Genomic DNA, 72,089 nt, shown 5'->3' on the forward strand with positions numbered 1-72,089 from the left:
CTATCTCTCCCTGAAAAAGATAAAGAACCAATTTCAGGTCTATTCTCTTGATCTCATGTGTTGAGTACATCAAGTAGAATCAGAAATTAACTATATTTTATTCTCTAAGTGCCCACACACTTCTTGCGATGTAGAGAACGTTGTGGAAGATCTTGGTGTGAGTACTTGGGAGCAGCTTGGATAGGAAGTTCGTTCAAATTATGAAAAGATAACAAGGACACTTGATAGGCATCAAGAGATATGTTTTATATTCTTTTCTTGCTTATGATTAATGTATGTATATTAATGGATCCGCATATTTAAAGGTAGTTTAAATATGTTACAAAAAAATTTGTTGTACACTGGGCGAACCCACCACCATTCCGTTGTGTATTAGGAAACTCGTTCCTAACAGAGGAGTCCACCACTGGAGCCAGCGGCCATAGACTTCACACTGGATACCATATGTGGGGGGCCCCACATAGCAGGCAACAGTAACAATGCTCGTGAGCGATATACAAGGACCCTAAGACATGAGGTAGGGGAGTCTTCCCAGTGCCTGGCAGTCAAGGAGCAGTCTCCAAAGAATCCAAAGTATGAAAGTGAAACTCTCACTTTTATAGAGGATGACGCCAAGCACGTAAGGTACCCCCACAATGACCCTCTGGTCCTTACCATTCAAATCGTCAATGCTCGAGTAAAGAGATGCTTGGTGGATACGGGAAGCTCAGTAGATATCATCTACAAAACATCCCTCGAGAAGATGAAACTCATGGTCAAGGACCTGACACCATGTTCCCAAGTGATATATAGGTTCACGGGAGAATGCCTAGCACCAGTAGGAACTATCAGACTACTAGTCACGGTGGGGGATGCTCCCAGGCACGAGACTGTGATGATAGAGTTCCTAGTGGTAGGTTTCATTACACGAAGGAGTATCAATCTGGCATCTATCTTTAAAGTTCCCCACAAGCACAAGGCAAGGATGCGTACAGGGTAACCAAAGGGAGGCACGAGAATGCTATAATGCGTTAGTGGTCAAGGCAAAGAAAGGACCATGCGTAAACAACATGGTAGTAGCCTGCTGCAAAGAGAAGGAAGGAACCGATGAGGTTGTCAACATGGAAGTTAACGTTGAAAGAAACACTCTACTAGAGCCGAGGGCTCCTTTTAACGAAGATTTGTTATTAGAGAAAGTTTCCCAAAGCGAGGGAAATGACATCAATCCTCACTTTGGGGATGACATCATGGGGGTAGGACCAGTCAAAGATCTTGACGAAGTCCTACTAGATGAGGAGGACCCGACTAGAGTAATTAAAGTCAGGAAGGACCTAAAGGTGGAAATTAAGGCACAGTTGGTTGAATTTTTGAAGAAGAACCAGGACGTTTTTTCCTGGTCGCATAAGGACATGGTTAGAATTTATCCATCAGTGATAAGACATGTCCTCAATGTGGACAAGAACTACCCACCAGTGCAACAAAAGAGGAGACTTCTTGACAAAGACTGATCTCAGGCCCTGAAGGAGGAGGTCGAGCAGCTCAAGAAAAATGGTTTTATAAGGGAGACCTACTACCCAAATTGGGTATCAAACCCCATGCTGGTCCCAAAGCCAAACGGGAAGTGGAGAACATGCGTGGACTTCACAGATCTGAACAAGGCCTGCCCCAAAGACTGCTTCCCACTACCCAAAATAGACCAACTGGTCGATGCAACAGCAGGACATGAAATACTCTCACTCATGGATGCGTATTCTGGATATAATCAAATAAGTATGCACCCTCCCGACGAGGAACATACCAACTTCCAGACAGACAAGGGATTTTACTGTTATAAGGTGATGCCATTCAGCTTGAAGAATGCAGGAGCCACCTACCAACGTTTAGTGAATGGCATATTCCGAGACTTGATCGGCAAAAATATGGAGGTATATGTCGATGACATGTTGCTCAAGTCCAAAGAAGTTGGAGGGCATGTTCGAGACTTGGAGGAATGCTTTGCAATACTTAGAAAGTATTGCATGAGGATGGTTCTGGTAAGTTTTTCGGATACATAGTCAATTCACATGGAATCGAGGTTAACCCCGAGAAGATCAAAGCATTGATCGACATGAAGTCACCTACCACAATCAAAGAAGTGCAAAGCTTAACAGGGAGAGTAGCTGCCCTCAGTAGGTTCATATCAAAGTCTACGGACAAGTGTGTCCCTTTCTTTAACTTAGTGAAGGGCAGTAAGAAGATCCAATGGAATGAGGAATGTGAGGAAGCTTTCCAAGCCTTGAAGGAGCATCTCGCTCAACCTCCCGTCCTAGTGAAGCCAATATATGGTGAAGTACTATTCATCTATTTGGCAATCACCGAGCATGCAATCAGCGCTTCTTTGGTAAAAGAAGAGAACAGGGTACAACACCCTGTGTACTATATCAGTAAAAGGCTAGTAGGTGCGAAGTCTAGGTATCCCCCTCTTGAAAAGCTAGCCTACTATTTTGTAATCGCCTCTCGAAAGCTACGTCCATACTTCCAAGCTCACTCTATCCGAGTCTTGACCGATCAACCGCTGAGACAAGTTCTTCAAAAACCAAAGGCCTCGGGACGATTACTCAAGTGGGTAGTGGAACTAGGACAATTTTATAACACTTCTCATTCGAGGATGGCGATAAAAGGACAAGCATTGGCAGACTTCATAGTCGAAGGCACCAACCTTGAAGACCATTCCTACCAATCCGAGTCCGTCCTCAGGGCGAGGATCTCTCCAGGTCAGGCCATGTCCGGAGGAGCTCTCTTCACTCACTCGTCCCCCAAGTCTATGATTCCAGTCCTCGGACTTGGGGAGTCGCCAGGTGTCAGTCACTACAATTGTGGGCCACTAGAAGATCGTATGACGACTTTTGGTGGGCCTCGATTGGTGGTGTCAAGTTTTTATACTCGACAATCGATATTTCCCACAACACCGCCTGACATGGGAAAACGTGCGCCGTACCCTGAAAAGTCAGAGATACGCTTCCCATAAAGTTGGTATGCGACTCTCTGCAATGGACCCCGTGCAATCTGCTTGGGTCGTAGTCTCTATTTAGTGCATGCCTTTACGTATTAATTTGGCAATAACACCCAAGGAGGGGGAATTTTGTATTAATGAGAGATGATTAACATTGATCACCTCAACCTCTATAAATAGGGATGGAGTATCTCATTGTAAAGGGTTCGCTTTTTTAGAGAGAGAAACTCTCTAGCTCAGTGCAATATACATGCTGCCTAAGAACCACCATTGAAGCTTGGTACAACAAGCTCACGAAATAATAGAGACTCGTAGATTAGGGCTCTTTTATAGCACGATCCACATAAAACCCTTGTGTTCTTTTCTCGTATTTCCTTTAATCTTTCATATTAATTTGATAGCGAAAAAGGCAGTTAACAGTTCTCATTTATATATTCTTGTTTATAATTAAAATTACTTTTAATTTTTTTAATAAATTAGTGAGAGTTAAACTTGTATATTTTTTTTAAAAAGTATTCCAAAAAAAAAACTTTATTTAAAAAAAATATAAAAAACCCTCACTCTTTAACATTTAGTATGCATATGCCCCCAATCAAAAATATTGGTGTCAAAATCTCCTTTTGTTAGTATTTAGTTGCACCCGTTACAATTTAAACGTTAATTGTCAATCAGGATATCGAACCGACACCCATTAGTCCACATGTATGCACAAATGGCTTAATATAATGATGTGAAATTATTTTTAAACCTATTTTTAATAAAAAAATATATTCAATCGAACTATTAATTCATAAGCCATATATTCATACCTCTCAAATTTGATAATTACCGAAATATGATTTCCCACGTTTGATAAATAATAATAGATTGTCGTATATATAAACTTTATTTTTGGCTTACCTACGTTTTGTATAGACTATTAATACCCATACAAATATAAAATAACCATTCTCATTTTTTTATTATTTATTTAAGTTTATGTATTTTTAAAAATAAATTTTAAGTATTATTAATTTAAAAAATAATTATAAACAAAATAAATAAATGTTTTTTAAAATATAACTTGTGACCAAAAATAAATTTAGGATTCCATTTTGTTAATTAACAATAAAACAATATTAATTTAAGTAGGGTTTATACTTTTTTAAACCCTGTGTTTTGTAAAATGGTTCAAATTTGACAAATTATTTTTTGGACCCTATATTTTATAAAATGGTTCAAATAGAATCCTAAATCTGATTTTGATTAAAGTTTTCTCAACTAAAATCACAAATAATTCATCAAACTAACAATTCAGAACAAAAATAAAATTATTCTACTTAAAAACTGGGTTGTTATATTCAATTTTTTTTTTATTAAAATTGAGTTTCAGAACAATTCAGAATTTTGATAATATGGAGGAGGATTCTTGTCAAGGTTACAGTTCTTGAGGAGACAAGTCAATATGTTCACTGTAATGTTAAAATGGCTGGTCAGAAATTTCCATTTAGTGCAACGTTTGTTTATGGGCGTAACACTATGGAGGAAAGGAAGATTTTATGGCAAAGATTACCTAAGCTTTCAGCTGCTGCTTGGGTAATTTTGGGAGATTTTAATGCAATATTTACAGCCAAAGATAGGAATGGAGGGAAGCCTGTGTCTAAAGCTGAATTATTAGATTCTTCTCAATGGCTTGCTAGGACTCAAATGGATGCGCTTAAACAAACTGGCTCTTTCTTTACTTGGACTAATAACCAAGATGGGCGTGCTCGCATATACTCTAAGATAGATCATGTGTTTGCTAATGAGGACTGGGTGGATCTGTTTCCTAATACAACAACAGTTTTCAACTGGGAAACGGTTTCTGATCACTGCTCTTGTACACTTTCTATTCAGGGCATGGAGAACTTGGGAGTTAAGTTGTTTCGTTTTTATAATTTCTGGGCAGATCATAAAGACTTTAAAGAGGTGGCTCTTGATAGCTGGAGGAAGCCGATTCAGGGGACTGGATTAAAGGCCATTTATCTAAAGACAATGCGGCTGAAACACAAACTGAAAAGATTTAATAGGGATCATATAGGAGACATAGGAGTTCAATTTCATAAGGCTAAAGATGATTTTCAGGCTGCCCTTTTCCATGCTCAGCAACATCCTAGTGATTTTACTCTCCAAGATAATGTCAAGGTTGCTGCAGATGCTTTTATAATTCAGGAGCAAATGTATCATAGCTTCTTGGCTCAAAGAAGTAAGATTAATTGGTTAGGGAAGGGAGATTCGAACACTGCTTATTTCCATGCTTGTCTGAAGAAATGCAAAGAAGAGAATAGGATAGCCTCTTATGTTACTGAGCAAGGTAGGGTGGTGGATAACTTTTCGGAAGTGGTCTCTCATTTTCTGAACCACTTCAGGAGTATTATGGGCGGGCCTAGTTCAGTTACTAAGAAGTTAAATATCCATTGTGTAGAGATGGGTTCCAAGCTCTCAGTTGACCAGCAGCTGTCTCTGTTGAAGCCTTTTTCTCACAGGGAAATTCGAAATTCCTTATTTAGTATCCGTATAATCAAATCCCCGGGTCCAGATGGGTTTGGTTCTGGTTTTTTCAAGGTATTGTGGCTGGATATAGGCGATGAAATATGTAGAGCTGTAGGGCAGTTTTTTGAATCAGGCAGTATCCCTGAGGATCTACTTAATACCACATTGTCTCTGGTCCCCAAAATTGATAATCCTTCTCGGGCTGTGGAATATAGGCCTATTGCTTGTTGTTCTACCATATACAAATGTATCTCTAAGCTTCTTTACTCTTGATTAGCTAAGGTCCTTCCTGTCTTAGTTCAATCAAATCAGGGAGCTTTTGTTCAAGGGAGATCAATAGCTCATAACATCTTAATTTTCCAAGATCTTATCAAGAGTTATGGGAGATCATCTATCTCGCCTAGGTGTGCTATTAAAATTGACATCAGTAAAGCTTATGACACAGTCGATTGGTGGTTTATCGAGGATCTCTTAAAAGCCTTGTGTTTCCCTGTGAGATTTATCAGCTGGATATGACCTGCTTGAAAAACACATCATATTTCTTGCTCATGAATGGAAGGGTTCAAGGAAGATTTAAGGGTGAGAAGGGGCTTCGTCAAGGGGATCCTATGTCGCCTCTTTTATTTGTCGTAATCATGGAATATCTCACTCAGAGTCTTCAATTGGCAGCTCTAGATACTACTTTCAGGTTGTTATCCCAAAAATCAGAAGTGAATGACATGGCAGGATTAATTGCACGTGGCTGACACCTGGCAAAACCTGTGTTCGACTATCGACCAGGAAGATGTTCGAAGTTATGCGATTGGTCTCTTCATACAACCAGTCTGGTCGTAGGCACGTAACACACGAAGGAAATCTTAGGCAGTTATGATGGAATCCGAAATTCTCTCCCATGATTTCCTGAGTATCCGATTATTTAGGAAATAATATCTGTAACAAATCAATGAAAACCTTCCTTGAGCTTATAAATAGTAGAAGAGGGCTTAGGGAAGGGGATCAGATCTTTTTCTCTTTTTCCGACTTCTAAATCGCTGGAGTTTAGAGTGATCATATCAATCATATTGTATTGTTCTTGAGAGGCGAGTGAAACTCATTGAACCCTAGTTCTTTGATCACTACTTTGAATCCCATATCAATAACAATCTAAGTGGACGTAGGTTATTACCAGATCCTGGGGCCGAACCACTATAAAATATTGTGTTCTTATTATTTTCGCTATCACGTTCTTTTCAACGCATTCAACCACGTCAAGCGTATTTTGACTCCGTGTCAGTTGCCCAAAATCAGGGTCAACACAGGTATCACCCAATGTGTAAAAGTCTGAATCTGCTAAGCTTATGTTTTGCAGATGATTTGCTTTTATTTTGTAAAGGATCTTTGGCTGCTGTTCAAGTGCTCAAGGGTACTCTAGAGGAATTCAGTTATGTTACTGGGCTGCAAATTAATGCTAGTAAATCGCATGTTTACTTTGGGGGGGTTTCTGTTGCTGACAGACAAATATTAGCTGCTGAGTTACAACTTTCTGAAGGGTCATTTCCCCTTAAATATCTTGGTGTTCCCATGAGACCAACTAAGTGGAAGCATGAAGATTGTGACATCATCATCCAAAAATTCAGAATGCGATTACATACTTGGGCCAGCAGGCACCTATCCTTTGCTGGTAGAATCCAACTCATTCATTCTGTTCTATTTGGACTGCGGAACTACTGGATGAGTATTTTTATACTTCCTCAAAGTATTATTAAGGAGATTGAAAAGTTATGTCGTGGTTTTCTTTGGGGAGTAAATGGTAATAGGAGCAAAATACATATGGCTTCTTGGTCGAAGGTCTGTATGCCAAAAGTTTATGGTGGCCTTGGGTTCAGAAATGGCTCAGTTTGGAACCGAGCCATCTTCGCTAAGTATGTCTGGGCTATTACTGAGAAGCATGACGTACTTTGGGTCAAATGGATCAATTCAATATACTTGAAAGGTTCAGATTTCTGGTCTTATAGACTTCCTCCTGATACTAGCTGGTATTGGAGGAAATTATGTAATCTAAGGGGACACTTCAGCTGTGATGAGGTGAAAGTTGCTGGTTCTTCAGGAAAAATTCACCCTTCAAAACTGTATAACAGTTCTCTCTGTCAACAACAGGTTGACTACCATAGAGCTGTTTGGTGCCGGATGTCTATACCTAAGCACAGATTTCTGCTTTGGCAAACTGTAAACTCTCAGCTGCTAACCTGTGATAATTTGCTCAGGTTATGTTTGGCTCTTGACTCTCTTCTATGTCCTGTTTGTGGTATCTCTGCTGAGAATCATGCCCATTTATTTTTCGATTGCTATCTTTCCAAGCAGATTTTGGTCATCATTTTTGGCTGGTTGGGTTTTCAAGCTTGGCCTTCTGAGTTTACTAGTTGGCTGGTTTGGCTCTCTAGCAGGAATCCTGGAATTATCTTTGCTATCATCAACTCGGTTCTGGCAGCTGTTGTGTATAGTATTTGGAGGAATTGAAATAGATGTGTTTTTGATAGATATTATTGGTCAGCTGATAGTATTGCTTCTGAGATTAAGACTAAGATTCAATACAAAATTCTCATTGTAAAAAATAAGAAATTGTCTATACAAGAATAGAGATTTATAGATAGGATTACAATGTAATCTGGTTAGGGGCCTTCTCTATTACCTTTATGTGTACGGGTTGGAGGGGTTTTTCCCCTGTTTTTGGTTTTGTGAGAGGTAATTGTATTGTATACTGTATGGTTTGGCTGGTTGATTAATGAAGTATATTTTCTTCTTGATAAAAAAAAAATTGAGTTTAGGGGTCTATTTGAACTATTTTACAAAATATAGGATCTAAAAATGAATATTTTAAAACATACGATCCAAACAGGTAATCAGAAAAAATACAAACTCATTTAAGTAAGTAAGAGACATATACTATTTTTTTTTTTAACTTAGCAAAGCAAAAAAATAACCGTCTAATACTAATAGTCGTTTTGGTCTTGAAAAAAAAATCCATTAATCAATGGAAAAAAAAGTTACTTTATCGAAGAAAAAAAAAAGAGTTACCGTCATATGCAAAAAAAAAAAAAAAAATTCCAAAGTAATCCAACGCCTATAAATCTCTTCAGGTTTCTAGGGACTTCATAATTGACCTTAATATAATTAAAAAAAACATATAAAATTAAAGCAATTATAAGTTGTACACATGCACACCATATGGTATATGGTGTCCCCTAGGGGTGAGCATCTAAACCGACAAACTGCGACGACCGACCGCACCGCACTACACTACACCACAAATCGCAGTGTCAAAAGTGTAATGGTTCGATATGGTTTGTATCTTAGCTAAACCGCGCGGTGCGGTGCGTGGTTTGGCGGTGTGAAATTTTGGTTTGCACCGCACCGCACCGTATACTTACAAATATGAAGTTGTATCCTTTGATTAGGTGAAGTGAAGCAAGATGGTTTCTTCCATGATAGTAGTTTAGTGGAGTGAAAAGAAGTTTATTATAACTTGTGATGTTTTGAACTTAAGTTCCATGAGGGTTTTGAAAAGATGTTCTTGGGAGACTTGTATTTTTTTTGTATTATTTTGAACTTAATTGATAACTTGTGATGTTGTTTAGAACTTATTAAGGATTTGTTTTAAACTAAGGATATAGTATTTTTTTAATTTTTAATTTTGTTATAACATCATTTTTAACACACTTACACTGTGGAAAACCACTCAAACCACACTGCAAAAAATGGTTTGGTTTGGTCGGTTTGGTGCAACCAAATCACACCGCATGGTGTGTTCTAGCTACTACACTGCACTTGTGGCGTGGTGTATTAAAAAGTGTTCAAACTGCCCAAACCACAGCGTGCACACCCCTATTGTCCCCTTATATTAACAGCATCAACAGTAAAATGTAAAACTCTAATGGGAGAAGCATCAATGGAAGAGAGAATTTGGGTGAGAAAATAGGCAAATATTAATGTAAAACTTTTTTTCAACAAAAAAAAATGTAAAACTTGAATGGGAGAAGTATACAAAAGATCAAATCAACCACTGGTGCTGAAAAATTTAGAATAACATTAATTCCTTTGTTTTGGCCTATGTTTACAACTTGTGCATTTGACTCAACAGAGCTGAAAGAATTAGCCTATTTCAATGAAAATGTTCTGGTAATAAATTATTCTAAAAACTTCTATAACCAACAGTACTCAGATTATGTACACCAAATTATCTACTGTTTGTTTTAAAAATGTCATCAAGTACACACCCTGTTCTTGTTATGAACCTCTACTTTTGAGGTTGGGTGGTACTACTGAGATTATAACAAAATCATCATTATGAACTTTCCAATTTCCCCTCAGAGTCACCCTGCAACATTCCCATAAGCCAAAAAAATTAGTTATCTTGTCAGTCAGCATGTTATATTATGTATTAATACATTAGACATGAAATAGTTACCTGCTGCAACTCAGCTGACTTCATTGACGATTGAACTTGTGAGCTGGAGGCCTTTCACTGATGTTTCGTTCTGATGAACACTGGAATCTGTCTAAAACTATTCCCTCATTATGATGATCAGAATCTTCCTTGAGTTCACCCTGCTTATCGCAGGAATTTTGGGAGGGTAGACCAAAAGCTTCACCTTTTAACACAATCGACGGTAGCCGATTAATGTCCCAACCGAGTACCTGACAAACAACTTGGCCATAAGCCCTATGAGCCAGCTTTTTCTTTGTCTTTGATATTGCGGTCGAGTGTTGCACAAGTGCAACACAGCCCTTATACCTCTTCCATACCTTCTTCCCTATTCCACCACAAACTAGACAACAAAACTCCCCAGCCTCCCAATTGTTGACATAAAAATCTCTCAACTTGCCATTCTCCTCCTTAAAAAGATTAAAAAAGAAATTGAACAATTTAGAATCCTTGGATGCATCTTCTTCCTCATTGCTATTGCCTTCTTCCTCGTCTTCACTGTTCTCATACACATCTTCTTCCTCATTGTTACTATCCTTGTTTGTATCTTCATCCCCACTTTCATCGCCATGCTCACTGCAGTCTAAACCTTTTTTTCTTTGAAAATAATTTTGGCAGGCTTTTACAGCAACATGTTGTGACCGCATTACAGTTAATCTTGCCTGGTCTTCAGCTGAAACCGAGTTTGCTGCAGAAGCCAACTGTGCGGAAGCTAAAGAAGGCTCAAAAGCACGCCATTCCAGCGCTGTTGAAGAGGAATTATCAACAGGCTTTTCACATGGCCATTCGGAAGTAGACACCACTGTTTGGTTAGATACCTGTGTTATAAGCCTTGTTAATACACAAAAAGAATCACAGCATAATGCATTATTTTTAATAATGGCAAATAATTTCAATCACAAGACACACTAAGTTGAAAAGGCAAACACTTAGATCAGTTTGGAAAGTAATGCCACCATTTGGTTGACTAACTACAGGTAATTGTATGAAGAGCATTTCACCAGCAAAGTTCCTAAATTTTCAAGCTCTTTTCAATTTCGTAGACAAGCTATACTTAAGCAGTGTCTAAAGTAATATCACTCCCTGAAGGTGATGGCCATAATCAAGAACTCTAGCTTTGAAATAAGAAGCTAATTTACATTTTTCTCCTGACAAGAACTATTCAACCTGCTACTTGCCATCGATTTAGCCTAAGTTAGGCAGTCTGCAAAACTAAAACAACATCATGGAATGTGGTACCTCATGTTGTTATTTGCTTCCTAGATCAATGAGAATTAGGAAGCAATAACACTCAGCTCTAGTAGTCTAGTTCTTTAGCCAGTGCCGTATGTTTTTTTATATGTGTGAATATCTGTGAATATTCAAAATCCAAATAAAAGTAAACATCTTACCAATTCACCAAGTACTCCTTTATCAGTATTTCCAAGGTCTTTATGTGTACCCTCATTTCCAACATTACCCTGCAATCCCAAACAAGTCAAATATATAGTTCCTGAAACATGTTTATATTATAGCAAATGAGCTAACACAAACCTCACAGTTCACCATATTTCTACCATCATTTTCCCCTAAATCACCTCCACTACTACTAATCATGGCTACTGCATTTCCTTTAACATCATCACAAGAACCAGCATATGCCTTAATTTCACCCTTAAATAATCAAAACCCAGAATTTAAAATCACCCCAATTAACTGAGAAATAATTAAAAAAAACCAAAAAAGATGAAAAAGATTACCTGTGTTTCCCCTTTCTTGATCAGAACTGGGCCAAGTGGTTGACCTTTCAACACGACGACCGGAAGCTTATCGAAATCCCACCCCAAAACCCTGCAAATAGCCTGAGCCAAAGCTCTATGCGAGTCATTACTCTTAGACTTAGTTTTCGAAATCGCAATCGAATGCTGAGCAACCCCTAAGCAGCTCTTAAACCTCCTCCCAGAATTCTTTCTCCCTAACCCATAACAAACCAAGCAACAAAACTCACCGCCCTCAGAATTTTCTTGATAATATTTTCTCAGTCCATAATCCTCCAAGAAAATTCTCAAAAAGAGTAAGTATTTATCGTCTCCATTGCCAACCCAATAGTCGTCTTCTTCCTCAGAATCATCGTCACTATCACAGCCGGACTTGGCCAAGAATTCCTTGAATGCATTGGACGCATTGTGCTGCAGTTTCAGCACCAAGTTCCTAGCTTTCTCCTCCGCCGTCTCCAATCGGGTCGAGGATCCGGAAACGATGTTGGGTTGGGGCCATTGGATATCCGAATTGGAAGGTGGGTTGGGCTTTAAGAGCTTGTTCGTGGGATTCGGCGGTTGTTGTGGAAGCTTTCTTTCGGGTCGAGAAGTGGGTGTAGTAGAAGGAGGGCCTTGGTGCCAAAGAGAGTGGAGGTAGATGACCTCGTCTCGCAGTCTCTGTTCATGATAAGGATCCATGGGAGGCGCTGCCGGCGGCGGCGGCGGTTACTGTTACACTCTTCGCCGGGGTTTATTGCTTTGTTGTAGAAGTACTTGTACGACTGAGATGGGCATGATGGGGGGTAATTTGAATTTTTTTTGTTTTTATAAAATTATCCTTAAACCAAAAATAAATTATAAAGAGCACCTTAAACTTATAAATTATTATTGATGAGTAGGAACTAGAGAAAACACTTTTAAGACTAAAAGTTCTGTTCATTCATGTAGTATATTCTAAAATCATTTCGTATGAATAATTAAAAATAATGATCAATTATATTAGTTTTACCATTATTACTTACTAAAAGTTTATTATTAATAATATCTTACAAAATAGAAGTCTCTAAATGGTTTGGTTGATCAATTGTAAAGGTGGTTTTGTTTTCAGTTAAATTTTTTTCATTGTATTTTATATAGCTAAAGATCAAAGCAATAATTAATTAAGTTATATTGGTTAGTTACTTCTCTTACCTAGAGTTAGTTTAGTTGATTGTTGTCCACTATATCTATTGCTTATTTTCATTCAATTAAATCATTTTTTGATAACTCAATTTTCTGAATTTAATCCCTAAAAAATACTTAAACACTTATCTTCCATATCCTATGCTAATTTCAGTCACAAATACTGCAAATTCACTAAACAATAACCAGTAAGATAGGAATAGGATCGTAAAATATAAAATGCTTCCACCAGTGCTAGTTCTTTCATCTAATTTGGATTTAGATGAACAAATTATAAAAAATAAAATAAAAAATAAAAAAAAGAAGCTGACACTCAATATATGAGTCATAATTAAACTTCCTAGACCTTTTAACTATACAATAGTTTGATTAAGATCTCTAGAGGAATCATGTAAACATAATTTCAAGAGAACCTCGTGCTTGTCAGGACTATTCACCGTCAATTCTGCCAGCAGCAACCCATGGCCACCAAGTTCCTCACATGTCAAAGTATTCCTCAGGGACATGAAATTTAAGACCAACAGCCTGAAACCAAAGACAAAATATCTGATAAGACAAGGGACCTTCATTTTAACCTGTTCTTCCTTCAATCTATCTATTAATTCAGATACAAAAAGATAGGTTGATCATAAAGTTCTCATATTATTCAACTAGGCTCTCCGCCCAATCCTATAATATTTGGGAATCAGATAACTATGGCAATTGCTATGGAGGTACCCCAGGAGGAACTTGTTGTCCCGGTATTTGAACAACCGAACAGCTCAGAGTCTATTTATTATGCCATTAGTTGTATTGGAAACATGTAAAGCATAAACATTTTGATAAAAACCCAGACCTGCAAACAGTTCAAACACAGTGCAGCACACAAATAGTAGTAGAAAGATATTTGGATTAAAGGGAGCCTTTATTGAACATATCTGACACCTTGAATTTAATGTAGAATTACAAATTTGACACAAGTATACTACAGTAATACTAAATGCTTACTTGAAAACTAGTAGGTCAAAGGACAGAAACTCAGTTTGTTATAATATACCAAAATGAGGAACATTGTCTTTTTACCTTCATCGAAAAAGAGTAAGAATAAGTCAGTACCTCTGCAAATTTTATATCAGCATCACTATGATCATTTTCTCTTCCAGCAGCATCACCAACATAAAAGGATCTAAAAAGCAAACACATAAATCCTTTGTTAGCTAGTATTCTTGAACATATAGGTTCTCAAACGATAAGCCTTACAGCGACAAAAAAGGACAAGTGAAAGGATGAAAAGTTAAATAACTGGTCCATATCAATAGAAATGCCAGAGTTGAAGTGTTTTTCCAAAAGATGCCACATCCCTGGTTTTGGTTTGCGGTAGGGATCGTCTGCTTGACCATTAGATTTACTTACTCCACAAGCAATGAAAACCTACATATTTGTAATTGCAGTGCAAATCATTCAGCAAATTTTCTGAAATTTTCTCCTTACTTTTGAAACCAACAGAACCTAAAAATGTAGAATAATTTTTTTCAGTTAATGGGAAACCTTTTGATTAAGAAAACTAGCAAATAACAAAACTTAGTAAAGGTGGCCATTGGCAAACATACTATTCTAATTGGCAAGCTGAAAGAAGAAAGGATGAACACAAATGGGAAAGCTGCTCCCAAAATATGCAGTTGAATACAAGAATTCATATACCACCAAGGAACTCGCTACAACTATGTAAAGACTTGTACATATCAAAGTGCCCGAAAATTATATAAGCATGACATATATATTATATCCAATAAACACAATTTTGACTTCATAAACAGCTACGTGAATGAAATTATAAAGCAACACGTATGCAGAGAAAAAAAAACTCAACACACGTTTACAATGATTGAGAAATGTTTTTTTTTCAATAATTGAGGGTGTCCAGGACAGCTAAAGGAAGAACGTGTTGGACCATTATTCAAATGAAATTATCCTATTCCAGACGCATATAGAATACATTTAGGTATAACTACCTGAATTGGGACTATAGAATACATTTAGGTATAACTACCTGAATTGGGACTTTCACTGTCACGATAAATTTGTTTAGGCGACCAATTTTCGAGTCCACAGCAACTTGTCTCTTATTTTTCCAGCGCTCAATGTTTGATTCATTGGTAAAGATAACCTGACAATGATTACAAATTGAATCAGGAGAATGATGTAAATAATTAGAAGCTTACGAAGCATTGACCAGGTGTACAATGTCAAACTAGGAGAAATCATAAGACAAATACATTACATTTGAGATAGATTATATGGAAAGAAAATAACCAGTTTATAGCCATCATTGTACAGGCTCTGTAGCTTAGCAGGTATTGAAGGATACATCAGAGACCAAGCATCCGGACCTACTCTGCAATAAGTGCATCAACTCTAGTTGTTAATGAGCCAAATTTGTGTAAAGCTTCCAACAAATGAAGCATTCTGTAAGTGCACACATTGAAAATGTCTCGGGCATCTTAATTCACAAGAACCTTTAGTGAGCTTGAACATTAGAATCAATATAATAAGATTTAAAAACTATTTATTGGAATGAAATGTATTTTAGTTATATTTTGTTTAATTTCTTCTGGTAATTATAGTTCAATATACTATACTAATATTGCACTTCAATGAAATGTAATTATTCAGTGCTTAATGAATATTATACAACCTTCTAACAGAAGTGTTTGCAAGACATCCATCAAAATCAAAAGCAGCAATTTTACTTGAATCGTGAAGGCCTTCATCCTGTTAGAAGTAAAACACATAAAAAAAACCATGTTAATAATGTTGAGGTACGAAATTCCCTTCACTATAACTATAGCAGTGCAAGATAACTTGAGCCATATTTAACTCATGCAAATACAATGAAAGAATCTCTAAGAAACACACCAATAAGACAAACTATCTCACCCGCTCAAGAAATATAACTGTTTGGAATGCCTTCCATTTTGGTGACAGTGTTGCATCCTGAATCAGAAAACAATATTGGTCAAGGAGATCATGCTAAGCTTGAATACTTGCAAGCCAAGGGAAGGTAACCATCATGCCAAATTTACAAAAGTTGTAGTCTCTTGCAGTACCGAGAGAAAGAAAATCCTAGAATGGTGTAATAAGAAATGAGTTACCTTGTACTTATTCTTGACGTCAGAAACTAAAAATGTTACATCCAGGTTTTCCCCCTTTGAAATAGATAGCTGCAAGCAATCATGACAAGATTACAAACAGTATTCAATAACCGAGTTGATTAAAAAGGGGTACATCAAGCTGAGCAAAACCAATGGTATCTGTATTGGACTCTTATGTTACATAGCTAATACAATAAATAAATAACAATAGTATGGCCTCACACATCAGATGGCACCAACAATAGTATGGCCTCTCAAGAAATACGACATAACAAATTGGGAGAGAAGAAAAAGCCACACCCACGAATAATGAGGAAAATAAAGATGTGTAATATAAACAAGATGTAAGGCATGAAGATGACGTGGTTAAATGGCCTAACCAATGCCTTGACAAATTGTGTGGAAGTATTGAGATGGGAAATAAAATAAACTTATTTACTATGGATTTTACAAGCAACCCATTATCGTTTAAAATGATTTCTGGATAAGCACGTATGCCCACTAGAAAATAAAGCATAATGATAGTGACATAATTATTCTATTGTAATAGATGTCAACAGAAAGTAATGTAGAGCCCCACACACATCTTAGGATCATATGGAAGTAACCCAACAACAACATGATCATACATAATTATCATCCACGAATCTTAAAAAATAAAAATAAAAAAACCTCTAAAATCATTGTCTTACCTTTGCTTTCTTTATATTCCTCCCCTCTGATTCCTTTTCTTCATCTTCATCTTCATCTCCATCTCCATCTCCATCTCTATCTGGTTTATCAACCTAATAAAGGAAAACATAAAACATGGTACAAGAGATTTCCCCCAAGTAACTTAAATCTGAATGAGAAAGTATGCTAGACAGTCCAAGAGAGTTCCTTATGTATATTATAGCCTCACCCTCGTTGTCATTTCCTGCCAGTCCTTCTACTGCTCTATATTGATTTCTAACTATATTGAGTAAAAAAACAATCAGGCAGTTTTCCTTTCGAAGTTTATTGCCTAAATGGAAAAGAAACTCTCATTAAAAACCTATTAAATTGCCAAGAAAATTTTATCAATAACCATATCATATCTTTCTTTGCTTTCATGAATCATATTTCATTGGATTGACATGTTTTCAATCTTATGCTTTCTTGTCAAATTCCATTGCTGTTAACAAACTACACCAAGTTTAAGCTGAGAATCAGATCATACCTCGTCCTGAGTTTTATCCCTTGTCTCCACCAATTTCTGTAAAGCTTCCTGATCAGAACTCTGAAATCATAAACAAAAAGAACAATTTACCACAAGATACTTCTAAACAAAATATTATATCGTTTTCTCAACCCAGAACTTCGTTTTCTATACCTAACCTCATTACCCATAAAAAGATTCAACAAATCTCAAATTTACCCAAATACCCATATCGATTTCACCTTCAAAGAGTCAAACCCTTTAATCTCCTCAGCCGAAGGAAGCGATTCCGAGCCAAAAGAGAAGCAACCCAAATGGTGCCATTTGGTCATGTCGAAGCCCCGGGAGTCGCGGCTCACCAAACCCAACCTTAGAGACTTCGAATCGATCGTCTTGGAGCACTTCTTGCAAAAGGAGCGATTGGATTTCGCGTACTCAGCCACGATTTTGATGGAAGGGGGCATTGGGTAGCTTGGCAAGTGGGAAAAGCTGAAATTGTTTGAGCAGAATGCAGTAGATGAGTTTGGAATTCTGGGAAAGTGAGAGAGAACAAGTAGTTAGAGAAGATTGGAGTATAGGAATGGAAACTAAGAGAAAAGATGGTTCGCATGAAGAAGAATTTCGTTGGATTTATATGGTTCCCGCCATTTTTTAGCAAAGCAACTAACTTAGTGGTAGACTACTACTATAGTGCCTCATTTTCTCTTACTAGTTTTTTCTTTTCACTTTACAAATTATTTGGAAAATTAAATTCATAATTTCATATGATAAATTTTTTGAAGGTTTTGTATATTTTTCGATTTTGTGTTTGTTCCATTACTTATTTAGAGAGTTCCATTACCTATTTAGAGAGTTTGTGTTTTGATAAAAAAAATTTTGGATATTGTATTATGTAAAATGATTCAAATAGACCACTACAAAATTAGTTGTATTTTTTTTCTAAGTGATAATTTGGTACATTATATTTTATTTTAGTTCAAAAAACTTTTTGATAAAAAATGAGTTTAAGGTTCTATTTAAATCATTTTATAAAATATATAATCCAAATAATAATTTATCGGACAAAATATAATATCCAAAAAATATAAAAACTTTAAATAATAAAAAGTTATTATATTAATAAAATTTTGTTTTCTTCACTGCCAATTTATATCTTTAATTTATACTAAAATACTATATTGTATTAATATAAACAAACAAAGGAGTTGTTCGGGTTTACGACTAAAAGCATGTAAAAGATATTTATTAATTTAAATAAAAGTATAATTTTATTATATTTGGATGCTATAATTATTATTTGAATAATTTTTATAAATATCAATAAAATTTTATATTTATTTATGAGGATGTGATCTTGTATTAGTACGAGAGAATTAAGATCATATACAATAAATAAAATAGTCAGTAACATATTAAATGAATATTTAATGGATGATTACTAATTTGGTTTACTAAGCATATAAGATGCAAGTAGTCTAGATTCGTATTACTAATATGAATAATAGTAATTATATATGACAAGATTGATTTGAATTAATGATAATTCTACAAAATAGAGTTATTTTACCACTTTTTATGTGTTAATTGTTGCTTAATTCTTGAGTTTTTAATTGATTTATTAAGTTTTAAAATAATTTTGAATTTATTGGGTTTATTTTGATTTTTTTATATTTTTGTGTGTTTTTATAGATATTTTATTATAATATGTTATAGTTTAATTATTTAAAATTAATATTGTTAAGTTAGGAGTAAAAAGATGCAATTTTGAGCTTAAATGTTTAAGTAAATTAAGTTTTAATTAATATTTTCATGGAACTTCTGTTGTATATTTTATTATTGAAAATATTTAGTTTTAATTTAATTTATATTTATTTTTGTAGAGAATTTGTTGCATTTTTTGCTCTTGAAAAAGCAAGAAAAATGAAGGAAAATTGGCATTTTTAAGGAAAAGAAAGAAGGGAAAAATGACATTTTTAAAAATGCCATGAATCAAGCTCCAGCTGCCTGGCACCACACCAGCTCGCCTGGGCCCATTTTTCTCAGCTTCGGTCCAACACTGCCTTCAACCAACCCGCCTGCCCTCCACTTCGGCCCAAGTGGACCCAGCTGCATCTACTCTTCCTTCAGCCCAAGTCAGGCTCGTGCCAGCCATCTCCTTCAGCAGCCAACACCAATCTGCACCACCTGCCGAAGCACCAACTTTTTCCCAGCATCTCCAACAGCCCTTCGACCCAATGCCCAACACTACACCTGCTAGGCCAAAGCTTCAGCAGCTCAGATAGCCCACCACGCCAGCCTTCCTTCCACAGCTGCCAACACCCACCGAAGACCAAGCCTGCCACCAGCCCCTTTGTGCATTTTGAGCCCAACAAAAGCACCAATTGTCCCCTTGTCCCCTTTGTCTAAAAATACAATTTTTTTATCCAAACTTTTCTAAAAAATTTATCCCAAAATAATCATTACACCTTACAATTTACCCCTATTTGCCATATTATTATTAATTTAATCAATTTAAATTGATTAATTTAATATTATCATTTTTGCTATAAATAGGGAATTTTCAAGACTATTTGGGGGGGGGGGGGGAGATTATTTTGGGAGAGGTTACACTAGACACTTACCACATTTCAAGACCTCTATACTCTCTTCATCTTCTTCTTCTTTTTTGTCATTTTTTTTATGAGTTTTTAGAGGAAAAATGTGGGGGTTTCTCCTCCAAATTTTCTTATTTATATTTGTAATTTTTTGGTTTGTAATTTCTATTCTAGTTATGAGTTTCTAATCTTTTTAAGATTATTAAGGTGATGATAAAACAATATGTAACTAGATAGTATTTATTTTGTATGTTAATTTCCCATTTTGTGCAATAAAATTTATGGATTTTCCTCTTCAAATATTTTTTTCCATCTTAAATATCTTGTATTCTAGATTGTTAGAACATATTTACACTTTGTTCTTCATTAGTGAAAAAACATAATCTTTTTGTGTAAGATGTGTCATTAAATTGTATACATCCAATGCTTAGAACAAAAATATTATGTTTTGTCTTATAAATAATGTTATTTGATTTTTTGTTGTTTCATTAGGTTGATTCACATTAAATACTTTGAAATTATACTTTTTGAAAAGTGAAGAAAAATCTTATCTTTTTAGAAGTAATTTGTGCTTAAAATTATAAATCCATTTGGAAAATGATAATTTGATTAATTTCTACAATTACTAAAACTTGGGAATCAATGTACTTTTAAATATTATTGAACTTATATTTTGTGGATTCTAATATCTTAATAATCTTTCTTTTACCATCTTGATTTCTATTATTAATTTATGTTATATATATTGTCTTTTAATATCTTTATTATTATCTTTTATTTTATTTTTATTATTACAAATTCTCATCAATCTTTGGAGCTAGGTTAGAATTTATTAAGTTTGATTTAAAGTAGTTTTCTTTTTGAATTTAGACAACTCCTTTGGGTTTGATCTCGTGCTTACACGAACACTATATTTCATATACGATTCGTGCGCTTGCGAGTTATAAATATTTAAAACATACCCGTTTTGGGTCCATCAATTAACTATCTTTATAAACTTATTGTTTGCCATAAAGATTTAATTCTTATCATAATAGATGATCATTTGTAGATCAGTATAAATCCAGAGTAGTCATGAACACTTGTTTGTGTTTATTGGATCTTTTGATTCATTCGTTAATGTTTCTTAATATAATGAGGCTAGTGACTTTTGTTTTGGAGATTCAATATCATGAATGGGTGGGAACATGATTTTATGATAATAGAATCTATGTTTTCCTAACAAGATTGAATATTGGTTCCCTTAAGGGTGAATTCTGGAATTGAATAGTTATTGAGCTCAAATCTATAATTTGATTATAGATTAATTATTCGTTAGTGAATTAATGGTACTTAAGGAACAAGAGGTAATTAGAATGGTAAAACAGTAATTTTGATCAGCTCTAATTAACGAACCAATAAATGGATGACATAACTACATTTATTGATAATATCAATGGACTACAAGAGAAAACTCTATAAATATAAATTCCATATATACTTAGAGTGCAATTCCATATTTATAGTGGAGTAATCATAAAATTAATAAATAAGATTATTGAGCTAAATAGTTTAATTAATAATCTGGTTTATTGGAGCTTTGTATTATAGGCCCATGGTCCCCAAGTCCCTTCTATCCTACATGTCAAAGATAAGGATGTCACAAGGAAGATTTATAGAGAGAATGACTAAATTGCAAATTAATTAATTTTTCAAGGTAAGAAAATAATTATGTGATAATTATGAGCAATTGTTTAATTATGAATTAATTAATTGATTAACTATATAGTTTTTATTTTGAAAAACTTTATGTTAAAATAAATATTAATCATGTTTGGATTAATATTTGAGAGAGTTTAATTATTATCATATATAAGATATTTATTTAAAACTGACATCTTTAAGATAAAATTAATTTTTAATTAACTGATATTTATTTTAAGATAAATATATTATCTTAAATATTAAGTAAACAAACAAATGAGAAAATCAAGGATAGTCACAATCACTCATTGCCACATGTGAGAATATCCTATCCCTAGGATTTGAATTTTGAATTTCAAACTAATTTGTTTATTTAATTATTCTTTTTAAAAATGATTTAAAATAATTAAAATATGTTATAACTGATCAGTTTTATTTAAATAAAATAAAGATTAATTAAATGAGTTAATTATCTTTATAAACCTAAAAAGAAGTCATTCTTTTCAAGAAGAAGAAGAAGTTTTAATTAAGCAGTTGTTATCAGACTCTCTCTAAGAATATAAATGATAGAATTTCCTAAACATTAAATTCTAGAAATTTCTATAGGCTCTCTCTTCTCAAACCTTTCTAGATCTCATGTGCTGAGTACATCTAGTGTAGCGTCTCAAATTTGCTAATAGGGCTTAGGGCCTTGATTAGCGTGTCGGGAGGGAAATAATTGATTTAATTATGCTAATATGTGAATTAAATGATTATGTGATTAGAAATGCACATTTAGGTGAATTAAATATGCATGTGGGCCCAATTTGATTATTAGGGGCATATTTGTAATTTTAGCCCGTTACGGACATAAATGTGTTATATTTGTGTGTTGTTTTTGATACCACAAGGGTGTGGTGATATATTCGCAATGTGCGATCCGAGACGGTCCTAGAGAGTGAATTAGTTGAATCGTCACAACGAGGTCGAATACTTGGCTCGGGAGGAGCCTAAGGGTATAGTATGTGTTCGGGAATTACCAGGTAACGGGTGGTGATTTAACGTTTGTTTAGCTGTATTGGGGATAAAATGGGGATTTATACGAATACTTGACGATTTAGCGAGATGTGGCAATTGACGGGATTTCCATTGGTGACACTAAAGGATTAAGATGGACTTGGGGGTATTTTGGATTTTTAGCTAGGAGATAAACTTAGACTTATCTCAGATTCTAGAACTAAGATAGAAAGATACATAAGAAAGAAAACATAAATCTCAGCTCTTGCTCTCTCTTACTCGGCTCTCTCTCCCTCTCTTTGAAACTTAGAAGCTGATGGAGTTTTTGAGGACTTGGGACTAAGAAATTGAAGGATTGAGAGCTTGATGTGTCTGGGATTAACTCAAGGATTAAGGGTATCACAGAGGTAAGGGGATTTCAGTTATTATTCCTGTTGAATTCTGCTAGAACTATAGGCTTGCATGTGAGTGGACTCTAAGTTTAGTTTTGAGTGTTTGATGAGTATATAGAATTGGTTATGGGATTGTTATGATTCCTAAGCTATGTGGATGAGGATTCTAGGCTCAATTCTTGGTTTAAGTAATGTTTGAGGTGTGAATTATTGAGTTAGGCTCGGGGAAAGACACAGAAAAATGGTGAGAATTTTGGGTTTTAAGGCTTGAGCCGCAACCTTGTTCATCAGGCGCCGCGACCCGTTTGAACATTAAGGCCTAGGGGCCTCGAAAATTTGCCCAGGCGCCACGAGCGTAGGGTATAGCGCGCCGCGGCCCGCGTCCTTCAGCAGAGAGGGCTTGCCCTCTGACTTGTAGCGAGTTGCGACCTTAAGGGGCGGGTCGCAACTCAAAATGGAAAAAAGGGGAAAATGAAGGTTTTAAGCTCGAGAACCCAAATGTTAAAGCTCGGGAAGGATTCTACTACCCAGTTTAGTAGGATTCAAGGTTCGAGAGGCTAGAGTAATATTATGAAGTTATTAATTGATTTAAGGCTTGATGGATGGTTATTATGAGTGTGTTATTACTAGGTTTTCAACAAGGCTCGGGTTAGAGGACTGTGCTCGGGATCGCGGTAATCAATCAGCTCGGGACACAGGTAAGAAAACTGTTGTACCCGTAGAGCAGGGCATGGTCCTACTGTTTGTGTAATAGGGCGTGGCCCTATTGTTTATGTTTAGTATATGTGTGAATATCTGTGAATATTATGATGTGTTATGCCTGTTTATGAATGAACGGCGAAGGCCAGGAACGACGAAGGCCGGGAATGGCGAAGGCTCAGAATGGCAAGAAGTCGGGTACGTCAAGGGGCCGGGATCGGCATTGAGCATGCTAAGTGCAGGCCGTAGGGCGAGACCCTCCAAGGGTGTCGTATCCACCCGCTCGATGAAGAGTGCGAACCCAGAGCCTGGTAAAGCGCTTGGGTCGGTGTAGGGCGTTATGTGTTTGGTCTGGGACTATTTGTGTTATTATTATTGGATTTGATTATGCTTTGTTTGCATTGAGTTTTCTTGATGGGCTTCGGTTCACATGTGCTTTTTGGTGCAGGTAAGGGCGAAGGAAAGGTCAACCAACCATGAGTACGGAGAGCGTGGAGCGACAGGTACAAGTTCGGCCTACCTAGCTGCCACGACCAGGGTTATTTTGGGAAATGTACTGTAGTGGTTTATTTTGTCGCCTAGGTCGGCTATATTTATATTTTTGAATTATAATACATTTTCTAAACAGTATTTTGGGATCCCAGATGTATAACTTTTTATGATTTCAATGAATTTCCAAATCTTTATAATTTATGTCGTGAAATGAGTTTTATTTCAATTTAGTCACACATTTAACCTAAAACCTCGATTAGCGAGCTAATGGCACATTTATAACTCACATGGTAACGACTCTAAGGTAGTAGGATGTTACATCTTGGTATCAGAGCGTGCCAAGGTTTATGGTCCCTAGAGATCGACTGAACATGTACGCTCGCTGCCAGTGACAAGCTCGACTCAGGGTTGGTTGATATTTATTGAACTATATGCTTAACTGCTTGTTTAAGTTGCCTTGTTTGTCTGAATTTACATAGATAGAGCATGATGAATGTGTTTATGTATGCATGATGTTAGGGCATGTCCCCATTGACTGTTATATTTTATATGCGATGTGTTGATTGTGGCTTATTGGTGAGATTGGGAGGTGGCTTTGGATGTTGTTATCATGTCTGATGTGCAGCGTCATTGATTGCAGGAATATTGCAGTAATACCTCGATAATCAATCAGACTTTGCAACAATAGGGAAAAAGATGACAACGAGGGTTAGGAACCTCCACCTGCCCCACCGAACTAGCAACATATGTACGCCAAAATGGAAGCCAGATTGCAAAGAATGGAAGCTGAGCTCCGGGAGTTGAGGCAGCAGGCGCCTCCTCGGGGCATTGGGTTATAGGTTCCATAGGCTGTGGCACCAGTGCCAGCCAAGCCTGCTTTGGAAATTAGGTGGGAACTTTGTATGAGAGGTTCAGGAAGCAGCACCCTCCCATCTTTGAGGGTGGCCCAGACCCACTGCGGGCAGAGTAGTGGATGAACATGATTTCTTCCATCCTGGATTTTATGAGGGTGGAAAGGAATGAGAGAGTGGCCTGTGCCAGCTATATGTTAAGAGAAGACGCTCGAATCTGGTGGGAAGTTGTGTCCCAGAGGAAGAATGTGTCAGTCATGACATGGGAAGAATTCTGAAACATCTTCAATGAGAAGTATTATAGTATTGCAGTCCAAGCTGCAAAAGTGGACGAGTTTGTTAATTTGACTCAGAACCAGATGATGGTTACAGAGTATGCTTTTGAAGTTTGACTGGTTAGCAAAGTTCGTGTCGGACTTGGTGCCTACTGATATGGCACAGAGGGATCGGTTTGTATGGAGATTGAACGTTATGATTGCCCGTGACGTTAAGATAACTTTGGATCCAGGAACTACCACCTATGTGCAGGGAGTGGAGAAGGCCTTTACTGCCGAGGGGGTCGAGGATCAGATATGGAGAGAGGGTGGCGTCGCTAGGCACGATGCTCGGAGGATGATTCCTCCTTTTAATGGATCTAGTCGGAGTAGTGGCCCTAGTGAACAGAAGAGAAAGGCCCCAGATTATTTTGTTCCTCCTAGCTTAGATAGGAGGGCATGGGGTGCTTTCAGTGGCCATCAGGGCGTGGGAGACAATTGGAGGAGTTTCCAAGTGTGTCCTCAGTGTAGGCGACGACATCAGAGAGAGTGCAGTATATGGGCTTGCTTTACTTGTGGGAGCATTAGTCATTTGAGGAAGGATTTCCCACATGCCAGGAAAGAAGAACTGAAGCAGAGCGACAACCTCACTCCTACCAGAGTATTTACCTTGACCCAGACTGAGGTTGAGGCTAGCCCCTTGGTTGTGACAGGTCAGATTTCTAGTGCCAGTTCTTCATTTACTGCATTGATTGATTCAGGGGCTACTCATTAATTTGTATCTACTAGAGTGATAGATTAGTTGTGTAGACCTAGTGATTTGTATGCTAGGGGATTCAGGACTTTGTTGCCGACTGGGGAACTGGTAGTCTCTAGGAGATGGGTTAGAGCATTTTCAGTAGAGATTGACAATAGAGAGTTTTCTACGGATTTGATTGAGTTAGTGATGGATGACTTTGATATGATCTTGGGGATGGATTTGTTATCAAAGTACGGGGCGACGATTGATTGCAAGCGTAAGATGGTGACTTTTGAACTTGAAGGGGAGGTACCCTTTGTATTTGTGGGGACAGTGAGTGGACCGTGAGTACCTATGATTTCGACACTGAAGGCTAGAGACCTAATGCAAGAGGGTTGCATAGGATTCCTAGCGAACATTGTGGATACTTCTAGAGTTGTTTCGGTTGGACCGGATGAGACTAGATTAGTATGAATTTCCTGATGTGTTCGCAGAAGACTTGCCAGGGTTGCCACCACACCGAGAGATTGAGTTCTTCATAGAGTTGGCGCCAGGGGCAGAGCCAGTATCTAGGACACCTTATAGAATGGCTCCAGCAGAGTTGAAGGAACTAAAGATTCAGATGCAGGAGTTACTGGATTTAGGATTCATCAGACCGATTTTTTCACCATGGGGTTCTCCAATGTTGTTCATCAAGAAGAATGATGGATCCTTAAGGATGTGCATTGATTAAAGAGAGTTGAACAAGTTGACCATAAAGAACAAGTACCCACTACCCAGGATTGACAAATTGTTTAACCAGTTACAGGGGAAGACATTGTTCTCCAAGATTGACCTTCGGTAAGGCTACCACCAGTTAAGGATTAAGGAGGAGAACATACTAAAGACTGCATTCCGCACGAGGTATGGGCACTATGAATTCCTGGTCATGTCCTTTGGATTAACCAATGCCCCAGTAATGTTTTTGGACTTGATGAATAGGGTCTTCAGGGATTATCTGGACAAATTTGTAATCGTATTCATTGATGACATATTGGTGTACTCTCAGTCAGAGGCAGAGCACGAACAACATTTTCGCCTGGTACTACAGTGGTTGAGAGAGCACAAGCTATATGCTAAGTTCAGCAAGTATGAGTTTTGGTTACCCCAAGTAACATTTCTGGGCCATATTGTCGGTATGGAGGGAATTCTGGTGGACCCAAGCAAGATTGAGGCAGTGAGAGATTGGCCTAGGCCAAGCAGTGTACTAGAGGTTAGGAGTTTCTTGGGATTGGCAAGGTACTATCGGGAGTTTGTTGAAGGATTCTCCAGAATAGCCACACCGTTGACCGAACTAACACGTAAGAAGACTAAGTATGTGTGGATAGACAGGTGTGAGAACAGTTTCAAGGAGTTGAAGCGGCGACTGATCACCGCTCCAGTATTGAGTCTGCCGTCAGGCAATGGGAAGTTTGTAGTCTACTACAATGCTTCCAGATAGGGTTTGGGGTGTGCATTGATGCAAGCTGGAAAGGTAATAGCCTACACATCGAGACAACTGAAGGAGTATGAGCAGAGATATCCCACACATAATATGGAATTGATAGCGGTGGTATTTGCACTAAAGGTTTGAAGGCATTATTTGTATGGCGAGAAGTGTGAAATATACACCGACCATAAGAGTTTGAAGTACTTCTTTACTCAGAAGGATTTGAATATGCACCAGAGGTGTTGGATGGAATTGGTAAAGGATTATGATTGCGACATTTTGTACCATCCTGGGAAGACCAATGTGGTGGCTGACGCGTTGAGTCGGAATGGCCCAAGACAGTTATTCAGTTCAAGGCAGATATCAAATAGGTTAGCTGAAGAGATGACTAGAGCAGGTATTGAGTTGGTAGTTGGTCAGCTAGCCAACATCACTCTTTAGTCCACGCTCCTTGAGAGGATCAAGGAGGCACATGGGGAGGATCCCCAGTCAAGGGAGCACACAAAAGGTGACTTAGCCGGAGTAGCTAAGAACTTTTCTATTTCAAAGATGGGTTTACTGAGGTACCAAGGTCAGATTTGCGTTTCGATGGATTCCAGTATCCAGTGAGAGATTTTAGATGAGTCTCATACCACTCCCTATTCCTTACATCCTGCCATGGTGAAGATGTACCAATATTTGAGAACCTTGTATTGGTGGCCGAGAATGAAGAGGGATGTGGTGGATTATGTGACCAAGTGTTTGACGTGTCAGTAGGTAAAGGCTGAACATCAGAGGCCAGCAAGGTTGCTGCAGTTTTTAGGGATCCCGGAGTGGAAATAGGGGGATATCACCATGGACTTTGTGGTTGGATTACTGAAGACTGTGGGGCAACATGATTTAGTGTGGTTGATTATGGATAGGTACAACAAATCAACCCACTTTTTTCCTGTTAAGACAACTTATACAGTGGAGCAATATGTTGAAGTGTATGTGAAGGAAATTGTGTGACTACATGGGGCTTCGAGGTCGATAGTATCTGATAGGGACCCCACCTTCACCTTTAAGTTTTTGGAGAGCCTGCAGAGGGCTATGGGTATAGAGTGTTATATTATTTTATAATATAATGTAATATTATATTATATTATGATATAATGTTTTAGATTAAATAAATGTGACAAAGAGTGTCACATATTGTAACATATAATAGAGAGTTACAATTTTAGATATATGAGATATATCCAAATAATGTAACATATTTGGTGTTACAAATTTATAACTTCCAAATATTACCCTTTATTGTGTAAATTTGTTGTTACACAATATTGAGATGAATTTCATAAAGCCATATGTGATATGGCTGTTAGAGATATGATTTTAACCCCAATAATGTGTTTTGGGAGTTACAAAATCATTTGGGAGGGTTTGGAACCGTTTGGAAAAACAGCACATTTTTTAGTGCTGAAAATGGTCGGTGACCGCGACCACTAATGTCTCTGGCCACGGCCACAGGCTAAAAACTGACTATTTTTCAATCTTTGTTGAACGGCTCAAAAAACCCAAATAACTCACAAATCTCATTTTTAATTCCATATTAATCCAATTAAACATTGGTAACAGCCATGGGGGTTGATGGAATTTGAAATTCAAAGGGTGTCTCTAAACTCTATAAATAGGAGCCTATAGCTCACTTGTAAGACACAACATTTCTATCCATTAGAGCACTTGGCTAGAAACACCTTGAGGCTTGATAATTCCAGGAAGCTTTTCCAATATCTGAGAGAGATCCCTTAGTGCTTGAGTTAGGGGGAAATAAGCTTTTGGACAAAGGTTTTAAACCTTGTTCAAGTTGGTAATCCCCAACCCTCTTCACTTAGGTTGTGTAAGTGAGAGTTTTCTTATATTTTTGTTCTCCATTCTATTGTATTGTTTTCTTCTTATTCTCTTGTTCTTTTTACTTGTATTTCTTGTTCAAGAGTTGTAATCTTTTCTTTTCTTTTGTTTCAAACACTTTACTTTATTTGTAACCTTTTGCTTAGAGTTGTATTTTACTATTCTCTTCTTCTTCATCATCTTCTTTATTTTCTTTGTTTATTTGTAATTTTCAGTTATAGAGTTGTAACTCTTTTTAATCAATCATTATTTATTTGTAATATATTGCATAGATTTGTAATTTTTATTATTTCCATTGAGGAAAAATACATATTTTCCTAACACAGAGTTGCGATTTAGTACCGCTTATCATCCTTAGACGAATGGACATTTTGAGCGGACATTTCAGATACTGGAGGATATGTTGCGAGCCTCCATGTTGGATTTTGGGGGATCTTGGAGTAAATATCTTCCTTTGGTAGAGTTTTCATACAATAATAGCTATCAGGCAACTATCGGAGTGGCTCCGTATGAGATGCTTTATGGGAGGAAGTGCAGATCACCCATGCATTGGGATGAGATGGGTGAGAGGAGGTATTTAGGTCCTAAGGTTGTTTAGAGGACCAATGAGGTGATTGAGAAGATTAGATCTCGAATGCTCGTCTCCTAGAGTTGACAGAAGAGTTATTCAGACTTGAGATGCAGAAGCGTAGAGTTTCAAGTCGGCGGTCAAGTGTTTCTCAGAGTTTCTCCCTTTTGAGGGGTGAAACGATTTGGGGTGAGGGGCAAGTCGAGCCCTAGGTTTCTAGACCCTTTGAGATTCTGGAATGGGTTGGAGAGGTAGCCTACAGATTGGCGATGCCTCTAGCTCTATCAGGGGTTCACAATGTATTTCATGTGTCCATGCTCTGAAAGTATGTATCAGATTCTACGCACGTGCTGAGTTATGAGAACCTGGAGTTGGATCAAGATTTATCTTATGAAGAGAAGTTGATTAAGATTCTAGACCGAAAAGATAAAGTCTTGCGGAGCAAGACCACCGCCTTAGTGAAAGTGTTGTGGAGTAACAACAGAGTGGAAGAGGCGACTTGGGAGTTTGAGACTGATATGCGGGATCGGTATCCCGAGTTATTCAGGTAAATTTTGAGTACAAAATTTCCGTAAGGAGGGGATAGTTGTAGCGTCCCAAATTTGATAATAGGGCTTAAGACCTTGATTAGTGTGCCAAGAGGGTAATAATTGATTTAATTATGCTAATATGTGAATTAAATGATTATGTGATTAGAAATGCATATTTAGGTGAATTAAATATGCATGTGGGCCCAATTTGGTTATTAGGGTAATATTTGTAATTTTAGCCCGTTGAGGGCATAAATGTTTTATATTTGTGTGTTGTGGTTGATACCACAAGGGTATGGTGATATATTTGTAATGTTCGATCTGAGACGGTCCTAGGGAGCGAATTAGCTGAATAGTCACAATGGGGTCGAATACTCGGCTCGGGAGGAGCCTAGGGGTATTCTGGGGGTATAGTATGTGTTTGGGAATTACCGGGTAATGGGTGGTGATATAACGTTGCTTAGGTGTATCGGGGATAAAATGGGAATTTATAGGAACACTCGAGGATTTAGCGGGATGTGGCAATTGACGGGATTGCCCTTGGTGACACTAAAGGATTAAGATGGACTTGGGGGTATTTTGGACTTTTAGCTAGGAGATAAACTTAGACTTATCTCAAATTCTAGAACCAAGTTAGAAAGAAACAGAAGAAAGAAAACATAAATCTCAGCTCTTGCTCTCTCTTACTCGGCTCTCTCTCCCTCTCATTGAAACTTAGAAGCTAATGGAATTTTGAGGACTTGGGACTAAGAAATTGAAGGATCGAGAGCTTGTTGTGTTTGGGATTAGCTCAAGGAATGAGGATATCACAAAAATAAGGGGATTTCAGTTATTATTCCTATTGAATTTTGCTAGAACTATAGGCCTGTATGTTAGTGGACTCTAAGTTTAGTTTTGAGTGTTTGATGAGTATATGGAATTGTTTATGGGATTGTTATGATGCCTAAGCTGTGTGGATGAGGGTTCTAGGCTCAATTTTGGGTTTAAATAAATTTGGGGGTGTGAATTATTGAGTTAGGCTCAGGGAAAAACACAGAAAAGTGGTGAGAATTCTGGGTTTTAAGGCTTGGGCCGCAGCCCGGTTTAACAAGCGCTGTGGCTCGTTTGAACATTGAGGCCTGGGGGCCTCGGAAATTTTCCCAAGCGCCGCGGTGCAGAGTATAGCGCGTTGTGGCCCATGTCCTTCAGCAGAGATGGCTTGCCCTTTGACTTGTAGCGGGCCACGACTCAAAATGGAAAAAAGGGGAAAATGAAGGTTTTAAGCTCGGGAACCCAAATGTTAAGGCTAGGGAAGGATTCTACTGCCCAGTTTAGTAGGATTCAAGGTCCGAGAGGCTAGGGTAATATTCTGAAGTTATTAATTGATTTAAGGCTTGATGGATGGTTATTATGAATGCGTTGTGACTAGATTTTCAACAAGGTTGTGGTTAGAGGACTGTGCTCGGGATCGCGGTAATCAATCAGCTCGGGACAAAGGTAAGAAAACTGTTGTACCCGTAGACCAGGGCATGACCCTACTGTTTGTGTTACAGGGCGTGGCCCTATTGTTTATGTTTAATATATGTGTGAATATATGTGAATATTATGCTTGTTTATGAATGAACGACGAAGGCCGGGAATGGCGAAGGCCGAGAACGATAAGAAGCTGGGTACGGCAAGGGGCCAAGATCAGCGTTGAGCATGCTGAGTGCAGGTCACTAGGGCGAGACCCTCCAAGGGTGTTGTATCCACCCACTAGGTGAAGATTGCAAACCCAGGGCCTGGTAAAGCACCTGGGTCGGCGTAGGGCGTTATGTGTTTGGTCTGTTGACTGTTTGTGTTATTTTTATAGGATTGGATTATGCTTTGTTTGCGTTGAGTTTTCTTGATGGGCTTCGACTCACGGGTGCTCTATGGTGTAGGTAAGGGCAAAGGAAAGGTCGACCAACCATGAGTACGGAGAGCGTGGAGCGACGAGTACATGTTTGGCCTACCTAGCTGCCACGACCAGGGTTATTTTGGGAAATATACTATAGTGGTTTGTTTTGTTTCCTAGGTCGACCGTATTTATATTTTTGAGTTGTAATACATTTTCTAAACAATATTTTGGGATCCCAAATGTACAACTTTTTATGATTTCAATGAAGGTCCAAATCTTTATAATTTATGTCGTTAAATGAGTTTTATTTCAATTTAGGCACACTTTTAACCTAAAACCTCGATTAGCAAGCTAATGACACATTTATAACTCACATGGTAACGACTCTAAGGTAGTAGGACGTTACATTTAGAGAGCCTAAAATCAACCTGTGAATCCTACTTGCCCACACATGTCCTTGTGTGTTAGAGGATCGACTTGGAAGGCTTAGGTGTGAGCTTTTATAAGGATAGGAAGATCATTGGTTTTACGAAAAGATTCAAGGACACTTGGTATAGGCTATGGGAGGTAATCTCTAACCATTTTATGTGTTATTTAATATATCAATATATGTATGATCCTGGCTGATATTAATGATTGTTTAAAATCCCTTCTCTACACCATTCCATTGCGTATTTGTATTTTCCCTTATATAATACCAACAATTAGTACCCGAGTAGTCTACATATATGTGACAGTCAGAATCTCATGATCCGTGGGGGGAAAAACTAGGTAAAAAATGTACAATCCCACATCGCCTGGGGAAGGTCAAATGTGATGATTCTAAGAATATGTAGGTATGAGACTACACAGTTGAAGATGACTTAAATGGATTGATGAGTACTACCTATGCCAACAAGATGCATCTTCTTTTCGGTAGTCCATCACTTAAGAACTCCAAAGTTAAGTGTGCTTGACCTGGAGTAGTCTCATGATGGGTGACCTCCTAGGAAGTTTTCCCAGGAAGCGTGAGAGTGAGGACAAAGCACGTTGGAAAGACTTGTGTTGGTTTGTAGGGCCAGTCGTCATTCCAAGAAGCAACCATAGTGACATGGGGCGTTCACTATATATATATATTAAATGTTGTTTGTGTTTTTTGTATTTTTTATAATTATGTTGATATGTATATTGAATTGATGGATATGTTTTTTGAGTGTATGATTGAATGATGGATCGTTAATTATATGGTACTATTGGGTTAGGAATTTGAGTTTTTTCTTAGAACTTGTGTAAGCCATAAGTGGCATTGGATATTTGTAATTTTATTTTTGAAATTTGAAATTGAAAAATCTGGACACAAGAAGAGAAGGGATCCAAGCTAAGAGGCTCGAGCCTCATCGTAGCCACACACATAAGGGCACGAGCCCCTGCGCCTAGCTGCGCGATCTTCCTGGTGCGCTCCTGCACCCACGCGTGAGCCTCCTGGCGTGCTCCTGCACCCACACGCGTAGCCCCTAGTCGCGCCCCTGCTCATATGCGCTAGCTGCCTGGCAGCAACTACAAGCCATTATTGAGCCCGTAGGGTCTTGCCCAACTGCCGACCCTAGTCCTTAAGGAACCATTCTTGGTGCCCAATCAATATCCTATTTTTGTGCTAAAGTCATATCTTTTATTTAATTATTTTTAAATTGTTTGAATTTTTAAAAAGACAATTATCTTATTTTATTATTATTCGAAAAATAAAATATCTTTTAGTTGGTTAAGATCTTATCTTAAGTTTAAATAATTATTTGAATTTGATTATTTTAATTATTTAAATTCAACCAAATTAAAAAGATGACGAAAATGGTTATTTAGTTAAAAATTAGTTTTAATTGAATAAATTAATTATAAATTTAGTTTCTAATTAACTATAATGGCCTAATAAATTCCTAATACACCAAAGACCCCTTTCTACAATACTGGAAACGTATTATCATATACATACCATAATACTTTTTGATGTCTTAAGGAAAATGACATTATCGTAGGTCATAACATTTTGTATAATTCTTTTCCATTGTTATAGAGAAGTATCGATAACACTTTTTGTTGTGTTATTTTAATAAATGGACAAGTATTTCCTTATATCATTTATAATAGTTTATATAACACATTTTGCTACTTATGGAGTAGTGTTATAACACAAATTTAATTATAATTATATGATAATACATTTTTTCATATTATTAGACCATTCATAAAAGTTTCAATTAATGTCATACAAATAAGCTTACATAATGTTTTTTTTTCCCGAAAAGATGAAGACAAAAAATTATCCTTCACAAGATAATATAAATAAATTCTCATTATTAGAATTCTAAAATCATATTACAAAATAAATTCTACTCAATGAGAATTCTACCATTAATGACTGTAAAAAGGTGTACAGAGTTAGAGAAATAAATTATTTGTCTCCAAAGAGACTTTAACTACAACTGCAGTCTACTTTTGCTCCAAAGAAAGAGTCTACTTTTGCTCCAAAGAAAGACAATCTCATTAGACCTGCACATTGCAAAAATAATACTATTAGCTAAACTGTGATTACATTAGCAAAATAAGTATTACAAGTCAAAGTTGAAATTTCAAAAGAAAAAGAGTAATTGCATATCATATATATCTTGTCCACAACCCAAAGTACAAACTATTTCATCAATAAATTTACTCATAATAATCTTTGGTCACGTTAACATTTCTCTTATATGTGTCTACACATGTAACTTTAGGTCCTAGGATAGGGTGGCGGCCAAGCTCGACTACATGTTCAAGTTTTTAGAATAGTTTCTTTGTGGTCAGTGATCTAGTCCATAGAGCAATAAGAGCCAACTATAATATACCACATTTATATTTATATATAGACTAAAAAATACCTCTTTTAACAAGTACATTAACTAGAAAAACAAAATCTCCTAACAAGTAGCATGAAACAAAATTAGTTAGTGTTTCAAATTTTTAGATTGGCAATGACTTATAGATCAAGGTGCGAACCTCTTTTATAGTTCATGAATCATTATCAAATATATACATAAATAGCTATATATATATTGAAATTTCTATTATTTTTTCTTTCCTTTCATTCTTTAGAGAGCTTATCCAACAAAAGAAAGGAAAATACTTGAATTCATTTATAGCAGTAAAATGTTCAAATCGAAGGGTGGATTAACAGTAGGAATAGCCACAACTCACTATCACAACACTCAATATCTATTTATAAATATATATATACACACACACATAAGCAAGGAACAAAGTTAGTGTGAGCTGCAAGAAGCAAAATAAGAGCCAAAATATATTGGACATTTAACACTCAAGTAAAAACAAACAGACCATTAGCTCCAAATATTAGAGTTATCAAATCGACATTACAATTAAAAAATAGAGCCTTTAAAACTTTCTTATCAGTAACAAATCAATGAAAAATGATATGTATTTTTCAACCTCATCTTCTTGGTACCACTATTTCTATCATCATGCCACAAAATGTATACATACTTGCTTGTTTATATATATATGCACACACACACACACACTTATATACATAGACAGAGAAAGAAGAAATTAAGAAATCATACCATTGAAGAGAGGCTTCTTTTTGGTAAAACTATTTCTATCGATCATCATCAACAAGCTTCTGTGAGAAATAAATCATAAGTATAAAGTAAATATTTTTATTGTCAAAACTTAACTAGTAATTAATAAAAACAAACTCTTTTAGCCCAACAAACAAAGTAGTAATCATTTTTAAATTAAATAAAATAATATCATACTTTTATACAAAAAAGAACAAGTTGTCCTCCAATATGTTAGGCATAAGGCCAAATCAGTTCTTAAAAAACAACATTGCTATATTTAAAATACACGTCACAAGCCTTAGCCCAACCAAAACTAGTCCAAATTGAAAAATGCTTCTATATCTTTTAGAGAACTCAATCTTTTTAACATTTTCTTTGTCACCCAAGTACACATGCTGACATGCTTCTTGTGAGCTAATTAGTTATAGATATAACAAAGTGCTTCATACGACACCTGCATTGTTTGTAGTAATGGTAGAAGAAGGCATAATTAAAAAAAAAAACAATTCCTAAAGGAGGTTGAACAAAGAACTAGTCCAAAACAAAAAAGTTGTCTCATATAAACATAATAAAAGAAAATTAACTTAAAAACAATATTAATTTAGCAATGACAACGTAATGCATAGAAAAAGTATAATGCTCTTACAGAAGGTGATGCACCGTAGGCATATGAACAAGTAGAATTCAAACCCATCCCAACTTGATTAGGATCGTGTTGATTCTTTTGTTTCTTCACTGTCACAAGAAATAAAAAAAAATGAATGTAGTCATATCAATTAATTTAAAAATATATCAACTACAATAAATTTAGGCGTAGAAAGTAAAAGGTGTCTTTAATCTTTTCATTAGTCATTGTTAATTTATAAATAAAAACAAAGAAACTGCTTCATATAATAGTTAAAGGATATATATTTATTATTTAAATTTATTGATTTGATGATTATAATAAGAGAGTGAGTATGTGTTCATGATACTGTCGTATTGTGCGTGTTGATTTTCTTCTTGATAGCGAAAATATAATGTGCAAGTATACTTTATCGATTCAAGTAATATATATAGTAAATAAGAATCATTTCCATAGAGACTATCAATAAAGTACCAATAACCAATTCTAGCTTTTTATTTGGCTGTCGAAAATAGAGTGATTTTTAAACTAAAACTTAAAATTAAAATAAACCGTGCAATTATAATGATTGATTCAATAATTAAAAATGTAGGGTATTAACTTCATAAACTTTTCAACCTGTAAATTTTACTGATCAACGCATATAATTCTTCAATCTCTATCTTAATAGCGGGTTAACTAAAACAATCCTAATTCTTTTTCAAGATAAAAAGACCTAAACTTATATGCAAACTTTCTACATATCTGTGATAAGTTTTAACATATAGAAGGCATGAAGCATAGAAACCCTAAACGCTTCACAAACCATACAGGTACTCTCGTCCTATATGCAATTTATGTCTATATGATTATAGAATATTCAACTCCCCCCTCTCGGATCTCGGATCTCGAATCAAAATCATAAATCATGTAAATAGTGATCAATTATCCACATGCATTAAGTATAAATCATATACAGAGAGGATAGATGAAGAAGAAATTATATGAACTTCATAGTGTTATCCATATTTTCCACCTATGACATATGGCAGGGCCGGATGGGTCTGTGGGCCCTCAAAAGAGGTTCAGGCCCAACTTGGACCCAGTGAACAATAAATAAGGAAACCCTGATGGCCCAAACCATACTAAGCCCGATGACGGGCAAGTAGTGCAAGCATAGTGAGGGGGCCATAACTAAGGTGCAGGCCCACATCATCTCCCTGACCACTCTCAATCTACCTCCTCTGGGATGTAAATTGTGATGGCAGTCAAGTCACTCCAAGAGATGGATCCCATCAAGTGGAATCCGGGAGAAGACGCCGCCAACAAGATATACGCCTTGGTAAATGAACCTAGGTCCTGGTAAATGAATCAAGACTTAGGTAAACGATCCCGGATATTGGTAAATGAACCTAGACCCTTACATCTGGATAGTACAAGCCTAGTCTTCCTTGATGCTGACGTGTCCCCGAGAAATCCGGAGGTTGGTCTCCCTAACTAACTTGCAGAATGGGATACGCACGGAACGTACACTGTTCCTAGGAAACAGTACTACCACTACTCTGATAGATCCTGTCCCCAGGATCCCCTTAGTAGCCCACGTGGATCAGTTCGTACTAACAAACAAAGGGCAATTGTAAGGCTTGACCACGCCTAAGCTGGCCCAATGGCCCCAGATTAACAACATCTAATGATGTTACATTCTTTGTATTATGGCTCCGTTAGTGAGCAAATTGTAATTACAACCTTATTGGGCTTGGATTAGTCCGGACCAAGCTACTTGACTGCCTATAAATAGGGTTAGTTGTACACTGTAGTGAGGATCTCTATCTGGCACCTCTAGTGGCATCTGGATCCGCTGGAACCTTTGGGATGCCATTCATGATCCCAACTGTGTATAGGCCCACTACTTTAGGATATGCTCCGACTTTATCTGCCCCATTCTCCGGGTAAGGAGTGGCACCAACGGGGTATAGTGCCGCTCCTAGCGGTGCCTTACCGCCCTAGGCCGAAGCAGCTGAGGTGAGCAGAGCCCACGAAGGAGGGAAAAAGGAGGTACGAGCCCCAATACACAGAGTATACCAACTTGGTGGACACTCGGGAAAATATCTACCTTGCAACGGGCAATGTAGTCCATTAACGAAAACTAAGCCCCATGTTTAAAAGGGGAAAGAATTCGAGGGAAACTAGCAAAAGGTGTACCTACCACAAGGACGTGGACCACACGACCGAAGAATGTCGCCAGCTGAAGGACGAGATTGAGAATTTGATTAAACTGAGACATCTCCACCAACGGGTCAGGATGCCAACGGGAGTTCTGGGACTGCCCACAGCTCTTGGAAAACCTTTGGCCCCGGGTGCACAGGTGTCATAACGAACTCCTTAGGGAGGGTACACTCTTGGATCAGGAGCACAGACCCCTCAGGGGGCCCCAATAGTGTAATTACCTGGAGGCCCTATGGCTCTTGAGCCCAGAATGTCGTATCCCCTCAGAACCGCGCCTCCTCGGGTATATGGCCAAGTGGTCACCATATCAGGAGGCTCATACCTAGGAGGACCATCCCGAAATGATAGAAAAAGATACCTTAGCGAGCTCGATCACAACCAAGAGGTGTGCGCATTGGTCTAGACTCCGGACCATCGTCCAAAGCTGATGAACCTGCCCATAACGTTCACGGAGGAAGACGCCCGGTATGTTCACTTCCCGCATCACGGCCCTTTGGTCATTGATGCCCAAATCGCCAACAAACGAGTGTCCTGAGTGTTGGTGGATGACGGGAGCTCTGTCAATGTCCTATTCAAGCCAGCCTTCACGGCGATCGGGCTAACAGAGGTGAACCTAGCCTCCTTCCCTACGTAGATCTATGGCTTCAATGGGGATTCTTTGCTGCCGATGGGAAAGATTTAACTCCCCGTGATGCTAGGAAACGAGGTTCAGGGCTCATTCAAGTATTGCACCTTCGTGGTGGTGGATTGCCCCACCGCGTACAACGTGATCTTTGGGCGCTCTGCTCTAGTTGACTTCGATGCCATAACCTCCATCTGCCATCTATGCATGAAGTTCTAGTGTGATAACGGTAGAGTGGGAACTATATGGGGAGATCAGAAGAGCGCCTAGATATGTTGTCACATCTCTGCCTGACCAATCTTCATGGTTCGCAAAGAGCCTCTCAAAGAGAAAAATGCTGATCCAATCCCGTCACCACAGCTAGCATAGAGGGTGGTCCGGGAGGACAATGAATTGGATCCTCAAATAAAGGCGGATAGGGCATTAGAGCCCATGGAGGAAGTTGAGGAGGTGTGCATCAGTGACACTGACCCAACCAAAGTGATTCGGGTAGAGAGGAACTTGAAGTCAGAGGTCAAGGCTGCCATAATTGCCCGAGTGAAAGAGAACTAGGACGCCCTAGCTTGGTCTCACTCAAATATGACTGGGATCAACCGCAACGTCATATGCCACACCATGAACATTGACGAAAACGCCACTCCTGTCTGGCAGAAGCGAAGGCCCCTGGGTACAAAAAGGGCGGAGGCCCTCAAGCTAGAAATCGAGAATTTTTCCTCAATCAACTTCACATGGGAGGCCTTATATCTCGTTTGGATGGCCAATCCAGTGTTGGTGCCAAAGCAAAATGGAACGTGGAGGACTTGCATTGAATTCACAGATATTAAACAAGGCATGGCCCAAATATTGCTTCCCTCAGCCTCGGATTGACCAGATGGTGGATGCTACATCTGGGTATGAGTTGTTGAGATTCATGGATGCTTACTCTGACTACAACCAGATCTCAATGCATGCAGAAGACCAGGAACACACCAGCTTCCAGACGGACAAGGGTGTATAATGCTACATCGTCATGCCCTTCGGGCTCAAGAATGCTGGGGCCACCTATCAAAGACTGGTCAACAAAATGTTCCAGAACCAACTGGGGAAGAACATGGAGGTATATATAGACGACATGTTGGTCAAGTCTAAGTCATCGGCCCAACACGCGGATGACCTGGCATAAGCATTTTCCATTATCCGGAAGTATGGGATGAAGCTAAATCCCAAGAAGTGCACTTTTGGCATGGCATCTGAGAAGTTTCTGGGCTTCATAGTAAGCTCAAGAGGGATAGAAGCCAACCTGTACAAGATCAAAGAACTGATCGACATGCCGTCACCATGAAAACACAAAGATGTTCAAAGCTTGACGAGAAGAATAACAACTTTGAGCTGCTTTGTGTCAAAGTCCATGGAGAAGTGCATCCTGTTCTTTATCATACTTCGCAGAAACCAGAGGTTCGAGTGGACAGTTGAATGTGAAGAGGCCTTCCAAAAGTTGAAGGAAGATCTGGCCCAAGTGCCAATCTTGTCAAATCTAGTGGATGGGGAACCACTGTACCTATATTTGGTGGTGTCAGAACACGTCGTCAGCGCCATATTAGTGTGAGAAGAAGGAAAGGTCCAATCCCCAGTCTATTACGTGAGCAAAAGGTTGCTGGGCGCAGAGTCCAGATACCCTTTGATCGAAAAATTGACATTTTCTTACTGACTGCCTCCAGGAAGTTAAGACCTTACTTTCAGGCCCATGCCATCAAGGTACTGATGAACCATCCTTTGCGACAAGTATTACTGAAACCCGAGTCATCGGGAAGACTTTTGAAGTGGGCCATGGAACTGTGCCAGTTCGATATCGCTTATGTCCCCAGAATCTCCATCAAGGGACAAGCCCTAACCAAGTTCATTCTGGAATGTCCCAGGATAACAGAGGATGAAGAACCCATTGACCCCGTAATGCCCTTTTGGAAGATCTCAGTGGACAGTGCATCCAATGAGAATGGGTTCAGGGCCGGGATCATCCTAATATACCCTAAAGGTCACCAGCTGCAAAGTGCCCTACGCTTCCACTTCAAAGCGTCGAACAAAGAGGCTGAACACGAGGCCATGGTGGTCGGATTATGCTTAGCCCGGGAAGTAGGGGCAGAGAAAATTGAAGTCCACAACGACTCCCAGCTGGTGGTCAGACAGATTTCGGGAGAATACCAAACAAAAAGGGAGAAGACGGCCGCCTATGTGGCATGAACCTGAGAGTTACTCCAATCTTTCAAAAGACACTTCATCTGTCAGATCCCTAGGGAAAAGAACGTGTTTGCAGACACGCTGACCAAATTGGCCACGGATGTTGAAACAGAACTCTCTGGGGCAGTCCCCATCGACCATCTACTCGTGCCCAGTATTCAAACTCCCACAATTGTCAACGCCATTGATTACACTACATCCTAGATGGGCCCTCTCATCCAGTATCTAACCACTGGGGAATTGCCCGCGGACAGGGCCGCCGCCAGGAAACTTTAGTACCAGGCAAACTTTATCGCAGGGGGTTGTTTGTGCACAATCATGCACGAAGTGCACAAAGGCTTTTGCAGAGAACACACAGCTGGACTCAACTTGTCCAAGAAGATCCTCAAGCAAGGATATTTCTGGCCAACAACGAAGAAGGATTGTGTAGATTACGTCCGCAAGTGCGAACAATGTCAAAGGTACGAGAAGATCCCACGAGACCCTCCAATGGAGATAACAATGATGACCAGTCCCCGACCTTTTGTAGTTTGGGGAATTGATTTGGTAGGATCCCTTCCAACCTGGAAGGGTGGAGTAAAATACGCCATCGTAGCCGTCGACTATTACACCAAATGGGTCGAGGTAGAACCACTGATCACCATCACCTCCAAAAAGGCCTTGGACTTGTCATGAACAAAATTTTATGTTGATACGAACTCCCTCACAAAATCGTGTCCGATAACAGGAAGCAATTTGATAGCGTTCGCTTCACCGACTTCTGTGAAAGACATGGCATCATCAAAAGCTTCTCCGCAGTCACAAGGCCTCAAACAAATGGGCAAACAACGGCCGTGAACAAGATTTTGAAGGGGACATTATTGAAAAAGCTACAAGCCTGCAATAGCAAGTGGCCAGAAGAGTTGCCCCGCGTCCTATGGGCGTACTGGACCACAAAAAGAACATCTCCTGGACATACTCCCTATTCATTGGTGTACAGATGCGAAGTAGTTATCCCAGTAGAAACGATGGTCCCATCTCATAGACGAGATACATATGATCCCGTCGCCTTACTCCAAGAATCCCTGGATCTCATCGAAGAGATCTAGGAAGAATCACAAGTGCAGTTGAAGATGTATCAGGGAAAGATTGCAAGGCACTTCAACTCAAAAGTTAAAAGCTGGAGGTTCGGTTTGGGCGATCTAGTCCTGCGAAGAGTCTTCCCTACATCTCAAGATCTAGGAGTGGAGGTTCTAGGGCCAAACTGGGAAGGACCCTATGAGTTCCAAAATGAAGTATGTTCAGGAACATATTGCTTAAAGCAGCTAGACAGAATAGAGGTCCCAAGGGCCTGGAATGCATAACACCTGCGCTGGTACTATTAGTAGTCGAGAGGATATGATTCTGCCCTTTCTAACATTTTTAATTTCAAGTAATGTACGCCCCAGGGCCATTTCTTTTTAATAAAAATTGTGTGGACAAAACACCATAAGAAATGTTGTAAGAAAAGAAAAAAGTTCACGTCCGTTTTTATTTTTCCACGAACAAGTGACCTAAGACTACACTATTTGGTCACATGGGGGGTAAGACCATCTATACAAGTCTAGGATTAAAAACAAAAAAGGTTTCAAAGCTCAAAGCTTAGTCCTGATCCGGACTCGTATGGACTAGGGGTTCAAAATCCAACTCCCATCAAAAAAGGATGCAAGGCTCAAAGCCCAGTCCTAACCCGAATCCGTGTGGTCCGGGGGGTTCAACCAAGAAAAGGGACGTAAGGCTTAAAGCCCAGTCCTAGACTGGACCCATATTGTCTAGAAGGTTCAAAACCCAACTCCCAAAAGATTGTTCTAAACCTAACATGGTTCAGGACAATCCAATCCCTATTCATGTTTTTCCTAGTAACGGTCCAAAACCATTGGAACTTGAATCGTAGGATTAGATTGATTAAATTTGGTCTTGTAAACGATCCAGGCCGTTGGAACCTGAACCTCATGTTTAAGATGAGTTAATCAACTAAATTCCACCTAAATTATATTTTTAATTGTCCAGGCCATTGAAACCTGAACATTAGAGTCAGGATAGATCAATCAGACGACAGTTGATAACTCCTTAACGGTCCAGGCCATTGGAACCTGAACCTCGAGTCCAGAACAAGTTAATTAACTAAGTCATATCTGAGAATTCCATCATGGTCCAGGCCATTGGAACCTGAACCATAGAGTCTGGATAAATCAATTAAGTTATAACCTATAAAGTCCAAGACAGTCCAGGCCGTCGAAACCTAAACTTTGGTCTCAGGACAAAGTAGTTACCTCCTACAATCTTTCCCCTAATGGTCCTGGCCATGGGGAACAGGACTTTACATTTAGCCCTAATTCATGAAAAGTGGTAAAACACTTAGTGAATTTTCGAGGAAAAATAGATAAATATAAAGCAAGAATCATTGTGTGATGATAAAAACCAATATAATAACATGACAGAGAGATAAGAAATTGTCCCAGACGCATCCGTGCCATTTAAAAAAGATATAAATGAAAGAAGAGAGGGAGTCCTAAAGTAAAATACAAAGGCTCAGGCTTGGGCTTCATTCTGATCAGGGACGTCCGGAGCATTCTCACATTGTTGATCCCTAGCAAGAAGCCCTGCGTCCTCCCTTTCCTTCGCTTCAAATTCGGCCCTCTTCGCAGCCGGATCTGGATAGAGGACGAGGTTCATATTTTTATCTTGGAGCCAGGCCATGTAAACGACCTCGTCAAAAGTGGCCTCCAACAATTCATCAGCCTACTTCTTCTCCTTGTGAGCCTCCTTACTTCGCAACATTTCCAATGGGCCATGGCCTCCAGAGCCTGGTTCTGCGTCTTGAGAGATGCAACCTTTTCCCGCTCCTAGCGAAGTTGGACCTCGACCGCCTCTAAGAGCGCCTTGCTAGAAGCTTCTGAGTCACAAGCATGAGATAGCTCCGCCTCCAGGGCCTCCACTAATTTCTTGTGCTCGACATCTCTCTTAGGCAGAGCCTCCTCATGCTCAGCCTAAACCGAGCGACCTCCTTGGCGAGGGCTCCCCTGGTAGTCTCCCACTGATTGACAACCTCCTCTAGTTCCATTTGGGTCGTCTCCAGCTTCATCGCCATCTCGGCCACTAACTCCGCGTTCCTATGAGCCAACAACGCATCATGGAACAAAGCAGAGTTATAAATAACACAAAAAATAATGGTGATAAAGAAAAGAAACCAAGATGGACATAGGACTTACTACAGTGGCCTGATGACGGATGGCTTGAGAGATAAATAGTGTGTCCCTGTTAGCCAATGTGACATAATGCTTGAGCTGAAAGGTGGACATGGTCTTCCTCACTTGGGCCAGCATGCCTGTAGCAAGTGGGGCTGTGTCCTGCCCCAGCTTAGGCTGGAACCCAATCTCAGTAGCCAGCTGATCCACGATCTGCTGTGGGGTGTCGAAGGCCTCTGGACGGTCGGCAAACTCTACCTTCTGGCGAATGACCAGGGCTTGGGCCACATCGTCCTATTTATCATGCCCTTTGTCCCATGCCCAGGACATCATCTTCATCCTCTCCTCCTAGATGATCAAGTCCTCATCCCCAGGAAAGGCCGGGTTGATGTGTAGCTCGGGAGGCTCTAGGATCTCCTACGTGACAATGAGACTTTTACCAGAGGAAAGCTCCTCGACTAGGGAGAAATCCATGGTCTTGGCCTTCTTGGCCTGCTTCGAGGACTCCGCAATGACATGGTATATTTGTTGGGAAACTCATACAAGATCTTTATTTATTTTCATGTAGATCTAATATTAAAAAAATTAATATGAGATAACCTAGAACATGTTTCTAAAATTGAATTCAAAGAGACACAATGATAAGAATACTTACAGTATACGCAGCAGAATGAATGAGTTCTTCCTTCAGTTTCTCAAACCCTTGTATCCTTTCTGTCCGAGAGTATTATCAAGAAACTGAACCAATCTTCAATTTCTTCACAGTCTTCCAAAGTATCCTTGGAATCACCTAGACTAGAGTGGGTAATTCTCAACACATGAGATAGATACAGAGAGAAGAAGAGAAAATAACAAAGAGGCTTAGAAAATGACTTGTGTTTAGAGAGAATCTAAAAACTATCAGAAAATTTGACTTGTGACTTCTATTTTCTTCTCTCACTTAGCACTCCTTTTATAGACTCAATTAGGCCATTTAATTTAATTAAAAAATTAATAAAATAATAGCCAATTTGAAGCCCTAGGTCGAAATTATCATGGGCTTTAGGCCCGTGAAATTTCCCATTTGATTATAAGCCCATTGGACTTAAAATCAAGGCCTGTATTATTTCTATTGATTTAGTTAATTAAATAGTTATTTAAATCCTTTATCAAATTAATTATTTATAATTTGAACCTTGATTTAAACTTATTTATTAATTTAGATACCAATTTATCTTAATTAATAAATCAGCCCTAATTTCTCTTTTCTTCTCAAAATTATATAACTCTGTGAAACTATCCAAAATTGACCTGGTCAACTTTGATAATTCTAATTGATAATTAAATCAATTAATTGAGACTATCTAGATGATTTTATCCAAGGTAAAATGGGGACTATGGGCCTATGAAATCAAGCTCCAATAAGTTATCATAAATCTAACAAATAAATCTACTAACTTATTAATTCCTCGTGACTCCACTAAAGACACGGAATTGCACTCTTGAATTCATAGAACACTCTATAACAAATATAGATACACTATTAATTATCCATTGTTACAACCATAATTGTTACTCAATCCTCTATAGACGGTCTACAATGAGATGAGACTAAAATACCGTTTTACCCCTCATTGTATTTTATCCTTAAAACACTTAGTTCCTTGTAAATGATATTTCAATAAACTAATATTAATTACTGAAATGAGGTCTCTATCATTTAGCACCTAGAACCAAACTAAAAGGAAACCATCATTTCACTTCTTCGTCATAAGCTATAGATGTTCATATCTATGATTAATACTCCCACTCAATTATACTACCGAGTTCCCAAGATGTAAGTATGGGCTAGTTCGTAGGGTAAGATGGAAACAAACAAGTTAAAGAATTCAAATAATACAATCAGTTAGAATACTAACCACTTAGAATTGAGATTGAATTGACCTATGGTTAACTATATGATATGACTAGAATAGATAATAACGGTAGGTTTACTTATCTTATCAACTGTCAATATCGGTCCAGTCCGATGTAACAAATACATCCGATCTTATCTACTTTGATAATGTTCTGGAAAGAACATAACACTACAATGTGTAAGTAGATCATATCGTAGATTGGCAAGTTAGTGTAAATCCTGTGCATTGACTAATCTTAGGACTAATTTATTTTGAACATATAATCATATTTATATTCCACTATGATTACGTCATTATAAATACGATTAGCTATATGCTCGAGATTTAATAGAAGTTTATATTAAACAAATAATAATGAAAATAAAACATGTGAGAAAAGTGATTGACCAAGTCAAAAAATGATTTATATTCTTTTATTGATAATAAAATGAGATTACAAAGAAATTGGGTTTTAATTAGGGCATAAAATCCAAAAAAACTCCTACTTGCACTAATTGAAACTAATGCCTTAATTCTACTAATCCCATTTCCTTTATATGCTTATCAAATGTAGCTTCTGGTAGTGTCTTTGTAAACGGATCCGCAAGATGGTCTTCAGTTGTAATCTTCATAATCTTCACATCTCCCCTGGCCACATATTCTCGAATAATGTGATACTTCATTTCTATATGCTTACTCCTCTTGTGACTTCGAGGTTCTTTCGAGTTGGCTATCACTCCCGTATTGTCCCAAATCAACACAAGCGGTTTATCCATTTCTGGAATAACACCAAGATCCGAATACAAATTCTTTAGCCAGACTATTTCCTTAGCTGCTTCTGACGCGACTATGTACTCAGCCTCCATGGTGGAATCTGAGATTGCAGACTGCTTTACGCTTATCCATATCACAGCTCTACCCCCAAGAGTAAACACCATTCCAGAAGTAGACTTCCTGTCATCGACATCAGCCTGAAAATCTGAATTAGTGTAGCCTACAGGGTTCAGAACACCACCCTTGTAGACTAACATATAATCCCTAGTTCGCCTTAAATACTTCAGGATATGCTTAACTACTATCCAATGTTCTGGTCCTGGGTTTGACTGATACCTGCTCACTACTCCCACTGCATAGCAGATATCTGGTCTAGTACACAACATGGCATACATCAGACGCCCAACTGTAAATGCGTAAGGAACTTTTCTCATTGCAACATGGGGAGACTGCTTCTTTGAAAGATGAATTCCATGGCGGGACGGTAAACGTCCTTTCTTGGAATTTGTCATTGAGAAATGTTCAAGCACTTTATCTATGTAAGCTGCTTGAGATAGAGCTAAGAGTTTGTTCATTCTATCCCTAACGATCTGGATACCTATAACATAACTTGCTTCACCCAAATCCTTCATTTGGAATTGAGTGCTCAGCCAATTCTTCACATCTGATAATTTCTTAACATTGTTTCCAATGAGTAAGATATCATCTACATAAAGAACCAGGAATACCACTATTTGATTTTCCTTCAATTGGTAAACATAGGGCTCATCAATATTTTGTTCAAAGCCATAGGTTTTGATTATTTCATCAAACCTAAGATTCCAGGAACGAGAAGCTTGCTTAAGTCCATAAATGGACCTACTCAACTTGCAAACTTTTCCTTCTTGTCCAACTACTTTAAATCCTTCTGGCTGATCCATATAAATGACTTCGTCAAGATTTCCATTAAGAAAAGTTGTATTGACGTCCATTTGTAAGATCTCATAGTCGAGAGCGGCTGCTATGGATAGGAGGATGCGAATGGACTTGAGCATGGCTACTGAACTAAAAGTTTCCTCATAATCCACGCCTTCTCTTTGGGTATAACTCTTTGCCACTAATCAATCTTTATAAGTCTCGATATTTCCATCAACACCCCATTTCTTCTTGTAGATCCACTTGCACCCAATGGCCCTAAAGTCACTAGGTGCTTCCACAAGATCCCAGACGGAATTCGAGTACATGGACTCCATTTCCTGTTTCATGGCTTCGAGCCATAGTTCCTTTTCAGGGCTAGCCATTGCCTGTTAGAAAGACAACATATCATCATCACTAGTGCCACCAACAACCATATCGGTTTCACCATCCAAACCATAGCGAACTGGTTTCCTAGAAACCCTCCCACTATGACAAGGCTCTATGATTGTTTGCTCAGGAACAATGGTACTATCTTCATTTAAATCGACTTGCGTCAGTTGGACATGAAGAGTGGGAATTTCATCATCAACTTGAGTTGATGATGATGGAACATTTGTTGGAGTCAATTCTTTAACCATCTCCTCTAAAACTACTTTGCTGTGAGGTTTGAAGTTTTGGACATAGTCATTTTCCAGAAAAGTAGCATTCATAGAAGTAAACACTTTCTTTTCTGAATGACTATAGAAAAGTCCACCCTGAGTCCCTTTAGGATAGCCAATAAACATGCAAACTTTAGTTTGCGGTTCTAGCTTTCCCTCAGGACGTGAGCGGGACACCCCCAGATTCTATAATGGTGTAAACTAGGTTCACGACCATTCCAGCGTTCTAAGGGTGTTTTGGGGATTGATTTAGACGACACGACATTGAGAATGTCATTCGTGGTTTCAATTGCATGTCCCCAGAACGAAGTTGGTAGAGTTGAGTAACTAAGCATGCGTCTAACCATTTCCAATAAAGTTCTGTTCCGGCGTTCTGCTACACCATTTTTTTGCGGAGTACTTGGGGCAGTAAGTTGTGATAAAATCCCAAGTTCAGTTAAATGATCTTGGAACTGCATATCAAAATATCCTCCACCCCTATCAGATCACAAGATCTTTAACATTTTACCTAATTGGTTCTGAGCCATTGCTAGGAATTCCTGAAACTTTGAAAATGTTTCTAATTTCCTATGCATTAGGTAAAGACATGAGTATCTAGAGTAATCGTCAATGAAAGTAACGAAATACTCAAAATCACCCCTGGCTTGTACATTCAAAGGTCCACAAACATCTAAATGAACAAGTCCAAGTGGTTCTTTGGCCCTATCACCCTTTGCAGAGAATGGACGCTTGGTCAGTTTGCCTTCTAGACAAGATTCACAAACAGGTAATTCACCTATGGTGAGTTCCCTCAAAGGTCCGTCCTTTGTAAGTCTTTGAATGTTATCATAGGCAATGTGACCTAGTCTTAAGTGCCATAAATACGTCATATTATCGTTATCAGTGTTTTGACGTTTATAGGTCCTAGGTTTAGCTACTTTGAATAAATCATTGTTAAGAGCGAGGGGTTCGTTAGGTCGCAGAATATAATCCCAATTTCCAAACATGAAATACACAGTTGTGATCCATTGAAAGAAATAGATATATGAGAACTTGTGAAAGTCATAACAAATCGTTCTAATTGCAACATGGAAACTGAAATTAAATTTCTACTAAAATCTGGAATAAAAAATACATCATTTAAAATTAAAATTTATTTCCGAACTTCAGACGAGCTCTTCCTCTAGCTTAGATTGCAATGAACGCTCTGTTCCCAACTCTAAGCTTTAAGCCGCCTTCGTCCACTTCCTCCCACGATTCAAGAAGCTGTAAAGAGTTGCAAACATGGTTGGTGTATCCAGAATAAATAATCCAAACAGATTTATCATTTTCTAAAACACATGTTTCTAAGATAAATGAACTATAATTATTACCTTTGTTTTTCGCTGCTAGAAACTTGGGGCAATCTTGTTTCTAATGCCCCTTCTCTTTGCAGTGAAAGCACATGTCTTTACCTTTCTTATTTTTCTTGTTCTTCCCCTTAGGTGTCTGTGCACTTGGTTGTGCACTCATCTTTGCAACTTTTGCAGGCTTGGGGTTGTTGTTTTGTCCACCTTTCCTCTTGTTTCCAGCTTTCGAAGATGAAGCTTGGTTAGCTTCAGCCTTAGCTGGATCAGCAACAACAATAGTAGTCTTATTTTCTCCTCCTGTACTAAGTCCACCCATGATAGACTCAAAAGTTTGAAGCTCGTTCATGAGCTGCGTCAGACCATAGTTCAGTTGATCACGAACGTGCAAACATGATGCCATTCGAGCATTTACGGTGTCTTCACATATGTGTGGAGACGGTGCTATCCAAGCATTTACGGTCCCATCATGAGCATTGACGGTGCCATCACTAACGTGCAAACATGGTGCTCGTTCTGGGGATTCCTCAATCATGAAGAATTCAGAGTTGTCACTAATAAACTCTATGTTGATATTCTGCTTCCAATTAAGGAAGATTTCTCTAGTGAGTTTCTCCATCGAAAGTTGAGAAAGGATGGGAGTAGACACAGACACTACTTAACTTAAAATTACAAATTATCAATAAAACAGAAATCAATCAAATTTGCTCAATAAAACTTCTATTCACACAAATTTCAAGAAATAGCACAACATATACAAAAAATATGTAAGATATGAGAAAAAAAATACCAAAAACAATCATATTTCTATTTCTTTAGGTTTTTAACTAATCTATGATATCCTTGTCCCGGTTGGTGAGAGTAAAAAATACCACTAGTTAAATAAAGTTGTAAACTAATTTAATAATGGACACCATTATTAACAACCTACTATTCGATCAAAATAAGAAAACAAAATCTCTTATTTTATGAGCTAGACCCACGGTTTCAATAATCATAGATTTAGTCCTAGTAGTCACTGTAGGAGTGAGTCTAGTAGAATTTGACATATAGTTATCTATCTTTTGAAATCTAACATTGTCAAAATAGCTAATGAACACCTTCCGTAGGGGGACGGATCAAAGCGCCTAGAGGCCCCATTAAGCTATTGACGTTGTTAAACCAACGGTGGAGATCGAATATAATTCTTAAAATAAGCTCATTATAAAATTAAAAAAATAGTATTTTTATTATTTTTCAAAAATTAATGACTGGTTCTCCAAAAAATTGTAAGATTATAATTTTTAAAACCAAAGTCCTATAATTTCCTATTAATTCTAAAGTGTCACATTGAAACAAATTCAATTAATTTAGAATTAATTTATTACTAATCAATATTTAGGTTTAACAAATATAATGAACCTATACAATTAAGTCCAACTCAGGTAAATGGGCCTTAACAATTGGGCTTGTATGGAGGAGGGCTGGGTCCAGTATGTCGTTCCCACTACAGAGGCCCCCAATCTTCCATACAAGGTCCAAAAGACAAGAATTTAAACATTTATTTTATTAATTGTTATTAATTGATTAGGCCCACTATAGTCATGCAAAACAAATGAGCATTCACAAGTGGAATCAACCACACGAGAGGAATTTAAACTTTACATTTTCTAATGGGCCCAAATAAAACCTATCATTTTATGAATATTTTATTTGGCAAAATCCATATATCTAACAAACATATGGGCCACTATATGCATATAAACCCAATTACAAAAATACCATATATAGTGCAAACATACATGTTATAAATGGATGGACCTAATCATGTAACTATATGAGCAATTCAATGAATTTATGCAAAAATACCACAATTTATTTCATTTACAAAAATACCACAATTAATTATCTAGAATTTATGAAAAATTCGAATTAATTAAATTTTTACAAAAATAAGTCAATTTAAATTAAATTTATCAACAATTAACAATAGTTAATTTAAATTTCATTTATCAACAATCAACTTGTTTTATGTTAATTTGAAAAAAATATTAATTTAATTTAAATAGGATTTATCAACAATTAACCAAAGTTAATTTAAATCCCATTTATTAAAAAAAATATTTTATTAATTGGTTGAAAAAAATGATATTTTTCAAAATTTAACCAATTTTAAAATTTAAAATCAATATCATAACTGTTTTTCAAAAATATCTTCTGTTGTTACAACTATAAGCAAATATTTTAACCATTCAAATATCTAATTAACAAATTTCATATTTCAAATAATTTAAATATTAAAAACTATAGAATAAATAGATATTTATATTATCAAATAAAAATTTAATAAAATATCAAGAAAATATCTGATATCTTAATTCTAATATTTTAATATATTAAAAGATTTAAAATTAAGTTATTAGTCTATTTTTAAATTTGAATTTGAATCTTTGTAGAAAATATCTAATTATTTAAATCTCAACTAACAAAAATATCTTATTTTAATTTTTTTTTTAAATACAAAAACAAATTTGATATTTTTGGCTTTGATTATAAATAATTCATTTCCACATTTTTAATTTTCTTTAGTTTTAAAAAAAATTAGTGATGAACAGTACCCAAGTCGGGTACTGTTCAACGTGCTTGGTGTGCGCACAGGAATGCATTGGCTACCGAGGGATGCGCGCGGGGTGCGCGCTGGGCAAACATAGTGTGCGTATGCTTGCACGCACTGGTGTGTGTGGTGTGCGCGTGCGTGCGCGTGGGTGCGTACGCGCGTGGCAGGTAGTGGAAAATTTTTCAAAATTTTTTTTTCAGCAATTTTCAAACCAAAATCATTTTCTAATTAATTTTTAACATGTTTTACACAAAATAAAACATATATAAAAATTAATGGTGTAGAAAACACAACAAAATAACCTAAAATTGCTAATAATCACATAAAATTCAATATGCTTCATAAAAACATGAAAATCATCCAATTATTCAAACACATCAAATAATCCAATTTTTAACATGTTCATGCATGAAAATAAAGATTACAAAAGGCTCTGAGGCCAGTTGTTGGGAAATTCATACAAGATCTTTATTTATTTTCATGTAGATCTAATATTAAACAAATTAATATGAGATAACCTAGAACATATTTCTAAAATTGAATTCAAAGAGAAACAATGATAAGAATACTTACAGTATACGCAACGGAATGAATGAGTCATTCCTTCAGTTTCTTTAACCCTTGTATCCTTTTTGTCGCAGAGTATTATCAAGAAACTGAGCCGATCTTCAATTTTCTTCATAGTCTTTCAAAGTATCCTTGGAATCACCTAGACTAGAGTGGGTGATTCTCAACAAATGAGATAGATACAGAGAGAAGAAGAGAAAATAACAAAGAGGCTTAGAAAAAGACTTGTGTTTAGAGAGAATCTAAAAACTATCAGAAAATCTGACTTGTGACTTCAGTTTTCTTCTCTCACTTAGCACTCATTTTATAGACTCAATTAGGCCATTTAATTTAATTAAAAAAAATAATAGCCCATTTGAAGCCCTAGGTCGAAATTATCAAGGGTTTTAGACCTGTGAAATTTCTCATTTGATTATAAGCCCATTGAACTTAAAATCAAGGCATGTATTATTTTTTATTGATTTAATTAATAAATAATTATTTAAATCCTTTATCAAAATAATTATTTATAATTTGAACCTTGATTTAAAATTATTTATTAATTTAGATACTAATTTATCTTAATTAATAAATCTGCCCTAATTTCTATTTTCTTCTCAAAATTACATAACTCTGTGAAACTATCCAAAATTGACCTCGTTAACTTTGATAATTCTAATTGATAATTAAATCAATTAATTGAGACTATCTAGATGATTTTATCTAAGGTACAATGGGGACCATAGGCCTATGAAATCAAGCTCCAATAAGTTATCATAAATCTAACAAATAAATTTACTAACTTATTAATTCCTCGTGACTCCACTATAGACTCGGAATCGCACTCTTGAATTCATAGAATGCTCTATAACAAATATAGATTATCCATTGTTACATTGTTACAACCATAATTGTCACTCAATCCTGTATTAATTATCCATTGTTACATTGTTATAACAAATATTAATTATCCATTGTTACAACCATAATTGTCACTCAATCCTCTATAGACGGTCTACAATGAGATGGGACTAAAATACCGTTTTACCCCTCATTGTATTTTCTCCTTAAAATACTTAGTTCCTTGTAAATGATATTTCAGTAAACTAATATTAATTACTGAAATGAGTTATCTATCATTTAGCACCTTGAACCAAACTAAAAGGAAACTAACGTTTCACTTCTTCATCAGAAGCTATAGATGTTCATATCTATGATTAATACTCCCACTCAATTATACTACCAAGTTCCCAAGATGTAAGTATGGGCTAGTTCGTAGGGTAAGATGGTAACCAACAAGTTAAAGAATTCAAATAATACAATCAGCTAGAATACTAACCACTCAGAATTGAGATTGAATTGGCCTATGGTCAACTATATGATATGACTAGAATAGATAATAACGGTAGGTTTACTTATCTTATCAACTGTCAATATCGGTCCAGTCCGATGTAACAAATACATCCGATCTTATCTACTTTGATAATGTTCTGGAAAGAACATAATACTACAATGTGTAAGTAGATCATATCGTAGATGGGCAAGTTAGTGTAAATCCTGTGCACTTACTAATACTAGGACTAACTTATTTTGAACATATAATCATATTTATATTCCACTGTGATTACGTCACTATAAATACGATTAGCTATATGCTCAGGATTTAATAGAAGTTTATATTAAACAAATAATCATGAAAATAAAACATGCGAGCAAAGTGATTGACCAAGTCAAAAAATGATTTATATTCTTTTATTGATAATAAAATGGGATTACAAAAAAATTGGGTTTTAATTAGGGCATATAACCCCAACACTATTTTCCTTTTACTCCTTCCACCTCCGTCTGAAGGATCTTGCTCCAAATTATTGGCCTAGAGAGGATCGGGTTGGGTTGGACGTTGCTCAGTCGGTGCCGCCTGGACCAATGTTGCAACTTGAACTCCCTCGAAAGCTCCCAAGTTCAGTTGTGAGTCCCTGAGTATCAGCTCGATTATATTCTTCTTGGTCGGGCCCTTGGCAACCTTCTTTGTTGAAGCCTTGGCCTTGATCATCTCTTTCATTTTGGCCACAGGGATAGACTTGTCCAGGTCACCTGAGATAGGAATAAAAAAATAGATTAGTAACTAAATGTAAAGGAAAAATGTAAGTCTAAAGTCCTCCGGGACAAACCCTCATCCATGGAATGGGCATTGCTCAACTCTCCTAGTGCAAAATAATGAATTTGTTCCCCCATGTCATCCGAGTCCAAAAATATACCATATTGAAGGAACCAGGACGAGTACGTGAGGGTCAGCGTGTCTACAGCAATGGGGCAAGGAAGCCCCACGTTGCTAACAGTCCCAGTCAAATAATCCTAGTAGTGTTGCCTAAACCTAACTAAGCCCTCAATATGAGGGGTGTAAGTTAAAACCGGAGGCGTTTTACCTTGCCCTGAAATGCTAGCCCTGGGAACCCCAGTGTTGGGCTGCCTCCCCTCGAGAAAGGCATCTAGCTCCTCGGACCCGACCCTCTCCACATGGCGTGCCTACTATTTTCTCTTATTTTCTGCGTCCGCCTTGACCGCAGCCTCCACCGCCTCAATGTGAATAAGGGCCAGCTCCTCTCTCAAGGCAGGATCTCTCTTGCATTGCAGCCCCCGGAAGCTAGGGGCATCTATTTATTGGTGGGCGGCATTCAACTTGACTAGCCGAAGGTTCTCCGTGGTCACGAAGCCTCCCACGTCCAACTCATTGGAAATAAGAGTGGCATAATACTTTTTTCGATCCAGGATCGACTTCTTGAGCCGAGTTTCAGCGTATGAACCTGTTCACGAGAACATAAGTTTCCAATAAACTAAACAAAGGGCTAGATGAAAAATGAAGAAGGATGACTTACCCATGCGCTGAAAGTCCAGCACCAGAGTAAGGTTCTTCTCTAGGAGGAACCCGGATGTCATGAACCAGTAGTGACTGACATCCAGGGGATGTTTCCATGTGTTGAACAGAGCTGGACTAATGCCACATGCCTTCAACTTATAAAACCCATCCCGCATCTTGTCCTTAGAATTAAGTTGCGGCTCCAGCTTGTAAAAGTACAACACCTCTGTGGGGGGTGGGTGCCGGGATCTCCTTTGAAGCGTAGAATATACGCCATCCTACAAGAAACTTATATGATTAGGGCAGAAGCTGGAAAGGCGCGATCCCCACGAACTTGAGGAACCGCGCAAAATAGTCATGGAGCGGGAGAGTAGCTCCCACACTAATGTGGCCTATGCTCCAGGCCCCGAACATGCCCACTCTAGTATGAGCTTTCTCTTTTCTCTAGGCCAATCTATTGAAAAAGAGCCTTGGAGTTGAATCTACTCCAAGGGCCTTCTCCAACTCATTCATCATATGGTAGTTCCGGAACTAGTTATTTTCCCTGTCCGTTTCCCATGTGTTGCCAGTGGGAAGCTTGTGCCCCTCCAGGACTATGGGGCCCGCTTGGACAGTATCTTCTGCGTACAAAGTAACACGACGACCCATGATCAAAGACCTAGAAGTGATAAGAAAAGCGAGAACCAAGAAGTTAGCACCAATGCCGAAGAAAACTGGTTAGGTGCAGGGATTCTCCTAAAACTGCTTGGAGAGGTCCCCTCCGAACCCAGATCCGGGACCAATAGAGATTCCAGGAACATGAGTCGGGAACTAAAGGCCAAGGGAATTTGCTAATAAACTAATTCGCCTGAACGACTTTGAGGCATCTGAGTTCAGTGGTCCAGGACAATCAAGCTTGCTTCACCAATCAAACTACCTATGGTATAAGGTGTCATCTAGAAACCCTACTGTTCATCTCTACCACTACCACTACTCAGAACCACCCTACACAGTAGCTGCAACCCTAACAGCTCTACGACCGTGAAAGAAACATGACAATACAAATGACCAAAAGGAATAAGGAAGTGACTAGAAAATTTACTGTGGGGTATTGGATTTGTGATTCGTTGAGTTTCAGGCGACAACGTCGGCAAGATTTCAGCCTTGGACATGAGGAGATGATATAGCAGCTTGTTGGCACTCCCAAACAGATGGACCAAGACATAATCTCCTTCTTGTTGAGTGGAAAAAGGTTCCGTCGGAAACAAATGAGCATGAAGAAATATTAATTGTCGGAGAATCTCGTTGGCAATTTTGGACATACAAAGCTCTATCTCTCTGCTCTCTAGATTGAGAATTTGGGATGAGTAAAATGTGGAAGTAAGCCTGTCAAGGTATTTATAGGATGAAAATCTACCATTCGATCTAACGGTCCATGATGGGATCCAAAGATTATCCCCATCCGATGGTCCCGGACGATGCAGGGGCATTAATTGGCCCAATTGAGTATAGAATCGTGGATTCATCAATCCATGATCTGTGCCTACCTCATCCAATGGGCCACATTGAAAATCCCAAAACTATCCCCATCCAACAGCTCTGGATAGTGAAGAAGCATTAAATAGCCCACTCGAGTACCCAATGCACCTTTTTCGTACAGACAGGACGCTTTGGGACATGTGCTGACACCCATCAGTCACCTAGGTAATTAAAAGATTCTCTCCAGATTTCTAAGGCGTGAGTGGTATAGACACACCATCAACCTGGACCCACGTGTCTAGGATATTGGGAATCTAAAAGGACGGGGATTGACCAAATGGCCCCCAAGTAAATAAACCCGGGTCCTGGTAAACAAACCGGGACTCAAGTAAATGAACCAAGATACTTGTGATTGATCCGGGAGAAGGAATGCAAGTCTCCACCATGTAAACACGGATGAAGACTTGGGGGGTAAATGTTATCCATATTTTCCACCTATGACATGTGGCAGGGCCAGACGGGTCCGTGGGCCCTTAAAAGAGGGCCCAACCTAGACCCAGCGAACAATGAATAAGGAAACCCTGACGGCCCAGACCATACGAAGCCCGATGACGTGCAAGTAGCGCAAGCATAGTGAGGGGGACAGAACTAAGGTGAAGGCCCACATCATCTCCCTGACCACTCTCAATCTACCTCCTCTGGGATGTAAATTGTGATGGCAGATAAGTCACTCCAAGAGAGGGATCCCATCAAGTGGGATTTAGGAGAAGACGTTGTCAACAAGATATCTGCCTTGGTAAATGAACCTGGGTCTTGGTAAATGAATCAGGACTTAGGTAAACAATCCTGAATATTGGTAAAATGAACCCGGGCCCTAAGTCCAGATAGTACAAGCCTAGTCTTCCTTGATGCTGACGTGTCCCCAAGAAATCCGGAGGTTAATCTCCCTAACTAACCTGCAGAGTGGGGTACACATGGAACGTACACTGTTTCTAGGAAACAATATTGGCACTACTCTGACAGATTCTATCCCCAGGAACCTCTTTAGTAGCCCACGCGGATCAGTCCATACTAACGAACAAATGACATTTGTAAGGCTTGACCATGCCTAAGCCGGCCCAATGGGCCCAGATTAACAACATCTAATTACGTTACATTCTTTGTATTATGGCTCCGTTAGCGAGCAAATTGTAATTACATCCTTATTGGGCCCGGATTAGTCCAGCCCAAGCAACTTGACTGCCTATAAATAAGGTCGAGGATCCCAAAATTTCTCTTGTAAGAAAAACGCTGCTGAACTTGCAGAAAACCTCCATTGTCAAAACTCTCTATAACCTAATACTAGTGACTCGTGGACTAAGGCTCATTAACACCTCAACCACGTAAAAATTGTGATTGTTCATCTCTTATCCTTTCTTTCCAGCACTTATTTTATATATATTTATAGTTTCCGAAAAACTCGGTAAACACATAGAAAATTAACAAATATCCAAGTGACTACATTAAATCCTAGAAAAGATGTTTAGTTCATAAAAGACTTGACTAACACAATAAAATAGATGTTCAAAAACATAGAATTAAGTTACTAAAAACTGAAGAAAAATAAGTATTAGAGTTAAACAACTGCTAATCCCGTAATGAAAAAAAACCCTCTCACAAATGACTAAAAATTCACACTTAAACAAAACATGTTTTCCCTTTTGGTGAGGCGGGCCGTGACTTGCTCATTCCTGAGTCACGTCCCGTGTATTTTCGTGCAACTTCACTCCGTCTCTGGAAGTTTAGGTGTCGCAACTTGATAGACGAAGTCGCGGCCCGTGTCTTTTTGGTCCCCTTTGCTGATTTGCCTCTGCCTCCATGCGCACCGCGACCTAAGTGTCCAAGTCGCAGTTCCTGGGATCCTTTGTCCTTAACACCTCTGTCCTTTCACAGCCACGACTCAATGGGCCATGTCACAATCCGTGTTCCAGATTTATGGATTTCACGCCTTTTCAACCTTCATTTAGCACCAAATTCATCACGAATGTTCCCCGCTCGTATGAACTCACACAAAATGGCCAAAATCTCCCAAAATACCCAATTTCATCACTAAATATGATCTTTTCCTCTCCATTATATAATTCATAGCAAAAACCTAAAAACAAAACAAACACAAGCATAATACCGGACAAAACCCACATTTTGACTCGAAACTAAGACTAAAACACACTTTAAAACTACCCTAAACTAGACTTATAAAATTCCCCCAAACTCAATCTTTGCTCACCCTTGAGCAAAGGACACAAACTCACAAGACAAACTAATAGAAACAACACAACACTTTTAACGTGAACCCAATGAACAACATTTTTTTTAATGCCTCCAAATCATGAATGTAGGTCACATAATTCTTAGAAAATTACTAAACATTATGCACAACCGAGAATTTTAGTCAAACTACTCCTCTAAAACACTTTAGACTAATCACATCCAAGATTACTTAGTCATGCTCATCAAATAGAACACTTAACTCATTTATGCATACAAAATTTCCGTCTAACAAACCAAACTAACTAATTATTCCATATGCTCACTTACTTGTCATTTTCCACTAATATAAATCAAAACATGCTTAGAAATTAATATGACTTTATAAGCTTGTAAGGTTAGGCTTAGGTAACGGTAGATGAGAAGAAAATTTTTAGGCTCAAGAATACCATAAGCACATGACCAATCTAATCCCGACTTCAATCTCAAAATATGAAACCCAATAATCCCTTGCTTTATTCTTTATTTTAGAGAGAGATATATTTTTATTTTTTTTTGAATAATAGTAACTACTGTGAATATAGGAAAATTGCTAAAGGCATAAGGAAATCTTCATGAAGGGCCTCTCTATGCAAGGCTGGATGCACATACAAAGTCCACGACGTAAGGCATGATGCGACCCTCGTGGAGGGCCTCGCTATGGAGGACGAGTTGCAGAAGGGGGACACCAAGTGGCGAGACTCCTCGGTGCAAGGCTTAAGACCTCATTCGCCTTGGTGCGAGGCCCGCGTGAAGAGAGGCACCTCACTATGGGAGGCCGAGTGGGTGAAGGGGGACGCCAGGTGGTGAGGCTCCTTGGCGCAAGGCTTAAGACCTCATTCGCCTTGGCGCGAGGCTCACGTGAAGAGAGGCGCCTCGCAATGTGAGGCCGAGTGGGCGAAGGGGGAAACCAGGTGTCGAGGCTCCTCGGTGCAAGGCTTAAGACCTTAATCATCTTGACGTGGCACTCGCGTGAAGAGAGGCGCCTCGCTATGTGAGGTGTCGCATGCCCAAACGCTGATATGCTTTGATGCCAGGACCGCGTACCTAGATGCCGATATGCACATCAAACACAAGGGAGGGCATCACTATGCGAGGCTCAGTTCTCTAAACCCCATGCGGCGAGGCCGATACTGTTGGTATTAAATGATCAAATCAAAGGTACGCAACAGAATATATGGACCCATTTTAATAAATATTAGTACCAGCCAGGATCATATACATATATAAATATTAAATCACATACAAATATATCAGGGATTACCTCTTGTAGCCTATTAAGTGTCCTTGAGTCTTTTTATATAAATCAACGATCTTCCTATCCAGTGTTCTGAGATCTCACACCCTGATCTTCCAGACCAATCCTCAAACACAGAAGGATGTGTGTGGGCAGTAGGATTCAAAATGTTGATTTATGTGACTCCCTAGATGTACTCAACACATGAGATCCAGAGAGTTTTGATAAAGAGAATGTTTATAATAGTTTTTAGGTTTAGAGAAAACTATCGCTTTTTAGAGAGAGAGGCTGATTAACCATCATTTTTCTGAATATCATGTATATAAGATTTATAAAGTTATTTAATCTAATTAAATAATATTTATTTAATTAAAATATAATTCAAATTAAAAATGATTAGATATTTTCATTTAATTATCTATTTGAATCATACATAAAAAGAATAATTAAGTAACTGATTAAACAAATTTATTTGAAATTCAAAATTCAAATCCTAGGGATAAAAAAACCCTTATGCTAGGTGCCACACATTGTACTGTATAGTGTGTGTCGCCTAGTCCTATTAAGGTTGCTCTAATTTTCTCATCTGTTTATTTAATCAACTTTTATGACAATATATTTATTCCAACATAAATATCAGTTAATTCAAAATTGACTTTATCTTAAAATATTAGTTTTAAATTAAATAAATAAATATCATGTTATAAATAGGATATTTATTATTTTCTCTCTTTATATTAATCCAAACAAGATTAATATTAATTTTAACCTATAGTTTTTCAAAATAAAAACTATATAGTTAATTAATTAATTCACAATTAATCAATTACCCATAATTATCAAATAATTATTTCCTTGCCTTGGAAAACTAATTCCTTTACAATTTAGTCATTTCTCTTAATAAATCTTTCTTTTGACATCCTTACCCTTGACAGTGTAGGACATAGGTGATCTGGGGACCATGGACCTATAATACGAAGCTCCAATAAATCAGATTATTAATTAAACTCTTTAATTTAATAATATTATTTATTAATTCCATGATTACTCCACTATAAATATGGAATTGAACTCTAAGTATTTATAGAATTATATTTACAAAGTTTTCTCTAGTAGTCCATTGATATAATCAATATATATAGTTATGTCCTCCATTTATTGGTTCGTTAATTAGAGCTAGTCAAAATTACCGTTTTACCCTTCTAATTACCTCTTGATCCTTAAGTACCATTAATTCATTAACGAATAATTAATCTAAATCTTACTATAGATTGGAGCTCAATAACTATTCAATTCCAGAATTCACCCTTAAAGGAACCAATATTCGATCTTGTTAGGAAAACATAGATTCTATTATCATAAAATCATGTTCCCACCCATTCATGATATTGAATCTCCAAAACAAAAGTCATTAGCCTCATTATTCTAAGAGACCTTAACGAGTGAATCAAAAGATCCAATAAACATAAACAGGATTTCAAGAATACTCAGGATTTAGACTGATCTACAAATGATCATCTATTATGACAAGAATTAAATCTTTACGTAAAACGATAAGTTTATAAAGATAATAATTCTCATCGGTCCTCTAATCTCTATTATATACAACACCTTTACTAAGATGTCTATCCACATTAGTAATTCGAATCTAGATTACTTGCATCTTGTATGCTTAGCAAACCGTATTAGTAACCATTCATTAAAGATTCCATACTTTAATATGTTACTGACTATTTTATTCATTATATATGATCTTAATTCTCTAGTACTAATACAAGATCATATTCTCATGAATGAATAGGGAATTTTCTTGATATTATTATATAATTAATTCAAACAATAATTATAACATTCAAATATAATAAAATTCTACTTTTATTTAAAACCAATAAAATGTCTTTACATGCTTTTAGGGTATTAATCCTAAAATTGTACGTCCCTGTTTGAAGTGCATATCCCCAGAATGAGAGAGGAAGTGAAGAGTAGATTAACATAGATTTGACCATGTCCAACAAGGTCTTGTTTCTTCTTTCAGAAACACCATTTTACTGTGGCGCTCATGGTGCTGTGAGTTGGGATAAAATACCATGCTCCTGCTTTTCAGCCTCAGCTTTGAATTCTTGAAACTTACCAAAGGTTTCAGATTTCCTAAGCATTAGGTAAGTATGACCATATCTTGAGTAATCATCAATAAAAGTGATGAAATACTCATACCCACGACTTGCTTGTACATTGATTGGACCACATGCATCGATGTGTACAAGCTCCAAAGGCTCTTTGGCTCTATTGCCTTTCGCTGAGAAAGGACGTTTGGTTATTTTACCTTCTAGACAAGATTCACAAACTAGAAGAGTTCCAACTCTTAGTTCTCTCAAAGGTCCATCTTTTGTTAACCGGTTTATCCTATCTAGACCTATATGACCATGTCTAAGATGCCAAAGATATGTGCCATCCTCGTTTAAAACTTTTTGTCTTTTGTTACCTTGCGGTTTTGCTACTTTAAATAATTCTGAATTATTGAGCGTTCATTCATTTTAATGAAAGCGATAAAGTCCAAACATGCAATAAAATTCCAAATTAACTAAAAAATGAACTAAAAATTGTTCAAACAATAATAAAGTTTTTATTTAAATAAAACTAAAGAATTTTAAATAAAAGAACTTTCTTTAATGCTTTCTTGAACTAGACGCTTTTCCTCTTTAACTTTTTGTCTCCATCTGCAAGTTCCTCTTAATCACTGAAGTGTCTGTAAAGAAGAACAAATAACAAAAAATATGATTAGTGGTTTATAATTCAGATTTAGAACTTTATGTATCATAATCCACTATTAAGCCTAAGGTAAAGGTAAATCATATCTACCTTTTTCGTGATTGTGGTTTTGTCTGTAAATCCTCAAAGGATGCATCCCACAAATCACGAGCATATTCAATGTGTTCGAACTTTTTACTTAGCTTCTCTTCCATGGTACTAAGACAGTAAAATTTTGCCATGTGATTTGATCTCATCCAATCAACATATTTCTCATGTTCCTCTTTGCTTGCATCCCATGATGGTACATGAGGAGGCCTCTTATCATTATAGATATGTTTAAGATTTTTGGCCAAAAAAAAAAAAAAAAACGAACAAAGTAGAATTTGCCCATCCATCTTCATCCTCTTTAGTCATTTTTACTTTCTTTATATGATCATCAATCTTTTTATGCATTACCGGGCATGTTATAGGAAAATAATTGGGTGGCAACATTTTATGACTGAAAAGAAAACACAATAATATTATCATTTGAAAAAATATCAATGTTTTGGAAAGTAAACATGATGCATGAATGCAACAAATTAAAACACATAAATTAACATTTACTTTTCCACGATAAAACTACCCAACAAATAAAGTGCCGCCTTAGGGTCGGTCAACTTAAATTCAGATAGCTTATAAGACAATCTTATCTTTATAATTTAAAACATAAAATATAACTCTTCATTTTCTCTTTTAAATATAAAGTACCCCTGGTTTGGGGAAGATGTAATTATCCACTGCAAAAGCATAATTACATATTTGTATGAGTAACCTATTATTTCAGTTTTCATGACTTAACTTAGAGAGTGTCGCCTTAGGGTTAGTCAAGCCTAAAATACATCACTTCCTCCTATCTTTGTAATAAGCCAACCTTGGAATTGATATGTCTAGAAACCTTCCTTAGGGGGATAGAATTGATGAGGTTTTATATTATGGTTGTGACTAGGTTATCGCTAGGGGCTTGGAAACGGGATCATGCTTGTGGCTCGTTTATTGGTAACCTGTGCTTGGACCAAAGGTAAGAAAATTGCACCCAGTATGTGATGCATGTGATGCATGAGATACATGTGATTAGGGCATGACATGAATACTGAATATGAGATTTATCAGAGCATGAGTCTTTGTAAACGTGCATGATCATAATTATGCTAGTGATTGTTAAGTAAGCATGCTGAATGCCCTACATTTGGATATTTGACATATGATATATGCCTAGTTACATTGCTTACTTGTGTATGGCACTGACCCATGAGTCAGAAATCGGCACGAGTCGTATCATATTGGCTTAAGAGTCAAGAACAATATTGATGTGTTCAACAGAAATCGAAATGATTAGATCTAATCAACATAAGCATTGAATGAATCATCATGAGCATTAATGCTTGACCGACCTCAAGTTCGATGAAAACTAAAAGCGATTGTCTAGTCTAAAGGCTAGTTACTTAAAGCCAGGTCTAAAAGGCTCAGGAAACTGCAACGTCACATGGCTATGGGTGCTGAGCCCAAGTTCATGACTCATTCATTAGTCACTTATCTGATTAGGGTGCAGAGTCCAAAGTGTGACTCATTAGTCACTTATCTGATTAGGGTGTAGAGCCCAAAGTGTGACTCTCTAGTCACCTATCTGATTAGGGTGCGGAGCCCAAAGTGTGACTCACTCATCTGATTAGGGCTACAAGCCCCAGCATGATTACTAGAATCTCAAAGTGTTAATCACTCATCTGATTTGGGCTACAAGCCCCAGTATGATTATCAAAATCATAAAGTGTTATTCACTCATCTGATTAGGGTGAAGAGCCCAAGTGCGTGACTTAATTGTCACTTATCTGAGTCACTTATTTTTAGATGGACACAATAGCCATCTATTCTCACTATGACTTGATAGTCATCTATACAAAGGGCACGACCCATAAGTCATATACACAAAGGGCAGGGCCCATAAGTCATCTATACAAATGGCAAGGCCCACAATCATTATTTGGACTTATTTGAATGCATGAATAGGGCTATTATTGCTAGACATGCCTAATATGATTTAGTAACATGTTATTATTGCTCATGAGCATATTGAGTTTTCTTGCTGAGCTTCGGCTCACGGGTGCTATGTGGTCCAAGTAAAGGCAAAAGAAAGCTGGACCATCCTTGAGTTGGAGAGCTTAGGTGGTGATGTGTACATATGTGGCTGTTTGACCGCCACGGCCGAGGGTTTAGAGAGGAACTAGGGTTAAACCCTATTTTGTCGCTTAGGTTGGCTAGTTGTAAATATTTTGTTGTAATTAACCTTTAAATTATATTTTTGGGATCCCAATGTATACAGTAAACATTTTAGTGAAACGTTGTATCTTTGACCAAATTTTTTAACCCTAAACCGATAATCATACTTAATTACACGATTATGGCCAAATGACTCAATTAGCGAGTTTAGCACTGTTTAAAATGCACACCGTAACGGACCCTGGGTAGTACGGCGTTACAGTCAACATATCCTTATGAGTAATCAAGGTGCACCAATAGACACAAATCACACGCAGTAGAAGGGTCCTAAAGGGAACCCTTTCAAAATAAAGCTATTGACCATGAGGACTTGCGAAAGCCCTCACACAAAAAAAGAAAAAAGAAAAAGAAAGAATGGCTGTCAGAGTCCTAGACTAAGGAAAACAAGGCGATGAGACACCTCACACCTTGCAAGAGGATCTCGCATAGCAAGGGTACCCTCCCTCAACACGACTACACTCAACTTTATAGCTCAATCAGGCTCCATTCATTCATTGGACATCTATATAAATGCCACATTCATACATAAATGAAGAATGAAGTCATGGAAACACAAAAGAAGGTTAAGAGGCCTCGCACAGTGAGAGGGCCCTCGCATAGCGAGACCAACTATAGCCTAGTGCTTCCAAACACTCTCCTCTAAATGTTTAACATGCCCTTAAGCCTCGTATGAGCCTTATCCTTGGAAGGAAGGTCGATGAAGGCCCCAGGATGTCAACGAATAAAGCACGAAGAAAAGGAGTCAAGCCTCACCGTGTGAGAGGGTCTCACTGTGTGAGACTATCTCGTATAGCAAGGTCCTCATCACCCAATAGTGCTGAATGACATCCTTCGATTCTTTATGTGCCTCCATGAATAATGCTAGTATCGCACTCATGAAAAATAAGTATAACATCATAATAAGTCTACAATGACGTCTAAAGACCTCCTCATAGACTAGGGGACAAGTGTGGATGCCAAAAATCCACCAAGGAAAAAATGTTTGATCCCTGGTTGAAATACATGGCTAATGGTAACTTAGTCATGGTATCGGGCCCGGGCCTATAGGACTCACGAGACAATGTTCTAACCAACACTCCCAAGTGCCTCGCAGGTCTCTGCCTTGTAGAAGATTCGAAGGCTCACGACACCCTTATGTGTCTCGCGCCCCTGGGCCTTGCGAGGCCCCCGCCTTGCGCCCATGTTTCGGGCGTCCATGTGCTTAGCGAGACCCTTACGTGGATGGAGACCCGAGTGCCAAGCTCTTAGGAGTCATGCTCCCATGCGGCTCACGAGGCCTTCACCTCGCTGAAGACTAGAATTCCTTTCGCCAAGGTGCCACGAACCCTAGCGCCTCGCGCCAGGTCTCGCGAACCCACCACCTTGGTCGCACAGCAGTGCCTCGCGCCAAGTCCCACGGACCCACCCCCTCGGTCGTGCAGTAGGGACTCACGCTAGGTCCAACAAACCCACTACCTCGGCCGCACAATAATGCCTCATGCCAGGTCTCGCGGACCCACCACCTCAGCTGTGCAGTAGGGCCTCGCGCTAGGTCCCACAGACCCATCGCCTAGGTCGCACAGTAGCATCGCGCTAGGTCTCGTGTACCCACCGCCTCAGCCGCGTAGCAGTGCCTAGCGCCAGGTCCACTGACACCACCTCAGCTGCACAGTAGTGCCTTGCGTTAGGTTCTGCGGACCCACCACCTCAGCCGCACAGCAGCACATCGCACCAAGTCCTGCAGACCCATCGCCTCGGCCGCACAGCAGCGCCTAGCATTAGGTCCCATGGACATCACCTCGGCCGTGCAGTAGCACCTCGCGCCAAGTCCCGCAGACCCACCACCTCGGCCGCGGAGCAGCGCCTCGCGCTAGGTTCAGCGGATTCACCACCTCAGCTGCACAGGAACGCCTCGCGCAAGGTCTTGCGGACCCACCACCAAGGCTGTGTAGCAGCGCCTCGCTCCAGGTCCAACGGACCCACCACCTCGGTCGCACAGCAACACCGCGCCAGGTCCCGCGAACCCACAACCTCGGCCGCGCAGCAGCGCCTAGCACCAGGTCCACTGACACCACCTTAGCCACGTAGAAGCGCCTCGCGCTAGGTCCCATGGACCCACCACCTCAGCCGTGCAGTAGCACCTCGTGCCAGGTCCCATGGACCCACTGCCTCGGCCGCGCAGCAGTACCTCACGCCAGGTCCCGCGGATCCACTGCCTCGGCTGCGTAACAACGCCTAGCGTTAGGTCCTGCAGACACCACCTTGACCGCGCAGCAGCGCCTCGCGCCAGGTCCCACGGACACTACCTTAGCTGTGTAGCAGCTCCTCGCGCCAGGTCCCGCAGACATGCCTCGCCATAGGCCCACAAGCCTTGTCATGCGAGACGCCATGCCTTGTGCTAGGGGGTCCTTGCGAGACCCCACATCTTGCTGGGATAAAGACCCGCGAAAGGTGCCTTGCCTTGCCATATCTTCCATGACAACCCATAAGTTCTACAACAGTTAACCAAATGTAAGAAAGCCTGGTGAAAAGGTGTATCTTTGAAATAGGAAAAAGAACCATCAGGTACAAGGCATGCCCATGAGTACGGGATGTATGACCTTAAGGAGGACAGAGGTGCGACTCTGACATCCGTACACAACAAGTAGTGGAGGTATGATACGGTACCAAGGCAGGAGTACTTTTGCAGACCCCTGATATATACTGGAGCCAACCACCACTCCTCGAATACCACTACCCCTATAGCTTGAATATGCAGCTCCTTGTCTCTTCGGGACCATAATGTACTAAGAGCCATTAGAGCTCACCTATAAATAGGGCCTCACTTCATCATTGAAGGGGGTTGGAAAATTTATTGTATAGACAGGATATTAAACAATATACAGGTTTTTACTCCATTGTTGATCTGATTTATCCTTCCTCAAGTCTATTCTAAATTCTCATTAAGTTATTATCTTACTAAACTTTGTGTTTTCCGACCTAACATCATTGATGAGTTCTCACCATCAACAGTTTGGTGCCATCTATGGGAAGGATGACTATCAAACCATTGTTCTTCCATCAATTTTGACAAGAAAAAATGCCAAGGCGTTCAAAATTCCTACGGGGATCCTAGGATGCTGAGATCCACCTTGACAGAGGCAAACTGAAAGCCTCCATAAGAGAGCCCCCACCACCTGAGAATGGAGACATGCCGGTAGAACATTCAACCCCTGGAGAGGAGAAGGAGGCAACACTCCTGGCAGTCCAACCTAGGGGAGGTCATCGTGAACCATCTATGACACGTGTGTGTGGCCTGAGTAAGCACCCTCCTCCTCAACCACTGATTGCACCACGCTCTGGCCAGCGGGATCCATGCCCCTCTTTGCACAGGCCTGACAACAGTTTGCAGGTGCACTCTGTGAGTCCCAGCTCTGGAACTCGCTTTTACGAGGATGAGATACGCGAATTGCACATAAAAAATAGAAGGATAGAAGTCGCAATAAAGAACATGCAGGAGGTGTTGAATGAATTCCTGCAAGGAAGGTCGAGCATTCCCTTCCCCAGTATAGGATAGAAAAGTATGCACGAGGAGAAACCACCATACCCTTGGACGGTGACAAAACACAACTCTCCACTTATACCCCTCGCCCAGAATGTGAGGAATATTATACACCAGTGGCGAAACCTAGCGCGAACCCCACCTACGGGAGGTGCAGACCCAAGATTACCCCCACAAAAGCCTCACCTAACTTGAGGGGGAAATTTAACCAGAAAGGGTCTGGGGTAAAAATTACACCCCCCGCGACTCCCCTGAGGGACACAACCAAAGCAAGGGTTTAGTCTGAGAATTCGTAAGATTCCTTAAGCAAAAAGAAGAAAGAACTAGACACCGAAATGTAAAGCCCTTAAGGTAAGATTATCACTGCACCTGGGGGGCACAGAGATGACAAAGAATTTGACCATGATTCGCCCTTCACAAGGGAGATCCAGGTTGAGCAACTCCCCACCAGCTTCAAAGAGCCTCGCATGGCTCCATACGAGGGCACTACGAATCCAAAGTATCACTTAGACTCCTTCAATAACTTGATGAGGTTAAGGGGGGTCAACAGCAGAGCAAAGTGCCATTGCTTTATCGTTACACTTAAAGGAGTTGTGTACAAGTGGTTCAAGAGGTTAAGGCCAGGAACCATCAAGTCATGGCAGCAATTCTCTGGCGAATTTCTTCAGCAACACCGTGCAGTCTGTGATTATGTTATGCCAATTACCAGCCTCACTAACATAAAACAAGGCGGGAATGAAATTCTAAGGAGCTATATTCATAGGTTCAATATGGAAGCAACAAAGTTGGGAAGTTCAACTTGAGAGGAGCTCAAGATGACTATTACAGCCAGAGTTCATCCAGGAAGCACGTTATGGGGTAACATGCTCAAGAGAGAGGTTACAAACTTAGATGACTTCTTCGAAAGAGCACATAAGTATATACATGTGGCTGATGGCCATAAGAACTTGCATGTTGAGGAAAGAAAATCTTCCTACGATCACCCTTCTACCAATATGTCTGAAGATTCCATGTAGAAGAGAACGTTGTGATAGAAGAGTCGCTGATCAAGTTGAAAATTGGAAGAGGACTACAAAAAGGCTTCAAAGAAAAATCTAGTAGGATTCATCAAATCATCGCAATCGGCCCCCATAAAGATCCAAAGGAGTCATCTAGCTAATTCTAGAGATCTGTAATCGTTAAAGCATATCGGAGAGAATGAAAAACAAAGTACTGGGCAAGAAAGATCCGACAAACCACTTACAAGGTATTGGACCCGACCTCAACATGAACCTAGCCATGTGCAAAATAGGTGCCAAGCCTCGCAAGCCTCAACAGACATCTCGCCTTGCGCAAATTAGGTGTCCAACCTCGTGAACCTCCACAGGCACTTAGTCATGTGCAAAGCAAGCGCCTAGCCTCACAAGCCCCAATAGGTGCTTGGCCAAGTGCGAAACAGGCATCTAGCCTTGCGACATACATATATATAAAAGTATTTATAATACATATATGTGAGAGAGGTGAACCTTATGAGACAACATTTGAATCTATAAGGACTAGCTACCCTTATAGAATCTAAAAAAGTCAAAAGGTCCCTCAAAAGTGACCTTGTCAAGGACAAACCCATCCTATAAAGGGACCATGTTGCAGAAGATGAAAAAGGAACCTAAAGAGATCCCCAAGTCTAGATCGACTGAGTCGCCTTACCAAGGGAAAAAGGGCCTTGAAAATAGGTGTTCGCAAGATTTCACAAGGACCATCTTCCTACAAAGATCGCCTCAAAATCCAAGAAAGGGTCTCAAAGAAGATGCTTATGAAAAGGGTCTCAAAGAAGACGCTTGCGAAAAAGGGTCTCAAAGAAGATGCTTGTGAAAAGGGTCTCACAGAAGACACTTGCAAAAAAGGTCTTGAAGAAGACACTTGCAAAAATAGTACTATGCATAATGATGAGAAGGATGCTTCTCGCACAAAATAAAACGCACACGCGAAAGTATATAAAAGGATAGAGAGAACCCAAAGGGTCAATGTAATGACCCAAATTTCCTAATAAGGCTTAGGACCTTGATTAGGAGGCTAGGAGGGCCATAATTGATTTATTATGCAATTAAATGATAATATGCATGTTTAGGTGTATTAAATATGCATGTGGGCCCATTTCTGTTCAATTGGGCATTTTTCATATTTTGGGCATATTTGGCATATATGTGGTATATGTCTGGTGCTTCATTATTATTTGGTTATGCTAGGGTTACTCAGCACGAGGCGATCCTAGGAGGTAAGCTAGTGGGAAAGTCACAATGGGATTTATACTTGACTCGGAGTGAGTCAAGGGGTATTTAGCACATTACCGAGATATTGGGTAATGGGAATAAATATTTGGTGA

General features: G+C 38.5%; 3 protein-coding genes across 7 annotated transcripts; 1 reads left to right on the top strand and 2 right to left on the bottom strand.

Moving 5' to 3' along the window:
• Window positions 1–4,435: 4,435 nt before the first annotated feature.
• LOC133800051 (uncharacterized) lies at window positions 4,436–7,978 on the top strand. Its single transcript, XM_062238031.1, has 2 exons — window positions 4,436–5,729; window positions 6,831–7,978. The coding sequence occupies exons 1-2, from the start codon at window positions 4,436–4,438 to the stop codon at window positions 7,976–7,978; spliced, it is 2,442 nt and encodes an 813-aa protein (XP_062094015.1).
• A 1,520-nt stretch (window positions 7,979–9,498) lies between these two features.
• Window positions 9,499–12,646, bottom strand: LOC133802508 (uncharacterized). Of its 2 annotated transcripts, XM_062240828.1 has the most exons (5): window positions 11,684–12,646; window positions 11,478–11,597; window positions 11,336–11,404; window positions 9,927–10,762; window positions 9,499–9,836 (listed from the first exon to the last, which is right to left on the bottom strand). In XM_062240828.1, the coding sequence occupies exons 1-4, from the start codon at window positions 12,377–12,379 to the stop codon at window positions 9,947–9,949; spliced, it is 1,701 nt and encodes a 566-aa protein (XP_062096812.1). In that variant the 5' UTR covers window positions 12,380–12,646; the 3' UTR covers window positions 9,499–9,836; window positions 9,927–9,946. The 2 variants fall into 2 exon arrangements, with proteins under 2 accessions (XP_062096812.1, XP_062096813.1); XM_062240829.1 differs by lacking the exon at window positions 11,478–11,597 and having other exon boundaries at window positions 11,684–12,637.
• Window positions 12,647–13,051: 405 nt separating this feature from the next.
• LOC133802509 (polynucleotide 3'-phosphatase ZDP) lies at window positions 13,052–17,931 on the bottom strand. Of its 4 annotated transcripts, XM_062240833.1 has the most exons (12): window positions 17,398–17,531; window positions 17,192–17,251; window positions 16,895–16,996; window positions 16,686–16,778; window positions 15,994–16,062; window positions 15,779–15,835; window positions 15,537–15,613; window positions 15,155–15,236; window positions 14,892–15,008; window positions 14,145–14,272; window positions 13,958–14,027; window positions 13,052–13,387 (listed from the first exon to the last, which is right to left on the bottom strand). In XM_062240833.1, exons 3-12 carry the CDS (start codon window positions 16,904–16,906, stop codon window positions 13,340–13,342), a joined length of 753 nt encoding a protein of 250 aa, XP_062096817.1. In that variant the 5' UTR covers window positions 16,907–16,996; window positions 17,192–17,251; window positions 17,398–17,531; the 3' UTR covers window positions 13,052–13,339. The 4 variants fall into 4 exon arrangements, with proteins under 4 accessions (XP_062096817.1, XP_062096814.1, XP_062096815.1 ...); XM_062240830.1 differs by lacking the exon at window positions 16,895–16,996 and having other exon boundaries at window positions 17,398–17,897; XM_062240831.1 differs by lacking the exon at window positions 16,895–16,996 and having other exon boundaries at window positions 17,413–17,891.
• Window positions 17,932–72,089: the final 54,158 nt, after the last annotated feature.

Source organism: Humulus lupulus, chromosome 9, assembly GCF_963169125.1.
Source record: "Humulus lupulus chromosome 9, drHumLupu1.1, whole genome shotgun sequence".
In the NCBI taxonomy this organism is placed as follows: domain Eukaryota; kingdom Viridiplantae; phylum Streptophyta; class Magnoliopsida; order Rosales; family Cannabaceae; genus Humulus; species Humulus lupulus.

Coding starts and splice junctions, on each gene's coding strand:
- LOC133800051 (XM_062238031.1), top strand. CDS start 4,436: ATGGCTGGTCAGAAATTTCCATTTAGTGCAACGTTTGTTTATGGGCGT. Junction 5,730..6,830: donor TTGTTCTACCATATACAAAT/GTATCTCTAAGC, acceptor TATGTTTTGCAG/ATGATTTGCTTTTATTTTGT.
- LOC133802508 (XM_062240828.1), bottom strand. CDS start 12,379: ATGGATCCTTATCATGAACAGAGACTGCGAGACGAGGTCATCTACCTC. Junction 11,598..11,683: donor TCAAGAAAGGGGAAACACAG/GTAATCTTTTTC, acceptor TGATTATTTAAG/GGTGAAATTAAGGCATATGC. Junction 10,763..11,335: donor AAGGAGTACTTGGTGAATTG/GTAAGATGTTTA, acceptor CTTATAACACAG/GTATCTAACCAAACAGTGGT.
- LOC133802509 (XM_062240830.1), bottom strand. CDS start 17,634: ATGCCCCCTTCCATCAAAATCGTGGCTGAGTACGCGAAATCCAATCGC. Junction 16,779..17,191: donor GGGATAAAACTCAGGACGAG/GTATGATCTGAT, acceptor TTCCTTTATTAG/GTTGATAAACCAGATAGAGA. Junction 14,273..14,891: donor CAGTGAAAGTCCCAATTCAG/GTAGTTATACCT, acceptor ACAAATATGTAG/GTTTTCATTGCTTGTGGAGT.